This window comes from Amblyomma maculatum, chromosome 2 (genome assembly GCF_055883805.1).
Source record: "Amblyomma maculatum isolate TAMU_Amacu chromosome 2, ASM5588380v1, whole genome shotgun sequence".
NCBI classification, from domain to species: Eukaryota; Metazoa; Arthropoda; class Arachnida; order Ixodida; family Ixodidae; genus Amblyomma; species Amblyomma maculatum.
In genome coordinates, this window is record NC_139345.1 from 138,720,120 (window position 1) to 138,792,208 (window position 72,089).

The following is a 72,089-nucleotide window of genomic DNA, read 5'->3' on the forward strand; positions in this document are numbered from 1 at the left end:
CATTTCTCGCTGGAGCTTCACAGCGGCACACTCGATCCGCCATTCTGCCTGAGGTAACAAGCCACACCACTACTCAATGCTCGACTGCTCCCACCGCTCCGCTTACCATTATGTGCTTCGCCAGCGTAACCTCAGCTTCTTCAGGCGCAGATGACCAGGATGTGGATAATTCACTAACCTCATACGAACGCGTAAGCGCCTCAGCAAGTGCGATGATAGCACCAAGTTAGCCAACGTCCTCTTTTACCTGACAGATCTAGCCAATCTATGGTTTCACAACCACAAACCCGACCTGCCCACCTGTCCGGCCTTCACAACGAGCTTTTCAGAGGTGTTCGGGCGCCCGCCGAGCGTAAACTGAGCGCCGAACAACGCCTCGAAGCCCGCGCTTGGCATCCTGAGGAAACATTCGCCAGCTACATAAAGGACATTTTGGACCTTTGTAAACGTGTTAATCCTTCTATGTCCGAAGCTGACAAGATCACCAAGATCCTATAGAGAATCGTCGACGATGCCTTTCAAATGTTGACGGCCAGAAACCCGCAAACAGTCGTCGAACTGGTTAAACTTGTGGTTTCTACGTGGTCATAGGCCACCAACCACCGCGGGTTCGAGCGTCGCGCGAGCCGAAGCCCCGATCAGCCGTCACCACGCGCACACTGAAACACTGCAGCGCGCACTCAACCTCCACAGGGAGGAGAGCACTTCGCTGCAAGGACACAAACCTCCAAGTTCACAAAGGAGACGTTTATTGAAACGCCATCCTCCAGCGGCACACACATACACACACGCACACACATACACATATGTACAAAACGCACACACACACATACTAAGTCACCGTGTCAAGGGAGTGCGCGAGGAGCAAGGCTCCCCTGCGTGCACAAAGTGACATGGAGTGCGCGCCGCAAGCACGCAAGGGCGTGCTGTGATCTCTCTCTCGCAGTGACCAGAGGGTTCCTTAGAGAGAGAGTGGGCAACCACCGCAAGGTACGCCTGTCGCGGATCGATCACGATCGACAGGCTCGAGCTTCGCTCTCAGGTACGACCCGGAGCAGACGAACTCGAGTACACATTGGTCTGCGCGGACAAAGGCCCGCAGACAAGAATAGTAGCGTACGCACCTTGCGATGTCTCGGAGGGGTCTCTCCCTGAGCTCCGCTCGGACAGTCGCGCGAGCGCGGCTGTCGAAGCGGTGCCGTGTTCCCGCCAAAAGGGGCCAATGAGAATAGCCACTGGGGCGCCAGGGCGGAGCTGGGGCCCGAAGGACAGTGACAAGTAGTCCGAGCCCCTCTCCGCCGCCTCAGGCGGGAGAAAGGGAACGAGGAGAACAACTGGGAAGCGGGCGGCGGCCGCGCAAAGGGCAGCCGCAGCAAGCCCGAATCCCACATCCTCCTCTCCTTAATTGCCCCCCTACCCATCAGTGAAAGCAAGCGGCAGGTCCCCAGCATGAAGAAAAGAATGCTATCCTCACGCAACAAGTCAACTACGCTTCTGCTCCAGCCAAAAAGACCTCGAAAAGACAGACACTCAAGAAAGACAAACATTGAAGTTTGAAGTTTATTTTCATTTCAAAAAGAAATGAGGGACCCGAGACAAAAAGTGAACGTTAATTCACTTGACGGCGCTCGGGCCCCAATACATGGCAACAGCGAGGGGTTAGTAATTACAATATCGGTGCATCCAAAATTCAGATTGTAGTTTTAAACAAGAGTTACAAACATCTTCCTTTTCCACATAATTCAGTCTGCGGAAAAGCTTAATATAACTGCACAACATGAAATATCAACAGGGCCAATGAATACCATCAAAATGAATGCAGCATGAAATCCAGAAAAAACAAAAGAATGAAAGAAAACAGCAAATCATATTTACATCTGTGACATAAAAAATAAATGTATTGTTCTCTTATTAACCTTTTCAATATCAACTTTACTTTGGAGAAGATCATTTAAGAGAGAGGGCAAAAGATATGCGAGCATTTGCTGGCCAAATGTTGTTCTCGCAAAAGGCACAATCCAAGTATCTGTAGAACGTGAAGGGTATGTTCGTGCAAGTGCTCTTAAATTGGCGATGGAAAGTAGTGCAGATTCAGAGGTAGCAATGTGCTGTTTGTAGCGAACGGCTAAGTTGTATGAATAGAGATGGGTCACTGGCATTATTCTAAAGTTCTTGAAAAGCGGTATGGTATGAGTATAGTAGTCTGCTCCAGCTATATGGCGGACCGCCTTTTTCTGAAGTACATATAATCGATTTAAATTTGTTTGTGTAGTTTTACCCCATACAAGGAAACAGTAGTTTAGTTGAGACAAGAACAATGAATTGTTAGCAAGGCGCACAAAAAAAAATGAACAAGATGACATGAAGAATAATGTACAAAGTTCCGGAGGCTAAGTAACAACGACTATGTACAGAACACAATCATGTACAGAACACAACTATGTACAGAACAACTATGTACAAACACAACTATGTACAGAAGTTCCAAAGTTAGTCGGTGCAGCTCAGGGAGCCTGCGGTGACTCACAGCTCGTTGACTTCTGGGTGGCCAACGTTCATCTTTGGCTGCAAACGATCTCGGTCGGTGGTGGTACAGGTTAGGTGCAGGGACAGCGAACACGCCGAAGGGGCCCCGAGTGTGGAAAGTCCGTGACTCCGTGGCGATCCAAGGCGCTCATGGGAAGACCGGGCGGGGCTTCCTTTCCACCGCGCTCCGCACACGCCGGTAAGCACACATGGCGCGACGTCGTCGCCTCCACGCCCAGGCACGCACACGCACAGCCACTCACACACCAAACAAGGGTGATGCCGACCTTCAGCGGCGAACCTGTCCCGAGCACCTCCGCAATCGCGGCGGCCTTGGGTGAAAGGGGCATTGTCCATGCTCCCCGTCCCCAAACGGCCCCAACTTCATTTCCACACACACCGAAAAAGCCGCGCGTCGGGGCTGCCTAATGAGCCACCCTCGCAATTTCAAGAAGAAAGAGGAGAGATGATGCTATGTACAAAAGAAGGCACTCACTGTACAATATTTACAAGATAAGAAGCAAGAATGGAAACAGAAGAAAGCGAAAAATGGGAACAGAGGCACACAAAACAAAAAAAGAATAATAAAGGACACAGGCTGGAACTGAGCGAGCCAGAAAAGGGGGAGACCAACCTTGCTTCCGAGTAGGGTTGAACGAGCAAGCTCGCTCGGTGAAGCGGTATGCCTTCGGTTGCGGAAAAGGCCCGCCGTCCGGCATCAATCACACAGGTGAACGTCGCCTCACCTTGTACCGGTGCGGGGCACGGCTGCGTTCCACCGCATCGGGTGTGCCTTGGCGCTTGCCTGTGGTGACAATGGGCCACAGCGCAAGCTTGTCAGACCGTTACGCATAGGCCTTCAGGTCTGCAATCTAGGCACGGCTGGCTTTCCCAATAGGGGGATTCTCCAGCAATGAGCCCCTGCTTGTTACTGGGGAAATGCCCCATGAAATCGCAGGTGGCCATCTGCCACGGACGCACACTGTCAGTTGGCTCCGTCATGCCCGGTGGCTTGCCACCCCTCGAATTCTCCATTTGACAGAAATGGCAGGAACGGCAACAGCGGAAAATGTCGCGCTTCATGCCGGGCTGCAGTCACCGATTGACTCAGTTTCTTGAAACCTTGGAGCCACTCAGATGACCAGCCAATGGTTTGTCGTGAGAGAAACGCAACAGAGCGCCGCTCAGACATTGGGGAATAGCCACTTCAAATGGTTCATGGACTCATCATCCGTGGCTATGTATTTCAGCGCGAGCCCGTCGTGGCCCAGCAAATATGAATCCCCGGGGCACTCCGCGACACACGCTGGCTCGTGCCCCCCTGCGCCCGCTCAATACAAGTAGCGTAACGGCGCTGCGCCCGCTGCAATACAAGCAGCGTAACGGCGCTCTGTCTCCCAGAGACCGTCGCTGACATCGCGACAAAACGGGTGATTTTGCTGGACCGTCGTAGCTCTTCATGGCTGAAAACGATCCCAGTCATCCCAAAGGAGAGCCTGGTTTCGTCCCCCCGCAGGTTCGCAGCAAAACTTCCGCTGTCATCGGCGTCTCAGATGCGCTCACAAAGAGCTTTCACCCTCGCCTGCTTTGCGAAGCGCTGCTTACCCGGATAGCGGAATGGGGAACCCGTCTGCGGGCGTCCCCTCCGTGCCGATCTGCGGCTCGTCCGCTGTTTCGCCCCCTTAGCCCGCCGGCGTAAAGACGCCGCCGCGGGCGAGTGGGGCACGGGATAGTGCGTCAGCTACCACGTTCTTTCTCCTCTGTAGATACTGCACCGGAAAGTCGAAATGCTGTACCAGGAGAGAACGGCGCGCCAGCCGGCTCGCAAGTTCACGGACCCGCATCAGCCAACTGAGCGCCCTGTCGGCGCGGTTTCCAGAGGGAGCCCGGCCGGCGCCTCGCCGTTCCCCGAACAGAAATGACTGCAAGCGGGGTACGGGTGCTGTTGTGCGGAGATGCCAGCAGCAGCGGCGTCTCGCACATTGCTTCCGCAACGGCGTAAAGCTGAAACAGCGGAGGCATATGGTCAACGGTCGCACCGCAGGGTGGTCCGAATAACCATGTAGCGTGTTTCAGTGCCTTCGCCGAGTACCGCGCAGGGGGCGGCAGGCATGGCGCATGAGCTTGATCGTCAAGGCGACCGGCTCGGCTGATGTGCTGTCCAACGACTCATGGAGCCAGGGACAATTCACGTTGGGCGCCAGTTGTGGTTTTGTACGTGGACATAGGCCACCAACCACCGCGGGTTCGAGCGTCGCGCGAGCCGAAGCCCCGATCAGCCGTCACCACGCGCACATTGAAACACCGCAGCGCGCACTCAACCTCCACAGGGAGGGGAGCACTCCGCTGCAAGGACACAAACCTCCAAGTTCACAAAGGAAACGTTTATTGAAACGCCATCCTCCAGCGGCACACACATACACATATATACAAAACGCACACACACACACACATACTAAGTCACTGTGTCAAGGGAGCTCGCGAGGAGCAAGGCTCCCCTGCGTGCACGAAGTGCGCGCCGCAAGCACGCAATGGCGTGCTGTGATCTCTCTCTCGCAGTGACCAGAGGGTTCCTTAGAGAGAGAGTGGGCAACCACCGCAAGGTACGCCTGTCGCGGATCTTTGGATCACGATCGACAGGCTCGAGCTTCGCTTTCAGGTACGACCCGGAGCAGACGAACTCGAGTACACACTGGTCTGCGCGGACAAAGGCCGGCAGACAAGAACAGTAGCGTACGCACCTTGCGATGTCTCGGAGGGGTCTCTCGCTGAGCTCCGCTCGGACAGTCGCGCGAGCGCGGCTGTCGAAGCGGTGCCGTGTTCCCGCCAAAAGGCGCCAATGAGAACAGCCACTGGGACGCCAGGGCGGAGCTGTGGCCCGAACGACAGTGACAAGTCGTCCGAGCCCCTCTCCGCCGCCTCAGGCGGGAGAAAGGGAACGAGGAGAACAACCGGGAAGCGGGCGGCGGCCGCGCAAAGGGCAGCCGCAGCAAGCCCGAATCCCACAAACTGTGTCAGACTTACGAATTGATCAAGAGGCAACGAGCTTCTATTTGACATTCTGTCTTCAACGATCAGTTATTCCCGCCTCAGACAGCATGCAGGCTCGCTTCTGAACCGCCCTCCTTCCCTCCTTCACGAGGTCAAGGCCTTTTATACGGGCGGAAGTTGCTCGCCAACTGTCGCTCCTTCCTGCTTCTGTAGAAACCACCCCATCGCTATATCCTGCACTTCGACGCATCATCTAGGAGCAAATTGCAGAAGTTTTATCGCCAAGCTCTCAACTTACGCCAGTGACAACCCCTCTAACGTACGCCGCTGTCACCGCCAGACCATAGTGCCCTGCCATATGCTGCGGCGTTACCACCGCCACCACCTCCGCCCCTCCTGTATCTGCCTCCTCAACGTCAGGTCAACAATCTATGGCGGAACTCCGATACCACCCAATCTGTTATTCATGTGGTGTTCCTTGTCACGTCGTCCGGCATAGTCCCGACTATGTACTGTCCCCACCTCCTGTCGAAGTTGGCACCTCTGCGGACTCACTTTCCCCTCACCGCTCCTCCCACTCCTCCCGCCGATCACCGTCGCCCCGCAGTCGTTGCCTCTAGCCGCGGCGCGATCGCCCTCCTGCTGGCCTGGAGGAAAACTAATAGCCGCAATTCCGGAGGCAAGAACTGCGTTTTCTGCATATTGTGCAAGTCCTCCGTCTTCCCCCGCCAACGTTAGAGAAGTTTTTGTTGATGGCGTCGCAGTTTTGGCGCTTGTGGACGGTGGCGTTGCTGTGTATTTTATGTGCCAACCTTTTACGACGCCTGTTGCGAAATTTTTTCTCCCAACTGCCAGCTCACATCGCTTTCAACTGCTCGTAGTGCACAGCTCGAATTGTCATTCAGGGAGTTGTGTACGTCGCCGAATTACTTGTGCTGTTTCACTGCTCTCACGAACTGATTTTGGTCTGCGACTTTCTCACCAATCATCATGCGATTATTGATTGTGCCCGAGACAGCATCGAATTGTCTCCGCTTTCACTTGCCGCCTCGCTCGACACACCGCGCCACGTCGATAAGATAACAGTTGCCGAAGATATTGACATCCCCGCCGGCTCTACCATCCTTGTGCCCGTTTCCTGCGCCTGCTTTTCCGATTTGACTGTTCCTTTCACCCCGACTTATGCCGCTAATCGTCGCCATTGCTTAGTCCTGTCTTTCGCCCTTCTGACCTTCTATGTTGGCTAGAGCTCCATGTACGTCTCTAACCCGTTGCCTTGTCCGTCAATGCTTCTTCGTGGTGAACGTCTTGATCATATCGAGTCTTTTGATGACGCTGTGATATGACGTCTTGGAAGACTCATCCCCACTTAACTCGTTACTATTCACTTGTCTGCTAATGTACACGACGAAAACTCCACTTCAGCCTTTTCTGGCTGTCTTATGCCAGCCTTTCAGCACATCAACGCGACCAGCTCGTCAGCTTGCTTCGGCGCTTCCGTTCCTCATTCGACTTTCCTCAGACACCTCTGGGGCGCACGTCCGTTGTCACTCACTGCATCGACACCGGTACGCACGCCCCGGTACGCCAGCGCCCTTATCGCTTATCGGCTGCAGAACGTCAAGTTATCACCGAGCACGTTATTGGCATGCTTCAGCGTGGCGTCATCCAGCCTTCGCACAATCCTTGGCTTCTCCAGTTGTTCTCGTGAGGAAAAAGGATGGCTCAGTCCGATTCTGGGTTGAGTACTGGCGACTGCACAAGATAACGCGACATGGTGTGTACCCCTTTCCACTTATTGCTGACGCTCTCGATTGCCTTCAAGGTGCCGAATTCTTTTCATCTCTGGACCTGCGCTTTGGCTACTGGCAGGTACCCATGACAGCTGACAATCGCCCAAAAACCGCTAAACCGCTGGCAGGGCATAATGGACACAGTTCCGCGTGGACTCAAACTGCATGACAGTCTTTGTTATCTGGACGATGTATTCGTTATTTGAAGATTTTACGTCACATTTGGACCATCTGGACCATGTGCCGAAATGTTTGACTCACGCCGGCCTGCAACTAAATTTGAAAAAGTGCTGCTTCGGGGCTCGCCACCTTCCTATATTGGGCCACGTTGTTTTGAAAGACGGTGTTCATCCCAATCCTGTGAAACTCCTTGAAGTAGCTGAGTTTCCAAGCCCAACTTCTCTAAATGAACTGCATAATTTTATCGGACTGGGCTCGTATTTTCGTCGCTTCGTCCGCAATTTTGCTTCGATCCTCTCGCCGCTGATTGAGCTCCTTGCAGGTGGCGCAATTCGTTCGTCTTGGACGTCCGACTATGATGAGGCTTTTTCGACGCTTCAGTGCCTTCTAGTGTCGCCTCCAATTCTCCGCCGTTTTGACCCTGCAGCATCTACCGAACTTCACACTGATGCCAGCGGTGTAGGTATGGGCACTTTTCTTGCACAACGAAAGCCTGGGTACCGAAAGTACGTTGTTGATTATGCCACCGCACCTTAACAAGGGCCGAAAAAATTATTCTGTAATTGAAAATGAGTGCTTGGCTGTCATTTATGCCATTGGGAAGTTCAGCCCATATCTTTGTGGTCACTTACCATCATGAACTCTACTGGTTGTCCACCCTTAAAGACCCATGCGGCCATCTTGCTCATTGGGCGCTCTGCTTACAACAGTACGACATTCAGGTCACCTACCGTTCTGGGCGTAAGTATTGTGATTCCGACGCCCTCTCTAGGTCACCTCTTCAATGCGGCTCTGACTCGACAGCTATCAGCACAGATGACTCATGTTCCCTATAAATTGACGACATGCCAAATGAACAAAGGCAAGACCCTTGCAACGCTTATCGGCGTCAAGCTTCTATCTAAACCTTCGCTGCGCCCAGCTTCTCAAACGCTTCGCCGCCAAGCTCGTCATTTTGCCATCCGCGACGGCATTCTCTACCGCCGAAATTACCTTTCCGACGGACGCAAGTGGCTCCTTGTCAATCCTCGGCACCTACGTTCAGAAATATGCGCCGCTTTTCACACCGATCCTCAGTGTGCCCACGCCGGAGAGTTGAAAACTTACACTCGTCTTCACCTCCGATATTAATGGCGGGGTATGTACCGCTTCGTGCATCATTACGTCCACGCAAGCCAGGAATGCCAACGTCACAAAAACCCTCTACGCCACTCCACTGTTCCGATGCCGCCCTTGTCCTGCCCCAGCCGGCCATTCGACTGTATGGGTATTAACTTTTTACGGACCACTGCTAGTCACTCCTGCTGGTAACCGTTGGGTCATCGTTGCTATCGACTACCTTACCCGCTACGCAGAAACATCTTGTTTAGCTTCTGCGTCGGCGCCACACATTGCTTCTTTCGTCCTGCACCATCTCGTTCTGTGCCATGGTTCACCTAACGAATTGCTCAGTGACTGTGGCCGTGTTTTTCTTTCCGAGACCATTGAAGCCCTTCTTAAGCTGTGCCGCATTGTCCACCGTTCTACCTCAGCTTGCCATCCGCAGACAAATGGCATGACGGAACGTTTTAACCACACCTTAATTGACATGCTAGCCATGCATGTCGCCTCCGACCACTGAAGCTGGGACCGGCTTCTCCCGTTCGTCACGTACGCTTAAAATACTGCCATACAAATTACGACCGGCTTCTCCCCCTTTTTCCTTCTCTACGCCCGTGAACCCACCTCAACTATGGACACGGTACTCCCTTATCGCCCTGACACCTCCGAATGGACTACAGTCTCACAAGCGGCAACATATGCAGAAGAATGTCGCCAGTTGGCCCGAGCATTTACACACTCAGAACCAAGGTAACCAGCACTTCCTTCGCGCACCAACTTGTCCAGCTCCTTCATAAACCGCTGACTAACTAGTGTGGCTTTGGGTCCTATCACCCCCTCCGGTCTCTCTACCAAACTTTCTTCCTAATTCCACTGTCCATATCGGGTTATTTTCCAGACCTCTCCGGTGAACTACGTTATAGAACCGCTTGCACCGACACCGGATATGTGCATACGCGGGCGTGAAACTGCGCACGTTGGCCGCCTCCATCCCTGTTATGACACGCCTGTTGTGTCGACACCATGAGTCGGCAGGATGCCTCCTTTTTATCCCGGGGATAATTGTAGTGTCGCGCCAATGCTCGATGACTGTCGTAAAGAAGACGAGCGTATGTCGAAAGGCGCGTGCTAACAGAGAAGACGTCAGAAAAAGAAGACGACGCAAGAGACTGACATGCTAGTTGAACATTCGACCGGAACACCGACGTGAGATTGAACGTACCCTTACACTAGTAATAAATCTAAATTGGGTCATGAGAAGAACAGCCAGTCCTTAAAATCAAGTAATTTTGCGGAACAAATGGGCGAAAAGATAGTTGTTCATAAAAGCAACTTTTTAGCTTAGGTCATTATGGGACATTATTTCATAATTTCGCTATTCCATAACGATAAATTGTACATTTTCTGTTTCATCTGACTGGTTGTAAGTATGACAGTAGCAACAGTTGACTGCACCTAGCTGCCAGTCTCAGATATTCCAGGATAGAAAGTCCTACCGCCAACGACAGTCAACCCCACTCTTCGTACGGACTGGGAACCCGCTGGCTAAGTCATGCAGCCAACGCTGAAATTGATCTCCTAATAGCTAATGCTATGACGCTTCAACGCTGCAGGTTTGTTACCCAACAAACCTTACCCCATAAGGTTCACTAAATGGATCCGAAATGGAAAAGAGATTCTGATAGAATTATAGAATGAATCCAAGTATAGTTGTGCAAACTGCAGGCAGCAGAGGCTGCAGCAGTAAACAGAGTTTATTTGGGTTACTTTGGTGTTATCTGGTTTAACGTCTCAAAGCTGTCTCATAGCAAGTCTGGCTATGAGAGACGCCGTAGGGGAGGACTCGGGATGTTTGACCGCCCGGGGTTCTTTTACATACTATGACATCGGATAGCACAGGGAGGCTTCACCGTTTCCTCTCTATATATTCATGACTGCTGGGCCAAACAAAAGTAGGGCGATTAACATTCCTCCGAAAAATGCCATGAAATTACTATATTTGCTTGCTTTCAGAGTCTGAATAGTTACGGTAGCCAGTTTCTAGAAATCAGCCTAGGATAAAAAGCAGAGGCAGACCTTCCCTGCATAGTTTGCTTCAACGTCATCGTGGCTAGGCGTACACCACCGCACCTATCAAATTACTGTTAAAAACTAGTTGTAATCAGGCTTGTAGTCCCCAGCCGACACAACCAGGTGCATATAGGTATGTTCCGCTCCTTTCTGACCAAATTACTTGACTACTGCTGAAAAGTTTTTTTCTCCAGTCAGATGCATTCAATGAGCAGAAAATTTCAATGCGTCATCTACGAAATGTCAATGAGCACAACACTTGGATTCCTTGGATGTGTTGCACATAACAACACGGCGGTTTTTCGCAACTTAAACCCGCAAGATGACGCCGCCAAGACAAAATTGCTGTGAGCTGTTTTGCTGTCCTAAACTAGCCATATGATAAAGAAATCATATTTATAGCAGCCTCCACTGCGTCATAGTTCCGAGCGCTACCGTTGTCAGATGGGCCACAGATGCCGAAGATGAAGTCCGTTTTAGTTTGTTGGCAAAACAGGAAAGGATGGCCTCTTATGCCCCCAGAATCATAAAGCTCTGTGTTGGTGATGATTCGCGCTGTCGCCTTACTCGCCGTGATATAATGCACCCCAGACTTGTCAACGGTGTTGAAATTCCTGAACAGTATGGAATTGAAAACCCCATTCTGGAGAAATCCATAATAACTGGCTATTCAGCGCAGCACATGCACACACTAGAAAGGGGACACTACAGGCGCTTTCTAAAGAAAAATCCGGTGTTTATCATCGTCGGCGTTGCTGGCATTATGAGCGCAAATTCATGAGCATGGCTCTAAAACGCGGTAGGTGCAAGTGGTACGTGGGAAAACGTATTCACTTTAACGTGTTGGGCGACGTCAAGGGACGTGTCAGGTGGCTTGTGCGTAGGCTTGTGCGTTTAGATAGGTGACTGAGATGGTGATCTAACCTTCCCGTACATTGTTGAAATGAGAAAGTAAGCTTTCTTGAAGCATTTAAGCACGTCCGCAGGGCTTTGTTAATGCTGAGCTCTATATGTAGGTTGGGTGGTACTTCATATTTGCGCTTTGTGTGAGTGTATTCGTGCCTTCTTGTCCCGTCTCCTTCGCGCAGTTCTGTTTTGTTATAACCATGAACCGAGTAGCCTAACATCATGTCTTACTTCATATTTAGTTTGAGACTCTGTGCTGATAAATAATGGAGCAATTATTTGAAATTTTTTCCTTGTTGCTTCCGACAGCCGGAGGCACGCGGCCTTATCCCTATGATTGTGACGTAGGTATTCACTGCGCACTCTTCGTTGTTTATGGTTGTCGTGAGACGCGGCTTTAGCTTATATTGGTCGGGGGAGACGCGCGCCAGATGGATGCCGAAGGATTCCAGCCACATGAGTGTGTTTGTACGAAGTAACAGGTTATGTTAATCCTCGGTCGCGTATTTAGCTGGATGTTTTTATTCCGCTTTTATATTGAGCGTTAACGGTATATTTAATTGGTGAGCCGGCCTTAGTACTTCGACGATTGACGAGCACGCTCTTGCTGTTATCGAGTCAGCCGATTCGTATAGTTTTTGGAACAACTCTATACATTTGCAGACTACGTTTTCGATACCACTACGTGGCAATCTGCCGGAGGTAATAATTTAAAAATTATGGAAATAGATGATAAGAGCATATAAACATAAATATATGCGAACTATAACCACAAGAGCTGCCTCAGTCGCAAGCGATTGACGATACGGTGTCATACCCTCAAATTCAGAGCTAATGTGTCCGGCCATATTTGTTTATTTTATGGAGCGGAGAACGATGCGCAACCGGGATAATAACCGCAATGCGGTTGCATGCGAGGCGGATGCTCTACTTCTCCATCGTGGCCGAATGGTTAGAGATATGTAACATATGCTTCCCGTCCTACTGAGCAACCAGTACTTTCTAACTGCCAATTAGGAGTTCCAAGATCAGCCTAATCTTTGGGAGCAGTCGTGAGATTGAGGTTGGCGAGAAAGTTATTTGCTGACGGGCTGAATAGGTAGGAAGGTACTTAACGTTCTGCATATCATTAATACAAATAGTAAAGCGTCTTTTGGTTGGAAAATAAAAGTTGTAAATGATTAGGGTAGATTGACATCCGTGGTAGCAGAAGGAAGATGAGCTTTTTTCGTCGACCGTTAGTAGTAGACAAGAGTTGATGTCTGCAGCGCTATCAAGTGGCCATTAATTCGTGCCGCTCGGCGAATTGTAGGGCTATTCTCTGAACTTGTATCTCAGTGCCCCGGGTCCGAGCTGAGCAGTATTACAACACGGCTAAAATGAGGCTAGCTATGGTTAGCGAGCAATGAATAAAGTGTGATGGGTGTTGATTGGAACAGAATGCGAGAAATATTACAAACCAATGGTAAATAATTGATCTTGAACTAATGTTTAGTTTATTTGGATAGGGCGCGAATCGAAGCAAAGCTTCCGAATTCGAGACCACCACGACCCCCGCAGGATGCGAAGATCCGCCGGCCCAAGCTTAACAATGCGGCTCTGGTGAACGTGCGAGCTACTTCGTATTTTTTTCTGGTATTAGCGGAAAAAGTTATAATTGAACAATAAATAAACATAAAAATAAGACCAAAAATATGAATAACACGCTCTTTCTTAGAATTAGCACTTGGTAAGAATTCCTAAATGTTCTCCACACATTTTTCATTTAAAGCTGTAATTAATCTTTCTAGTCATTGCCGATGGCATTCATATATAAAGAAGTACCAGGGAGCTGCTCGTTTTATTAATATTTTATAAATATAGGGTATATATAAAAGGTATAGGTTATAAATATACATTTTTTTATTGCATTTAGGATTCCATTGCCAGCTACTCCTTTTGATCGTTTAATGATGAAGAGCTCTCAAGAAAAGAATTGAAATGAAAAAAAAAGCAAATAAATACTCTCACTTCTAAAATTCTGTCATTTTTTGTGCCTAAATTCCTTCTGCGCGGGCTAGTCGAGTTGCGGCGCGTTTTATTAACTTAAAAGGACCCCGCATGCTTATGAAGTATAAAGACATGAGGAGGTAGCGGAACAGCTTATTCAGAGTAAAGCTACTTACAAGATCGCAAACAAATAATTAATGTTAATAGAACTACCTCTCTAGATAAAACTATTAACCAAGGTGTTCCTCAGGGATCTATTTTAGGACCTTTACTGTTTATATTATATATCAACGACCTTCCGACTTCTATTTGTACAACTCACTGTGTTTTATACGCGGACGATACTACCATGTCATTATCTAACAGGTTCATTGATGATCTTACTGTTGATTTGAATACCGTTTTGAGTAACATAACAAAATGTTGTCTTAATAACCACCTGGTTATTAACCCCACTAAAACAAAGTTTTTAGTCTTCAAAAGTAGCCAGAAAATCCTTCCTTGCACTCCTACGTTAACCCTCCGTTCTTGCACTATTCCAGCTTCTGATAACACTAGCTTTCTGGGCATTATTCTTGATTCTGCACTTAAATTCTCAGCCCACATCACTCATCTGAAAAAAATAAATCTATGTTTGGTATCCGAGCTCTCATTAAAGCGCGCCCATATTTTCCTTGTTACATTCTCTTAGCTCTGTATTATGCTTTTATTCACAGTCGCCTCACTTACGGGATTGTCGTTTGGGGAAATACAACTGCCATTTATCGTCTGCACAGCATATACAAAATCAGGCCATCCGCATTATCACCTGCAGCACTTTTTCCACTAGCGCTCGTCCCTTATTATATGAACATCATATCTTATCAGTCCAGCAGCTCTTTCAGTATCACCTTGTAATCGCGTTCTTTAAAGTTATTGAATGGTAGCTTGCATTTCCAGCTTGTTAATCCGTTACTACTTTAGAATTATAACTCTACAAGATTTGCAGCGAAAAACAATTTCCTACCCCCGAAAGTTCATACTAATTATGGAAAAATGACATCTTTTGCAGCCATTTCATTTTGAAACTCATTGTCTTTAACACTGAAAACTTATATGGCCTTGCCCACATTTAAGAATAACTTGATGGAATATTTGTTGATTTGCTGATGTTTTATATTTTTATGTCTGATACCTGTGTTAGTGCCTTTGTTTTTGTGTAAAACTACTGATTCGCCTAATTCCTGTGTTAGTGCCTTTGTTTTTGTGTAAAAATACTGATTTGCCATGTTTTGTATATCAGAACATTTTGCTAACTTTGCTGTTATTATTTATTTTGTTGTAGTGATCTATCGAGGGTCCCGCTGCAGTCTTATGACTATGAGACCCTCGTCTGTATTTTTGTGCATTTTTTAAATATGTTCAATCTAATAAACTTTCACTTTCACTTAATAAAAAAAACCACTAAGGACCAGTGGAAAAGAGCGCTTGCTTTGTGAACAGCCCTTGGATCGATGTCTGCTGCTCCTCTATTTACCAAGAGCGACCAACTATGCTCGTCCACACATAGAGAAGCATTAGACCAAAGGTTTCGGGAAAAACCCTCGGGTGTTCATTCCGGTCGCCGCTGACCGCTGGCAGTCGTTACTGCGCGATAAAGCAAAAATGCCTCGGTGATGAACAGCTGACGTATGAGAAGAATTAACATGAGTGAGACACCCTTCACTGCGTACTAAAGCTGCGCGAAGTGGAAAAACAGGAGTCAATATCATATGCTTAATTCATTCCCTATCGTTTCTTTTGTTGATTCAGCGGCAGCCGCCTGCGGCATCCTAGAAGATAGGCGATACGTAATATCTCCCGCGCATCCGGTATCAAGGACCGCGTATTATTGTTATGCAGACAAAATAAAAAAAATGTGTAGGCCTATAATAGTGTGAAGCTTACTTATATGTTCATGCCTGTAGATAATATCAGTGTGGGCCAGAGAAGGCATTAGTTGATGAAATTGCCGTAGTGGGCAATTCCACTCGCTAACTGAACCTAGAAACAAATGAAGTATTGGCAACGTAAACAGGAATTCCAAGCATTGACATGCTGTGTTGGTGCCGTGTAGAAATATGTTATTTAGTTTATTTATTTATTTATTTATTTGTACCCTCAGGGCTTACAAGAAGCGTTATAGAGGGGAGAAGCTTTTGCACATCATTATACAAATGAAAAACAAGATGAAGAACATAATTGCATCGGCAAAATAGAGACAAATGAGTAATATGGCAACTGAACAAAACAGATAAACAAAAACAGATAGCTTACAGTATGCGAAAGAAAAGGAAGTAAGGAACAAAACCTAACACAAAAAAAAGTTTTCATATAGGAATAAGCTCACTTTCTGAAATATTTGTTAGTGCTTTGCGAAAATGATCGGTGTCGGTGATAGCAACTAAAGACGCAGGCAGGTGGTTGCAGTCGTGACAGGTCCTTGGCAGGAATGAATATGAGTAGGTGACTGTGCGCTGCGAAGGTACATGAACTTTGAAACGACGATCCACACGTGGGGAGATATAGGACGCTGGTGTAATGAAACGTGACTTAAGTACCTGGTTATGATAGTAGATTTTGGGAAAAAGGGAAAGACGTGATAGTTTTCTACGGGAAGAAAGGAGGGGAAGGTTAAGCGCCATCTTCATATCAGTAACGCTAGCAGTACGATTATAATTGTTAAGTATAAAACGGACAGAACGATTTGGTACGCTTTCAAGGATTTTTATTAGAGTGGCATATCCTGGGTCCCATATTGAACATGCATATTCGAGGATAGGCCTGACATTTGTGATGTAGAGTTGTTTTTTTAGAGGTGCTGGGGCTAGAGAAAAGTTACGTTTGAGGTAGCCAAGAACGCGGTTAGCTTTCGATGTAATGTATTCAATGTGTTGATTCCATGTGAGATTTTTAGTAATATTCACGCCAAGATATTTGTATGAATTAACCTGGTCAAGTGGAGTATTATTAAGTACGTAAGTGGAGCAAGTTGACTGATTTCGAGAGATTCTCATTGTTTTACATTTTGAAGTGTTTAGTTCCATTAGCCAGATCGCGCACCAGTTTTCAATGTTATTCAGATCATGCTGGAGTGTTATTGCATCGTTACTGCTTTCGATCTTGTGGTATATGACACAATCGTCAGCAAATAAACAGATGGAACTTGAGATTTGATTAGGAAGGTCATTGATATAAATTAAGAAAAGCAACGGTGCAAAAACGGATCCTTGAGGTACCCCTGAACCGACTGGTACCTCAGAAGAGTCACTGTCATTAGTGGTAACATACTGCGTGCGGTTAGAAAGAAACTCTCGAATCCAGTTTAAAACCAAAGGATCAATGTTTAGTCTGCCGAGTTTAATTAAGAGTAGGTGGTGGTTAATTCTTTCAAATGCTTTCGAAAAATCCAGAAATACACAGTCGGTAATAAAGCCAGCGTCCAGAAATGTATTAAGATCATTGCGGAATGTTAATAATTGAGTTTCGCTAGAAAAGGACTTTTGGAACCCATGCTGACTGCTATGAAAAAAATTATTTGATTCCAAGAAGTTAGCGAGATGTGAGAAAATGACGTGTTCAAAGATTTTACATGGAACTGATGTCAATGAAATAGGTCTACAGTTGGAGGGGTTATATTTGTCACCGGACTTGTGAAGAGGAACCACCTTGCCTGTTTTCCAGTCCTTCGGTAAAGAGCTATTGTTAAGGGAGTTCGTGAAAATTATGCTTAGGATAGTGGAACTATATTCTGCAGTGCCCTGCAAGAATTTGGACGTAATGCCATCGATGCCGCACGAAGAAGATCTTTTTAGATTGTTAATAATCGAGTGTATACCAGATGAATCAAATATGAACGGGTCCATTGGAAATAAATTAGGGGAATTGAATGGGGGAAAGCTGCTAGAGGATGTGGAGCTAAATGAATGGGTGAAAGCAAGGTTTAGTACAGAAGCACAATGACTGCTTGGTATTACATCACCTGATTCGTTAGTGAGGGTTCTAGTTTGATTATCGTGGCTTTTCACGACATTCCAAAAGCGCTTTGGGTTTGTTTTAAGTAACGATGGGAGGGTGGTGTTAAAGAAATTAAATTTTGCTTCCTTCAAAGCTCTGGTGTATTCTTTTGCTGCAATGGCGTAAGCTTTACGGTTTAAGTTTACGGTTAGGCCGTAAAGGGGAAGCTGCATAAGAGCGATGTAGACTGCTAGGCTTCACCTGACGATTTTATTCGCCTCTTCAAACATTCCTTGTAGCTCGCGATTATTTTGCTGGCGGATTACGCGCAGTCACTTTAGTCACGTTACGGATGGAACAAAACAGCAGGATGTAGGCCAATGCCCGTTATGAAGTGACAGTAAAGGAAATTTGCATTGGAGCAAGATATACCTGCAGGACAAAAAGGCGATGAATCGCGGTTGATGCAGGCTAAATTACTGTTGTGGAAGGCTTTTACAGCTTTTTCTATCGAAGACAAAATAGAAGTGACTGATTCAATGCATTTGGTTGCTGGATCAGTTTAAACTAAATGATCGCAGTAAGCAGCCGTTGATTATTAATCAGGACTTAGGCATAGTTGTGAGTCAGCGCGTGTACTGTGGCTTTCTTTTATCTTGTCCTTTGTCTTCGTGTTCGCGCTGTTTATATTGTTAATGAATAAGTACCAACTCGCCCAACAAAGTATCTTGGTAGGCAGCCATTGAGTTGCAGGATACTGTCCTTTTATGATAAAAATAAGCTGCAGAGACTTGATATTTTGTGAAGAAAGACTAACCATGTAAGAAGACGCACACAGAAAAAAACAGACGCAGAAAGAAAGAGAAACCAGCCTCTTTCTTTCTGCGTCTGTTTTTTCCTGTGTGCGTCTTCTTGGCTGGTTAGTCTTTCTTCATGCAATGAACCAACTAGTCCAACAACCTGTTTTGCTATTTCAGTAAAGGCTTGCATTGTAATTACTAACGTTTTAGTTGTGTAGTTCCTGCCATCTATGAAGCAAATATGGCCGTGTAAAAGTGTGGTCTACATAATGAGCCTTTCGGTACAATGTGCGTTTCCTGTATTCATTAATTAGGCTTTGAGCAGATTCCGCGTTTCGAGACAGGAGTTCTTTTCGAAACAACTTTACATCCCTGCCTTGTAATAATAGTAAAGGGCGCAGTTGAAATAGTTCAATCGCAGTAAAACTTAAAAAAAAATCACTAAGAACTGCTGATTTTATTCGGGCCTGGATTGTAACTTGCCTTAAATATATCTCTGAGTTCACAGTTCTTTCTATTTTATAATGTTCTCCGCAGAAACCGGTTGTGATATAAGGAGAAGACTAGGGTGCATAGGGTAAGCTTAGTGGTGTGTTTTGGGCAGCGATGGCGTAGTGGTAGAACATGCGATTCGAGTGCAAGATGTTGCTGGTAGAAATCACGGTGAAGCGCAGTTCTCCACTTGGTTAAGACGTTATACTTGTCGATCGAATTGCAATAACAGGTTTGGGGTGAGACTTTATCCCGGTTAACACATCCATAGGGAAGACTCCCCAGATCCAAACATATTTTTTCAGGAGTCACCCAAGCTCATGTCGCCTACCAAGCACGCGCATATACCAGCCTCTGATTCCTAGAGTGCAAAAGAAAATCAGCAACTTCTAAATGCACTGGACACATCCGTACCAACATTAAACACAGTAATAAGGCGGCCACTGTTTTGAAATGATCCATCTTATGCCTCTCATGTAGGATGTTTTTGTTTTGGCAGAAACTCTCCCTAGAAAGTGCAAATGAATTCTGCATGAGAGATCGACTTCAAAACCACCCACCCGTAAATCCGGAAAAAATGACGGATGCCCTCCCTAATGTGGATGACGAATGTTAACTTTGAGCGCAGAGCCATGTTGTGATCATATTTTATTTACCGTACTATACTATACTACTATACGTAAAAACTATACAAAAAGTATAGCTTTTACGAACTTCCTTCTCTCTGATTATTAGAGTATTAGATATCTGCAATCGTTACGAGGAAAGGGGGACGTAATGATCGGCGACAGGAATGTAAACCTACTGCTTTGTCTAGCTTTTGAACGCCTTTGCCCGACGAAACAAACCGCACCACCCTCTGGCTGAAAACTATTTCCGATGAATGTTCGTAATGCGCTGCTAATGCGGATGATTACGAATGAAGTGAATATAAGAAATATGATCATTGCCTAATATATTTTTAGACATAAACTACTGCTTTTTATCAACCAGATGGCTTTGCAGGTAAGGTTGTCCCCAAATATGTGGCAGTAGTTTCTTAGTATGTATTGTTCCTAATATGGACTGCGATACCACACTGTAATTGTAAACCCTTCTGGTAGCAGACGTCTCACTGAGCGAACAGAACAAAAAACAAAGGTACACATTGTTTGGGTACCTGAACACGCCTGTGGCTTCGACATCTAAGTAATTGAAACAACAACTCAGGATCAGACGTCTTTCCGCCACGTAGATTACACAAATGTATTGTGAAGAAAGAACTACAATCTCTTGAGCAGACGCGACCTTTTCAAACTATATGTTCCATTTGCCGTCTGCGTTCACACAGCTCATATCTGAACTATTATATCCTTAACGATAGCTGATACGTATTTCTATTGTTCTTGCCACTAAGCAAGATAGGAAAACCCCACTCGAATCTCTGCTGGCAGTTTGTAAAGATGGCGTCAGGCCTTGTCGTATAAGAGGGAATTCAGGTTGTCCAAACGCATTCACTGCTCGTGGACGGGAAAAAGCCAATCAAGTGTAAGCACCCTCCCATTTTTTTTTGTTTCCTCCATTTGTCTATTACACTCCTGTAATTAAAAGGGAACAAGATGAATCAATCAGATCGTTTTGACTATTGAGCAAATTGTCATACCAGGCACTGCAAAGCCTTTATACGTCATTTCAAGTTTCTTTGTAGGAATGTAAGTAAATTTCTGCATTAATTTCATGAGCTAAAATTGGCAGAAGCACTTGGCTGGTTTTGTTCGGGCATATTAACACTGAGCAATCACAATCACGAAGATTGTCGTTTCTCTTCTAAAATTTGCTGACGGTATGCCAGCTTTGAAGGCAGCCTGTCGTACTTTCTGAATTTGCGGTTGTTTCCTTGATAGGTTGCACAAAATATTCGAAAGGTGGCATCAGCGATTAGCTGCACAAACTTTGTATGTTGTTTCATGGCGCGCACAACCTCATGTTAATCACTAAACTGCCCCCATCTTTATGTGATGTGCATTCACTTTCTTAAACATTTGCTTTATGTTATTGCTTCAAATCGCACCCTATTTTTTTCAGAGTGGAGAAAGGCATTAGGCTATCAAAGCTTCCCTTCGTTTGCGAAACCCAACGATACACCATGAAGACAAGCCTTTGGCTCACCCTTCTTTCCCTCATTGCCGTTGCCTGTAAGTTTATTCGATGAGAGCTTACGGTATTTCATGTATTGTGTCGAGACATGCTTCTATAATAATAAATCGTGAAAATCCCAATTCATACGCTTCTACGAAAGCACAAATGGTAGTTGCGAAAACGTAATTAATACATAACTATTTTAGACGTAAATATTGCTGTTTTACTAAAATACTATTTCTTACTTTAAATCACACTTTTTTGCGCATACTTTGTGTTGAGACTCACTTGATTGTGAAATGATGGCACTCATGATTGACATATTCGTTTTCATATTTTATGCGCATGGAAGATGGAGCCGCAGTGTAAGTAGGCTCTTTCTTTACTATTCGAACGTACATATACAAGGAAAACACATGCATGACTCTACCTTTTCTATTTTCTTGCACAGAGCACCTGCGCCGGTGGAACAATATCCCGTCATCTCGAAAGGTGCGTACAGATAGATCTTCCAGGCGCACATCTTTTTGCGCGCAGGGACTTAACATAGCTAGAAATCATGCTCACAGCGATTGAGCTATTATTAAGCCATCTATTCATTATAATTGTGCAGCATATGTAAAGATGTAACAAACGAACACATACCTACCTAAATAATAGCAACAGCTTCATATTTCAGATCTGTCCCTAGATTTAAACATCCTGTAGCAGCGCTGAGTTGGCTGCCTGCAGCCTAGCGAGTTCTTAATATGAATACTTGTAGCAGTTAGTTGAACATAGTAAGCTAACGACAATGCATATTCAAAACATCCATACAATTCAAAGCGTTAGGGTGGCTTTTTAAGAGCTTTGAAATGTTGGGAGAATACCAGTGAAGACGTCGCGCCAATCCAGCATAGTGTCGGCACCAAAGGAGGATGCAGCGGACGACAGCTGAACTTCCTACGTAATCAACTGTAACTTTTGGCTATTTGCGTAATGGGGAGATTGTGATTTCACGCCTATTTTATCGTATAGGCGTCTCTAGCCGACAACGTAGGTATTTATAATATTGTACAACGCATCAGCGATATCACACCTTAGTGGCGAAATGCCAAATCGATATTAAATACCTATAGTGGTGAAATTATAGAATTGTTTTGCCAAAACTAAGCACTGAGGATAGTGGGTGAGGCACGGATGGAAAATTAAAAAATGATAGTTTAGAAACATTTATTTTAAGCTAATCTGTTGTGCTTCACCTTCTTAGGCATTGTGAATTGGGCTTAAAAGATGGGAAGCTAGCATTTTATTACGTGACTTTATGGCATGCGTGAGCTTCATGTAAGAAAGTGGCAAGATGACATCGGTGCAATAATCATCACGTGCTAATTACTTCACTCCACAGATATAGTTTGGAAGAGGCAGGCATACTCTTCTGTTAACTTTCCGCTAACGAGAAAATGGCCAGAGCATAATGGCCGCCATAAGGTTTGCGCATGAATAATACACCTGTATTTAAAATGTGTTGCTTCTTCCTAGAGAACACATATCTATATAGCTTGACCCAAATGTTAAACATTGCATTGTATATGTGAGCTAATTTACAGCTAAGTAACTTTTTGTAATCAGTACTTAACACTGCTGTTTTCGTTCATCTAAGCCACTAAGCATGAGGTTGTGGATAATACACTATTTTCTTTTTTTATAGCTGCTGATGCTGCCGTTCTAGATAAAGCTGGGAAGACGCTAGAGGCAGTTGACCGAATTCTCCAAGGCCAGAATTTGGAGTCGACCCAAGAAGAGCAGCAAGATGTTCTTGAAGTGCTACAAGCCCTTACTTCGGGAGAAGCGCCCGAGGGTGCCGAGGCCGACGAGTACATATGGCCAATCATTGTCCGTGGTGCAGTCGCTTATGGAGTGAAGAAATACCTGGACAAACGGCGAGGATAGACAAAATCTAGGTTCTTCTCAAAAGAAACATAGCCCAAACATAATACCCCTAAGAACGGCTGAAACACATCATTGCGACTTTTGGGAGAATAAATAAAATATTTCTTCAAACTTATCCTTTCCTCTCCAATCGTCACTAGTATGTTCACATCACAAATATTGTAAGATTCTTACCCTGCCTAAAGATTTTCTTTCGTCTAACAGACAAGCTTATTTCCTATGGATTGCTGGTTTTTAAAGAAGGTCAAAAAAATAAACGACGTACACTTTTAAGCACTACTGTATGCACCCGAGTGCTTTGAGCACGCATACAGGAGCCTGGATTCTACACTACAGACTACAGAATAATTGACACTCTCCTCAGACATAGCTGAATATTCAGCTTACCAGAACTGATGCATAGGCGAGTTTGTAAGCCAGACTGAAGAGTAGCACGACATTGACAACGACGGAAGGTACGCACAGACAGGTGTGTACTTGCAAGTAATGTTTATTGATTGGAACGTGAAATTATATAGATAAAGCTTCACACAAACAAAAAAAAAACATGGAGACGATACAAAGTTATTCATGCTCGTGAAAAGCCACACAAGTTATGGAGTATCATCATTTCTCTGGAGTTATGAATTCTAAATATTTTGCTGACAACGCGACATAAGGGCTGATGAGACTGGCGACTTTTGACCAGGTGATTTGCGCGGGTTAAGTAATTTATCGATTTAGGTTATCTCGATGCCTACTTAACACTTTTGTTTCACAGAAATATGGCTGCCAATTTTAACTTTCTGCCCCTTCGCAGGGGATGTCGACATGTCCTTTAAATGTATTGGAAATATTGTTCTTATGTTCTTTTAAGCGCTCATTAAGGCATCACTTCTCCGGTGAATATAACGGTTGCTGCATAATATTGATATCATCATCATCATCATCATCATCATTAGCCTGATTATACCCACTGCAGGGCGAAGGCCTCTCCCATATTTCTCCCTTAACCCGGTTCTGTGCTAGCTGCATCCACTTGACCCCTGCGAACTTCTTAACCTCATCCGCCCACCTAACGTTCTGCCGCCCCCTGCTATGCTTTCCTTCCCTTGGAATCCAGTTTGTTACCCTCAGCGACCATCGGTTATCCTCTCTTCGCAACACATGTCCTGCCCATGTCCATTTCTTCTTCTTAATTTCCACTAGAATGTCGGTAACTTGAGTTATTTCTCTGACCCACTCTGCACGCTTTCTATCTCTTAATGTTACCCCTACCATTTTTCGTTCCATAGCCCTCTGGGTTGTCCTCAACTTAAGTAGAACTCTCTTGGTTAGCCTCCACGTTTCAGCCCCATAGGTGAGTACAGGCAAGATGCAACTGTTGTATACTTTCCTCTTGAGCGATACCGGTAAGCTGCTAGTCATAATCTGCGAGTGCTTGCCAAATGCGCTCCATCCCAATATTATATTATAGTGATATGGACTAGATGAAACATTGTAAATTCGCAACAAAAGGCTTCTCATGCTGTATGGTCCACTTGGGTAGTATAAATTCGGTGTTTCAATGTTTGCTCAAATTTCTAAATTTTTTAAACAGCCGAAAAGAAGAATCTGACTTTAGCTAATTTGCCTATCTTCTTTAGCAGACTTTATGCCAAATTGCACTTCTTGCTGGTCTTATGAATCGACAATCAGCCAAGAATTGCTTCCGTTGGCGTTAACGCGTTCTAAGCTGCAGCCGTGTTCTCGACAGTTCGCCATTTTGCTCTAATTGAGATGTATGCTAGGCGTGGACAGTAGCAAGGATAGGTCTGAGGTATGGGGATAGGTCACGTAAGTAACGAATCAGGTTCAGCAGTTCGAAGAAAATAGAGAAAGAAAACGGGATAGAAAAAGGCATTGTATTCCCCTGCTATATATTGGCTCCAAGTATGAAAAACGACGAGGCTCCATCCAGGAGCCAAGCGCTGCGGTGCATTCCGCGATGGGACGCCTCGGGTAGCATTGGAAGTTGCGGTCTCAGTGTATAACATATTTGCGGTAGGATATTCGGCAGCAGCTAAGCACCGATAGGCTCACCGTGCTTAAGAGACACGAGGAACGTCATATCTGAAGAGCAAGAACGGCAACAGAATATTCGCTGTGGCTTGGCGTAGAAAGGGCGCGACAATAGACATTGCGCTTCATAAGCGTCAATGACCTCTCACGTTCACTTATTAGCGGCCTAAAAACAGGAAATTAGCTTTTAGAGACCTCGTCGTAAACACAAGGAATCGACAAATTTGCGAAATAGCTGGCATGGCCCATGCACGGGGACAAAGCTCAAGGCCTAAAAGTTCAAATTGTTGTTAGCTACTGGCTGAGCTGCCCACCTTTCTGGAATATCGGCGTTATGAACTGCTACCGTCATACCAGCAACTCTGAGAAGTTTCTAACTTATTGTATCGGATTGAGTTGAGCAGGTCGCGGAAAGCAGCACAGAGGGAGGGAAAGAGAGGTAGACTGATAGAGAGAGAGAGGGAGGAAAAGGGAAAGAGAGGGGAAAAGTGTGTGCGTTCTCTACACACACACACCCAACTTCAACCAATCAGATTTCAGGAAGTACCCCTTGACGACAAGAAATATATTTCACCCTCTTTAAAATACAATAACAAGTGCTTTCCTCTCTATCAGTTATGCCTTTTTTGTCCACAATTACTTTTATTTCCCATCCAGACACCATAAATAGTTGTGCTAATAATTCTTTTGCAAAGTCACGTCATCTTGGCGTAACATGAAAGAGCCTATTCGACAGGTCCACTTTTCGAGGCACAAATTTTAAATACGGGAATATTCCGAGCACCATTCAGAAAAACAATACGGCGCAGAAAAGCGCCCAGCTGGTCGAGAACAGGGACCCTGGTTAAGTTATACTATAACAACTCTCTAAAAAAGCGCGCGTTAATTCCACAGGGATAGTTTCAATCCCCAAACCAATCGCCTTGTGACGGCAGGATCTTACAAGCAACTGCTTCTGTCTGTATCAAAATCGATGCTCGCAAGCATAAGCAAATACAAAAGGAGGGAAGTGACAGAACTCACCGAGTTGAAATGACGACAGTTGTCCCCTATTCCACAAATTTTCTAGCATACTGAAGCAATAGGCAACCAAGCCTACGTCAGTTTTCTTTTTTGCTTCCCGAAAATCTTAAAAAAACTGCATATTTGTTAATGCCAAAGTTGTACCACAGAAGTTCGCGACAAAACATGAGTGATAATTTGATGCATGAAAAAAAGGTGTCATCTACTGCATACGCTAAATGGTATGAGGGCTGGACGGTGTGCTTTAAAAAGCGCTAAAGAGAACACAGTCTTCTCAATACAGTTCAAAAGCATTTAGGAATCCAGAGCAGAGTCTGTGAAAGTAAAGTATTGTCAGCCATACTTCCTTCGAACAAAAGTGTTGGTTAAAGATGACTTTGTTTTTAATGACAAAATAAGCAGTGCGGAATTTTAAATTTTATGTGCAGCCTAGAAAAGCCTTAAAACATTTACAGTGGCTTAGTTGTAGTTAAGCCTAGCAGATTGCGAAAGCAATCTGCTTCGGTGGCTTGAGAAGAAGTATGCATTCGCTAAGCCGCATCTTGAGCACAACGTCTGGCTCGACGCTCTTCACATTGTTCCTCTGTCTCCCTAGCTTGCTATCACTTCCTGGCTTCGCACTGGATAGCCGCCTTCTCCCTCGGCTTCTCAGACAGCATGACGAACTGTCTTACAAGCGCTGAAATGGCATGCTTTATACCACTCAGCCCCCGCCAAACTTCCTCCCGTGGTCAAGAAAATAAGCAACTTATAGAAGAGCTAGAAACTCTGGGCAAGCAAATTTAGCAACAGAATGATCAAATAAAAAACTCAGTGACCATATTGAATAGCTTACTCTGCAAATGGAAACGCTAATTCACAGGCTCCCCTCCGCAGAGGGAATGGAAAGTTCTTCCACTCCGCTCCCATGTCATCCAACCCCACTTCCGCCTCCTCCTCCCACATGCAACAACACAGCATCTGCCGCTAAAACTAATACACTCACCAAATGACAGGAACCGCACCAAGACATTCCTACAGTGGTCGTCTCCCGAAACCCTGATCTGGTCGCTTCTATAGCTTTACTCGAAGAGCAGCTTGAGGAAAAAGTTAAATCTATGACCGCCAGCACGAACGCATGGGCAGCTGGAATAAAGGCGCGGATGGAGGTGTTCGAGCAGCAGATGCAGCAGTAGCTGATCCAGATCCAAACTGCTCTAGAAAAGCTACTCTACCACAGTATCTCAAAAGGTCCCACCCGCTTCTCAGCTCCAAGATGGCAGGACGTCGACCGGACATTAAGGTGTGGCAGTGGAACTGCAGAGGCTCTCGTTCCAAGCGTAGTAATCTGCAGCTTTACATAACTATCCCTTCCGGCCGATGAAACACCAACGGTAATCGCATTGCAGGAAGCAAACCCGCCAGTAAAACTACTGAGTTACACTCCTCATACACCAAGAAGCTGTCCTCAGTACAGAGTGGTGACACTGGTTCACCGCAACTAAACAGAAACTGATCACAACACGGACGTTGTAGATATCGACTTCCATTTTATACAGCTGCTTCCCAAAGAGCGTAAAAAAACGAGCCTATAATTTCTGAATATATACAGCCCCCTGAAAGGAAAAACTGCTCTTCTAATGACGGCCATGAAAACACCCCTTCAAATAAGCGCTAACCAACCGTTGATAGTTGCAGGAGACTTTTTTGCCCGCCATATCACATGGGAATACACAACGATCTGCACTAAAGGCGCACGACTCTGGACACTTCTCCAAAATGAGGGCATAACTCTTATCAATAATACACAACAGTACACGCGCATCTAAAACAGTGTACAGAGCAACATCACCCCTGATCTCACACTCACAAAAAAAATCACACAATGCTATTGAACAAACACGCAAACCTCTTTTGGTAGCGATCACTATACAATTGAGACCCCTTTCTCACTAGCCTCCATAATCACGCGTGTAAAGTGGAAACTCAAAATCAACAACTGGGATCGCGTTCGCTGTCTTTATACCGCGGCTCCAAAGCAAGTAGACCACCTTACAAATTGGCTGGCTAACTTCAACAAGTACTTGAGCATGCCCACATTAGAAATGCCGTGCACACAAAACTCGGCGGCGATTAACAACCGATTACTCCACATGTGGGAAGCGCGCTCGAGCTTACGGAAGCGATGGCTCAAAAACAAACAGAATCGCACCCTGAAGCTACGCATCTCCGCTCTCATACGAGAAATGGAGACGAACGCGGCACTGCTCAGTCACCAGCAATGAAGTCAAGAATGCGACCGCCTTGCTGGAAACCTAGGACGTAAAGACACGTGGTGGTTGCTACGATGCCTTCATGAACCCGATCACGCCAAGAATGTACAGCAAAAAAATGTGACTCGTCTTATCCACGGCATAGACATGGACAACGTGGACAAAAGTATTCAATTCTTAAAAGATACATACCTCACAACCACACCAAAGACACCCTTACCACAGTACCTTGGAGCCCAAAACCATGAGCTAGACGAAGACATCCCAAAGTATGAAATCAGAGCAGCCATTCTCCAACTGCGCACTACGTCTGCTCCAGAAGCCGATCAGGTCACAAACAAAACACTTAGAAACCTTGATGAAAACTCAATCCAGGCAATAACGGAGCTCTTTAACAAACACTGGCAAGAGGGAACGCTTCCGTCAGAGTGGATACACGCTAAGGTTACCTTTATTCCCAAACTCGGCAAACCGCTCACTCGGTCAAACCTTAGGCCCATTTCGCTAACTTCATGTCTTGGTAAACTTTTTGAACACGTTGTCTTGAATTGGCTACATACACACATGCAACCACGACCTTTTTCCTCACACAATGTTGGATTTCTGCAGCCACCTATGCACACAAGATGTCATGCTACAGATATCCGAAAAAAATGTTCCATCCCGGACACTGCAAACGAAAAGAGCATTGCTGGCTCTAGACTTGCAAAAGGCACTTGACGATGTCTATCACTTTTCTATATTGAACGCATTATTGATTCTAAATGTGGGAAACCAAAAACATGTTTACATTTCAGCATTTCGTCGGGATCGCACAGCAGAAGTTCGGTTCGGTCCCGGAAATCCCCCGCTTTTGCCCTCAGTAATGAAGGCATCCCCCAGAGAACAGTTTTTTCCCCTTTTTTATTCACCATCCCACTCATCCCCATGGCTAAAAAGCTGTCACAGATTCCAAACCCCTCCCATTCTCTATATTCAGATGATATCGCCCTGTGGACCACCACTGGCAATGCAGCTGGTAGCATAGAAGAAACTCTTCAAGAGGGGGCGGACATGGTGTCAAGATGCGTAGCTTCAATAGGCCTTGTATGCTCCTCCACCTAATGCGAGCTCTTAATACTCCACCCAAGCCCTCTGAAAGGCCACCCCTCTGCCTATGCTCATTACCATAGATGATCAGCCAGTACCACAAGTTTACAGACTTCGAATTCTAGGTATGCTTGTATAAGACAATGGCCTTAACGCGGATACACTCTCCAGACTCACGAACACATCAGATCACACGCTAATCAAACGTATAGCCAACAAGCACAGTGGAATTCGCGAGCATGACCTCAGACGCTTAGTACAGGCATTTAATATAAGCCGCATTCTTTAATCGTTTCCATATTTATATCTAACAAAACCAGAGACAGACAAGGTGGATGCTTTCATCAGACAGACTTATAAGGCAGCCCTCGGCTTACCTAAACGCACCCAACCTATCGACTCTTAGGCATGGGAGCTCACAACACCCTCAGCGAACAAGTGGAAGCCCACCGCATCGACAAACTAGGACGGCTCTCCACTACCCAAACTGGTCGCTATATTCTTTCCTATCTCCAACTGTGGCTATAAGGTGCCCCTCCTGTAGAAACTTATGCAGTTTCAAATACAGTCTGCGATCACCTCACTGACAGCCCAATTCCTAAAAACATGCATCCCTTTCATAACCAGGCTAGACGGAAAGCGAGAGCACGCGCCCTACACAGAGCACATGCGAACGAACCCGAGACGGTTTACGTGGACGTCGCCGAATATCCACACCGCTCAGCTTATGCGATATGCGCGGTATCCAGCCGCTTCGAACACATCGCATTAGCCTCTATCATTGCCCGAACGTCTGTAGAAGCGGAAGAATGTGCTATAACCATTGCGATAGTATCTTTCTCTGCCAACATTATCCTCAGCGATTCTAAAACTGCCGTACAAAATTTCGCCCGAGGCCAGCTACCATGCTGCCTCTCACAAAAGCATGACTACCAACGTTCAAACACCCTGACCCCCCCGGGGTACCAGCCCCTTCAGTCAACCCGGTAATGAAGCGGCCCATTCTTCTGTTCGAGCATACGTCGACCGAGCGACAGATACCCAGGACCTATGCAGCGCCAGAGATCATCTGCTTCCTAAAGCGACTTTACACTACACTACCGGTCTGAAAGACTTCACTACCCTCATCCACACCCCTCATTAACCAAACCACAACAAATAAATGAAGACATCTTCAAGCGCGCACTTTTTCCTTCCCAGCATTGCTGGCACTGTTCTCCCCCTCTACTCATCAATCCGAATGTTCCCTCTGGGAGGCCCCGAGGGCTACATTCGAACATATTATGTTCAGATGCCCGGAGTTTTAACCACTGGCAGAATGGGGCCTTACGGGCAACGAGGCTTGGGGGATCGCGTTCTCCATCTCAGAACCGGCTTCATAAAGTAGATTGGTCGACTGGGCTGGAACGGTCGCAGTCAGGCACGGCCTGCCGGCCACCACCCGTAATCAGGAGCAGGCCCAGCTCTTGTAACAAGTACTTCGCGGCTCCACCAAATTAAGATTTTCGCCACCACCACCTCCCCTCCTCTACTTACTGAAGAGAGAAGAGAGGTGAAGTGTCTCCAATTGAAGACGGCACCACCTGTTAGACTACAACGCACCTAGTGGGAGAAGCGCGAAACGCCTGGCGTGGCTACGAACCACGCTACGCGGAAGAGCCTACTTGGTAGCCCATCTTCGCCTCGCTTATGACGTCACGCCACCTGTTAGACTACAGGGCACCTAGTGGGAGAAGCGCAAAACGCTCGTCGTGGCTAGCAGCCCCACCAGGCTGAAGAAGCGATTTGGTAGCTCAGCTCTCGCGCTGGTATGACGTCAGTAGTCACGTGGTCTAAGCGTAATTACCAGACCACGCTACGCTGAAGGCTCGAAACCTGGCGTAGTGTTGCTTTCACAATAAAACTATGGTTGAGCTTTATTTACTTCCCGGGATATGAACATAGCAATAAAATTAACCAATGTGGCCGCCCAAAGTTCCAAGGCACAAATATTTTGCATGTTGATATTGACTACCGGATAATGATGAAATTAAATATTAAACTGTGGTATGAAGAGGGCGCCAAACAAGCACATTATTTCATCTAGTTTGTTAAAGCAACACCTTCATCGCTACCAATTCATTCGCGACAAGCTCATGGTCTGTGGATGCGCAAACAGAATCTCCTCACAGAGTAGGTATATTTCATTTCTTGACCACATCAACGCAGAGAATTCTTCGTAATTCGGTACTCAGTGCTATACTTCCTTGTCATGAACTACTGAAGACTACAACAGTTGTACTCATGAGTATTTGATACTGAAGAGTACAACTGTTGTACCTCGCTGTGGCCACTCGATAAAAGATTTAGACGCATCTGGCACTACAAGTAAAGGGATAAAGCCACGTCTCGCAACAATGAGTATAAACAAACACGGAATACAGCATTGATCCGGGCTCTACAATCACAGTTATAAGACCGCATGCTGGCGGCTGTTGAAATGGAACAAATAAATTGTTTTAGAATTCGTGTCAATATGCTCCTGCTAACGACACCGAAACTTTTCGGACTAGCTGAGGAAATGAGCTCAGGAAAATAGCAATCGCGAGTAAAATGTATTCGCACAAATAAGCTCACAGAGCTTTTATATCTCTCCATGCGGCAATGCAGTTCGCAGGCATGTTCACTAGGCGGTTTTCATTGCTGCAGCAGAGAGGGGGGGACAGAAAAAAATTTTGTCAAGCTAGCCACCACCCAATCACCGACGTGGCACCCTTAGGTGAGTATGCAAGTAGCATTTCTTTTTATGTCAATGTCACCAACGATGGCTTATATTTTTTCTTTTATAACAGCAGATATAAATTCTACTGAACCCCTCCCCCCTCATACAGTTTGCTGAGCCCCCCCATTTCTGAAGAATCGGAGCTTCTTCGTCACCCGCATATCCACGCGTTGTCATTCCGGTGATCCAGTGATCCATTGATCCATGGCATGTAGTAATATTTTTACTCCTAACTTTATGTATACCAGGAACATAGCACAATCATCACTTATCAGGTTGGCGGCCTAGACTATTCCACTAATCAACAAGCCTGCGTTATGTTAGGCGTCTTTCAAAATATATTATAGTTGTTCTTTCTTCCATGTAATCACATGCTTTATATTGCAAGCCTAGTTTTATTATCCAAAGATATGAAGGGTGTTTTCAAGTTAAACATTTATTACTTTAAAAGTGGGTAAGTCGTCATGGACGCATTTATCGCGTGAACTGTGTCTCGTTGCTGTGCTTGCTTGGACTAAATTTTTATGCAGTCCAAAGCGGACTACAGAGACACGTCGTGGTTCACCGCTATGGTCAAAGTTGTTCTATTCACGCTCTTTATAGTGTACGTTTTTTGAGGGGGCTGCGTTTGGTCATTCTCATTGACTCACCTTTTCTAGCTGGCAAGCAAGGTGCATTTATTTTTCGGGCACTATATCTTTTCTCCCACCAGAATATTGGGCAGGATTTCTAGAAATGTACTTACATATATCGCTGCAGAACATTAGTAAGTATAAATAAGCTGATAACTGCAAGTTTATGCTACTAGTATGATCACAGAATAATATATCTGAGCTTTTGTTTCCTTCCCCTGCTCCAGGCCCATCAAGTTGTGTCTAGAAATTATTGTGACATAGAACTCGTTTAAAATGGCTCGAATTTCGGCTGTATTTCGAAGAAGGGAAGGTGAAGGTAGAAGTCTTTGCTGGAACTGTCCTTCTAGAACACCTTTATTTATAGACAAACGCGAGCGTACTTTAATTCATCCCAAATATTTTCGAGCAAATAAAGTAGAAGCGCAAGGTCTGCTAATAATATGTTGACTGAAGACCATTTGTCTCTTAGATGTTACCTACAGAATGTTTTTTTTTCCTTTTCTCACTAAAATATAGAAATATCGGGTGCCTTATTAGAAAGTGCACGAAAGAATGGGGTGTTCTAACTAACAGAACCCAGTTGAGGACTGTTTTTAGTGGCGGAGCCAAATGTGCAGACGTTTTCTCACCCTAAAAGGCAATAATTACCAGTAATTATCAGTTAACATTTACAGTTCATTGGGTTAAAAAACAAGTGTCTTGAAAGAATACGCCTGTCTGAAATCATAGCTACGAAGTACTATATAGGCAGCTTTAGGTCCTTCAAGAACAAGCTACCATGTAACTAGCCGGTAGAGCCCTGTAAACACAGAAATATCCATTTGCACGAGGGCTGCAGGCATCTTGCAGAGCCTAAGCAGCACTTCTGAGGCATTGTAGAATTTTGTAGGCCAAAGAGAGAATAATATGAAGGAGCTGCGTGCGCTGCCGTTGTCAAGGTTATCTGGACAAGGACATTTCGATATTTTATTGTATTTGTTACCCATAATTCTTGTACCAGGGTACTATTGAAGTGGCAACAAAAAATTGTTAGGCTCACATGATGGACTTTACAAGTTGTAACAGTGAAATGGAGGCAGCAGAAGCATAACATAATTCAATAATGTTGTTCCTTTTCTTGAAGACCTAATAACGATTAGGTTATTTGTATAAAGAGTTTGCTAGTCAAGTCAATTAGAGCGAGAAGAGCAGAGGCCACTAAATATTTTCGTAGTGGCTTGTCTGCTCAGAAATGCAAATAAAGTTAAAACCGCTTTGTGGCTACTTCGGTTCACGAAATGAACTGTTCAGTATGATTTGCGCGAGCAAACTGAGCAAAGAAACATAGAACACGGCCAGATTCAAGTGGCGGAAGTGGCACGGTGTTAACAGTGCTAACAGCCTGTGCACAGGAAGTGTTTCCTGTCTGCCGCCACTGCAAAACACCCTATTTTTTTACCCTTAACGTCCTCAACCAGCGGATCAGACGCTCGCGTCCAATTCGAGTTGCTGCTTTTGCTGGGAGGGCTTTTTTATTGCGCTACAAACAAAACACAACGCATGTGCTGGCTCAACCAGCATGTGCTAAGTAGTTGCAATATTCGCGTCTTTCATTCTAACTAACGAGACGTCGTAAACTTGAACTCTATGAGCGCCCCAAGGTCATTTTCATATTAGTATTGGGGTGCAAAGGAGATTATGGGTGCGTCGGCCGTGAGTCATTCTTACAACCTGTGGCATGAAAATGTGTATGAAAATCTTGTTGATTAGCCAGAACGAGTTAGATCTCTCACGTAGTTGAACTGTTTCGTTATCTGATTGAAAATATGACAAGCTCTTACACAATTCGGAACAAACTTTTACCAAAATGATGGCTCGGATAACCATAATGACTGTTGTGAAAGAAGCGTAACGTAGGGGAAATGACATTGAATAATCAATTGTTCAGGGCTAGTCGGTTACTTATTGCAAGACGTGGCAGCTCAAAAGAAACGGAGGTGCCCCGTTTTAATTTTTTTTTCTGATAGCAACGTAGGTGGCGGGTAAAGACATGTCGCAGGGCTTTTCGGCACCCCATGTATAAAAATGACAAGAAACGTCATCTATGACCCGAAGCGACGCACAAGCATGAGAACCGGAAGACCGGTTACGGTTAATGCGTCATTGGAAGTGGACAGAAGGTACGATAGGAATATATTTTTATTTTCCGCTAACAGAACATGCAACTAGTTAACGCCATGCCTAACGTATCTGGAAGTACGTACAGTCGATGGGAATTGAAGCACGCTTGCGGAAGCGGACAGAAACGTGTCCAAAGCGAAAAAAAGGCCGTCGTGTGGCATCCTTTGACTCAGCATATGCAGATGAAGCAAGTATTCATTCTCGCTTGACCACTCATTTTAAAAGGCTGGCAGAATTCGTTGCCTCGCTGGGAACAATGAATGTGATTGATATAGCATACAACGCGCTTGCTTTGTTACCGACAGAAAGCAGACCCGAGAGACCAAAAGTGCTTATCTGATACGCTCCTGATACGCTCCTGCATCATTGTCAATAAATTTTAATTAACGCCCTTTCCTTTAATATAATGCAGCAAACAAGGCTGCCGCAGGAAGAAAAAATATGCTTGCGCAAAACATAACAGGGTTCCCCTACATTTACTCTACTTTTGGCTATGTTTGCAGCACACAATAAATAAAACAGAGAATTGTGTTTTGAGATGACGCTTCCTACATGTCGTGAAGACGTCAACTACAGTATGCAAACGACAGAAGTTTCATTCAATAAAATTGGTGATAAGAAAATGCTATCTGGGAATTTCCTAGTAATGGTCTTCAAAGGCCTTAAAATGCAGCGCAGCCCCAAACCCAAGTCGCAATATATGTTTCGATTCATGGTCGTGAATTATTAGAACTTATCCTGCAAAATGTGAGGACGCATGAACAAAGGAGCGAGGGCACTTCGGAGTTGTGTTGCGGGCATGTCACCCACTTACCTCTTAGATGCAGTAGGCTTTCTTTGCAAACCATCAGAAATCAATTGCACATTAATAACGATCACAGCGGACACAATAATCGGGGAATTCTTAATCGCTGACGGGGAGATACTGCCAATTTGCGTTGTCTACTCCACTACAAATGTAACATGAATATTTTATAGAGCGTCCCTAATTTCTAACATTCCAAAAACAATTCACCTCCCCCATTCTTATCAAAATCAAGGAACGTTCACGAATTGCAGTGCAGATGTGCAAAGGAAGGTTTCTGTACGTTATCGCGTTTTCAAAAAAAAAATTACCGTGTTCATGTGGAAATCAATCTGGGTGTCGGCTGCGTACAATAAAGCAGGAACTTGCTTTCTTTTAGAATCCAAGCGTCACTGAGGTGTATTGCCCTGAGAGCGATCTCCACTGCATTGGGTATTGGTCTATAAGGCCATCGAAGGTATCAATTTCCTCTTTAACAAGAAGAATAATCGCCTCGTTTCCACACGTTTAGTACCCGTGTTACACTGTCTAAAGGATCCTTGCTAAAGAAAACAGCAGTTGCAGGAGACGAAAGCGTCAGTCAATGTATGTTCATTCCCGGAAAATCATCTCAGCAAACAAAAGTGGCGATAAAGTCCCCAACACTTGACTCTACCGCAGTGATTACCCGCGGTCATAGTGTCTGGAGGAGTATACACCTTTCAAGCACGTGGCACGAAGTGCTTGCGCACCTCTCGGAAACAACAAAGGCGACAGATAAAAGCGCTGCTGCTATCTCACTCAGATAGGAAAATCCCAACCGGCATTGTGTTGCGTGTGAATCTCCCTTTGCTCAGGGTATAAGAGGAATCGAAATATGACCGCAGATATTAGCTTGTCTTGGTCAGACGAATCTACCTCTGGTGAGTAGCATCTTTAGCTCTCATTTTCGCAGGGGATGCAGACGTGACTCTAATACGGCACACGCCATTTAAACTTCATTTTTCTTCACTCCACATAAATCGTCTTTCTGACCCACATTGGTAGGAATTGGTTCTATTATTAATTTTATATTTTCAAAACAGTCGTCTTATTTTCGAAAAAGCGGAATTGATGCTTCGTTATGCGAATTTTGATGATTCATATTGTAATTGTTCCCCTAATGCTTAAAGCCGTGATGACAACGCATTTAATATTGCAAAGACGTGATATAAGCACGTATTTAAATAGGCACGTAAAAATAATACAATAACCGTTTTAAATAGGAATTTTGCTATCCTGATAATGATTTTCAAAAGAAGGTACCTAGTACGGCGTTGGTAGAGATGCTCTAAGAGGTTTGTGTCGCTATACTCTTTTAAAGGAGTGTAATGAGCTCTGCTACTAAATATGCTTACCATTTTAATACAGCTGAACGTAGAAACAAAAGAAATAGCTTGGATTGGGAACCAGAATGTGGTTTAGCTCATGTCGTTTAATTGATGATAAATTGACGTATTCGTCAGTAGAGTATTTTTGTGAGAATTTATAATATCACCCAACGTTTCTTTGAAAAGAAAATTTTGAAAGCGTTTCTTATTTTCTTTTCAACAGCCTAATTTGATCATGAAGGCCTCCCTGTGGCTGACCCTCCTTTCTCTTGCTGCGGTGGCCTGTGAGTATAAAGAGAGCTATCCCACACCCCTTCAAATTTTCATATTTACGATTGCGGTTCGAATATATATCTAGCTATGGTCAAAGCGGATGTTGCTTAATGTGGCTTTAAAGGCCAGCACTGCAGTGAACATTATCGCCGGGTATACATATCGTCTAGTGTATATAGCCAGAGATACTAGCACACATCTCCCCGAACGCCCTCAATTTTTCCCATTCAGTAGCAGGTCTAATTTTGTTTTGTTTGGAGGCTTCGTAACTCAGTAAAACTATGTTCATGTTCTAAACAAGAAAATGCCTTAAGTTGAAGGGATTTACAACAGAATGTTAACGTTACAAAATGGGATATGCTTACAACTGAACTGCCTGATAACAAAAGGAGCAAGTTTTGCAGAGCAAGCCTGAGCGCAAACAAACGTGAAGAGGAGGATGTCATATCTGTACCATTTTTAAGATCTTGCGGCGTAAATATCTTTTAGCCTAAGGGCCACAAGTACTATCACCTGTAATAGTTACTCATTTCAACCATGTAAGACTTTTTACATCGTGCTTCTTTCAAGAGACAGAATAAGTGATTTCGAACATGCTTTCTTTTCTTTTTCATTTTCTTCACTTCGAATGAAGATGGAGCCTCTGTGTGAGTGGCGATTATAATATTGCGTCTTAGAGTAACCTATTTTGTCAACGTTACATCGCGCTAATATGTGAAATTCATTATTTATACTTCAGAGTCCCAGAACCCACGGTGCAGAGGCCAGCTCTTTCAAAAGGTTTGAACTCTTTTCTGTTCGGTTTGTCTCATTCAGCTGCTTTCCCCACATTTACTGCCGACTTTATTTATGTTGCATGAACATTACTTGAAACAACAGTACTAACAAAAACTAATAAGGTGCCCGAAGGTAGGTCAGCAGGTTCTGCATGTCCTGTACAAGCATGACACTAAATTTTAATCTGGAAAAGAAAGTACCTTTTTGTTATATTTCACGTAAAAATGAAGCCTTATTGCATTCCATTTTATTTGCACAAAAACTATATATATATATATATATATATATATATATATATATATATATATATATATATATATATATATATATATATATATATATTTCATTTACAGAAGTTGAAGCTGAAGTTCGGGAAAAGGCCGGAAAGAGCCTTGAAACACTTGGAAGGCTTCTCCAAGGAAAGGAAATCTCCTCAGATAAGGAATCACAGGAAGAGCTACTCGAAGTGCTGAAAGCTTTAACTACGGAAGAAGGTCTGAGTGACGAAGCTTCAGAATACATCTGGCCTATCATCGCTCGTGGAGTGGTTCAAGGTGCTGTTGCCCACGGAGTTCACAAGTGGCTCAACAGGAAAGGATAGTGAATGAAATATGCTGATAAAAGACAAGGTCCTCAACGAAGGGAGCAACACACAATCTCAGTAAATCATTGACACTGCGGGTTGTCGCTACAAAAAAAAAAGGTGCAATAAACGACGTTTTTATAATATATCTACAAGCTTCCTCCAATATTTCTCAGGTTCTAAACCCGCACTTAACAGCTGGTTGTTTAGAGAGAGTGAAAATTCGAAATCAATTCTATCTCAACCGCTGGCATCTTTATCGAAGGGAAATTGCAATTGTTTTGGCAAATAATGTATTCTGCTCTTCCGCCTGTAATAGAAAAAATCAGTGCTGTAGCGCTCTTTATAGATATTGCCATTAGTAGATGTAAGAAGTTTTAGGTCGGAAATGAGAAGGATAGAGTCTATTTTTGTCTTAGGTTGTTGGCATTCTTTGTCAGGAAGGCCATGATCTTTCGCTGATATGGAATTACAGCGCTATTTCTGCATGCCAGTCTCTACGACAAACATTTAGAGACCTTGAAAATAGCGGAGTTATTATGTTGCAACAAAATAGGGTTAAAAAAGAAGGCTACCACGTTTCTCATTCATTTAAACACATAACATTTATGGAAAAATCATGGGATGACGCAGAGTCAAATTAAGCTCAGCTTTTGAATCGGTTTCAAATTCATCATTGATGTGCTTGCGCATGGCTGATACTTGGACTTCAGCTTATTGCACTTTCAGAATCAAGTGTATTACTTTATCTGATATGCCACAATGAACACGCGAAATGTTTTTGAGGTTGTTTTTTTAAAGCTTTCACTTCTTTTACTACTTCCACTTTTGTCGAAAGTTTCTAGTAGCGGCATCGAAATGAAGGCAGAGTAGCAGAACCAGATCTAATATCTCTCACAAGCTGCGCTGTTCTTGCCTAAGTCAAATCAATGTCTGGTAATGTCTCTGCAACTAATTGCAATTATTAGGTTTTGAACACATTTAGCTATTCATATCAAGTACAGTATTAATTAAAAACACTCAAACATTATTTCGTTGCGGTTAGAAACGTAAGAAGCAAAGAGGGCATTATGTGTTGTGACATCTATGGTACGGATATTTATAACTTTCCTTGAAAGGCTTATGACAATGAAACTAATTTGCTGCCTGCGGATCTTTATGGTATAGTGACTGAATTCTACCTTAGTTTACATATGGAAGGTTTTCAAGGACCGAGTCATTAACTTAAAAAGAAGTTGATTATACTTGAACACAGCAACTGAGGCGGATGATCATCATTGTCAGCAGAAATCGGGAAAGACGTTAATATTATAGACCAGTAATCTGGCTATGCAGATTTCGATAATCAACTCATTAAACTTTATTGTTAGATGTCTTTGTGCATATGGAGATTTCTGCCTTCCATTAGTAGCAAGGATTTTGGTTCTTGAAATATCCAGAACGCCATTGTCCTCGGCACCTATGTAAAGCAACCTCTGGCCCTCACGCGCGAAGAGTCAGGCGCTTACAAAATGTAACGCCGTAAGCAACCATTTCAGCGTCGTCACTACATCGCACAAGCGTCGCATGACTTTCTCGCCTCCAGCTTGGCCGGAGCAGTGGCCAGGACCGCAATGCAAGGGGAACAGAGAGTAAGGCTGTAGCAGATTTACGTTTTCGATCCATTGGTCGTCCTGAAATATATATAGTAGCCTTCAAAACCTCCTAGCAACTTTTTAAATTGATCTGCAATGATTTTTACATGTGTCAATATTAAATTTGTACTCGCCACCTACACTGTAATAACAACAATGCACCTTTTGTAACGGTATATTTCAATGAGTGTGCACATTTTATGTTAAAATGGTCAGCGAATAGCTTTTTCGAAGCAGCAATGCTAACACCTGTCTTATGTATAGGGTTCAAGGGAAACGAGTTGGCGTAACTGGAAAAGCCTTAAAGAAACTTAAGGAAAAATTTGATTTCAAGGGCGTGACTCTCCTAACAAACAGAAGAATATGTAAAAGCTGGAACGTGCCTGTTTGTCACGAGATCAGAGCGACAATGGTTCCTGGCATCAACTTTCCTTTTTTTAACGGCAAGAAATGTAAAAAAGCTTTAGGGTCAATTTTTTATTCCTCGCTATAAAATTGGACGCGCCGTTTTGTAGTTTATGCGCAATGAGTGCAAAATGTTTAGGTCTAATATAAAACAAAGATCATAGGTTACGCTAAGCAAACAATGTTTCCTTATTCTATATGAAACTCTGTAGAAGATACGCGCTGGAGCATGCTTCCGCGTTCTCATTATGTAGAACCCCAGTAGTTCCATAAAGGCAAGTGGCGCAGGGGCCACCATAATAATACCTGCGTCAGTCCCCGATGGGGCAAAAGTGATGAAGCTGTATTTAGTCTTGCTTGTGTTTTCGCTACTTAGGTTAGATATCGGCATTGCTAGGACTAACTCAGACCCTATTTCTACATCCTGACCTCTGGGGTAACATTTGAAGCCAGATTCTGCCTGAATGTGGGTTTCATGCAAGAAATCTCTCGTAGATCAGAAATAAGGCAGCCCGCTTCAATGCAATATTTTTAACAGTTTTTAGGGAAAATAATTTTAGGTATCAATGTTCAACGGCATTCTATAATTGGTTTAGGGGAAAAGGAAGGCGCAATATCTGTCACTCGCGGAATCTCGCTGACACATCTCGCATTAAAACTTCGCCGACCCGAGATGTTCACTATGTGCATTGAAAGGCTTTCGCTTAATAAGTTGTACTCAGAAAGGGAAAGCCGCCTTATATGTAACACTTGTTTCTTTGTACACCTGACATCTTTTTGGCTATCATCGAGTCCACACGCCGACGACCAGATTGTCGCGTAATGGGGCTATAAAGCTTGCGCTTTAATATTGCTTATTAAATAACTGTGTGCCATACATCGGCCATAGAGGAGCGGGAGAAATTGAATGTGTCCTTATGCTGCCTAGCTCGGTCCGTTGTGGCCACCTGAAATAACTGCAATAAGCCACACATCGGCAATATTGGGGGTAGTAGGCGGGTGTTCAATGGAGGCGAAACGAAGAAGCGTCCGTGTGCTGTGCGATGTCAGTTCATCTCAAAGGTCCCCAGGCGGTCGAATTACGTCGGAGACCTCCACTATGGCACCCCCTTCTCTCTTTCAACTTTCACTCCCACTTTCCTCCCTTCCCTTAGTGCTCGGTACAGGTGTCCACAGAGCAAGTGTGACAATGCAGCGCCTTTGCTTTTCCATCAACCAAAGGTAAAAATGTTGCACTGCAACACAGTTGTCCAAAGCATTCGACAATGTAAACTAAAAGGTAATCCTACAAGAATTAGCAAATAGATATCCCTACCAAAAAGCATAGAATTGGATATGTGGCTTCCTTCAAAGCAGACCTATTAGGCTTCATGGCAAAGCTTAGATATGGAGCCCCAGAACCTATTACTTGGATAGGGGCGTGCCCCAGTGCTCTATCCTGTGCACCTTGCGATTTAACCTGGCCGTGCCTCACGTTGCAAGAGCGCTCGAGAAAGATGCTTCGGCCCGCTTCACCATTTACGCAGGTGATGTCACCATATGGACACAAACAGCGGACTATCCAAATGAAACGATCGTGCAGACCGAGGGGCAAGCAGCAATCTTCAGCCTTACTCACAGCTTAGAAGCATTGGGACTACAGCTGTCGTCCGAAAAGACAAAACGCATAAGCATAGATGGCAAGAATTCCACAAGCGCCAAAAAGAAGATTACACTGCATCTTGGACAACATAACATCACGTCTGCAAACGGGCAGACAAAAATCTTGGGGGAACAAATTTATAGTTGCAACAGTCCTCATAAATGGATTCATACCTGGACTCCGATGTTGCGTATGATTCGCTGGATTTCAAACAAGTACCAGTGGAGCCCGGCAAAAATCGTGCCAAACACTGTCTGGAGCGGTTGCTGTCGATAGGATTCTGTACGGGGCCCCTGTGTATGAGTTTTCTGATCGCGACCTAAAAGACATCGAAAAGCTACACAGAGCCACTCTTCGCACCATTACTCGGCTTCCTAAGTACACGAGGAATGAAGAGCTGCTTAAGCTGGTTAGCATACCATCCATACAAGACATTACAAGAGAAGCAAAAATAAGAATGCGATCCCGACTCGAAAACATGCCGCAAGGGAAGCAGATCATGGCATGGGACAACCCAGTCAACACTGCCCCGAGGCCTCTGGGAACAGACACTTCACCCCCGTGAGAGGCGCCCGTAGCCGCACTAAAGCGACAACGACCTATTACTAGGCGGACGAGGGTGGCTAGGCACCTTTTAGAACAGAGAATAGAAAGGGTGGGTGTGGCATGGATGTGTGTGCCAGTGCCCCAACACAACGGACAGCATACTGCCACCTACCTAGGGGAACATTTCTTCCCGCCGAGTTGCTTGCCACATGGGGAGTCATAAATATCATTACAATAGCTAGTGCCAAAAGAGATAATTTCAATGAATATCGAATTTTAACCAACTCATATGCACCGACTGCCGAGTTGACGGCTCCGACTACAGACGACACAGTGGCCAAGGACATCAGAAAGAGACTGCAACGAATGCGGGAAGTTGGAAAATAAATTCATATTATATGGACACCGGGAAATACTGGCACGGACAGGGGAAACGCAGCCGCGCAAGCGGGTGGGCTTGCAGTTAGCAAGGCAGAACTGGGAACAGTTTAGCAACTCGCTCAATGGGACGCTAGGTACGACCAAGACGTGGTGTATACTGAGGGCACTGATAGATCCCCAAAAACCAAAGAACGAAACCAGTAAAGCCATTGCCAAATTGGTGCACAACTTTTAAAGCACAGATGAAGAGCTAATTGAGAAGATCAAGCTTAATTACTATGGAGACAATGTACACCCGGGAGATGAGAACAGGCCCTACAGAGGAAATGACAACGAGCACCTGGATAGATGCATCACCAAAGCGGAGGTCTATGCAGCGGTGAGAAAGGCTCTAAAGAACACGGCTGCGGGGGCGGATAAGATTAACAACGCACCGAGGCGATACAGGAGCTCACACATCTGATGAGCAAGAACTGGCGGATGACACAGTGCCGGAGGAATGGAGGCACGCGGACGGGGTCATGATGCTCAAGCCAGGAAAGAAACTGGCAATAAAAAGTATGAGACGGATCTCGCTAACGTCCTTATTCGGCAAACTCTATGAGCGGGTGGTCACCGAGAGGCTGCAGAATTACATGGAGGACAAGCATCTATTTCCTACAATTATGTTCGGCTTCCGAGTGAAACTTTCAGCACAAGACGTCCTGCTACAGCTAAAGGAGAAAGTCACCCCGAACGCAACGAAGGCAAACGAGGGCGTCGTCATGGCTCTAGACGTCAAAGGTGCTTTGACAACGTGAGCCATGGTGCAGTCCTCGCAGGGCTTGTGAAGCTCGGCTGTGAGAAGGAGATCCACGACTATGTCAGAGCGTTCCTGTCGGACCGGACGGCGGCGCTGCGACTGGGCGAAATCCAATTGAAAATGTTCCGCGTGCCCAACAAGGGCACGCCGCAGGGGTCAGCCATTTCACCGCTGCTATTTGATAGGGCTGGCCAGAAAATTAAAGAACGTAGAAGGAATTGGTCATGCGATGTATGCGGACGATAAACAATTTGCACTGATACGGGATCCCTCGGAGAGAAAGAGGACAGGCTGCAAGCGGCGGCGACCTGCGTAGAAGAGTACGTCCTGGCGCGGGGGCTGCTGTGCTCGACAGAAACGTAGGAGCTGATAAGAATTTGGAGAGGCAGCAAAACAATAGATCAGATCGCAGCAGAACCTGGTCTCAATATACTGCTGCACGGGGCAGAAATGCCAGAAAAGACATGGTGCGGATATTGGGGATGTGGATACAGTCGACCAAGCGCAGTACCTACATCCTAGCACTGCTAAACGCGGCGACGTCACAGGTAGCAAAAATGATAAGGAGAGTAATCGATAAAAGCCATGGGCTAAGGAAGGAAGACACTCTATGGCTAGTGAGGAGTCTGCTGGTAAGCAGAGTGACCTACAGCCTGCCTAACCAGGCTCTCAACCAGTCTGAAACTATCCAAGCGGAGGCCATGATAAAATCGGCGCATAAGACGGCACTAGGCCTCCCGGAAATGACATCAACGGAGAAGCTCTTAGCTCTGGGGCTCCATAACGCTTACGAAGAAAATAAGGAAGCCCGGCTACACAAGCAGAAAATACGGCTCACCCTAGACAATGACTGGAAGGGTCCTCCTAAAAAGTTTAGGATACCAGGGGCAGCTGCGGGATGTTGAAGGAATGTGCAACATTCCAGATGACACACGCAGGATGATAAGGATAGCCCCGACTCAAGAAACATGGACCCTCGGCTCCACGCTGACCGACGCAAGGCAAGGGTGAAAGCTTTGAAAAAAAGTCTCGAGAAGAAGAAAGGAGTGAAGAACGTGGGACGCAGCCAAGTACGAGAAGACCAGAAAAAATGCAGTTGCGACGGTGGTTAACTCCAGACACAAGGAGGTTGCAATGGCATCGATCAGACACTGCTCTGCAATGGAAGCGGAAGAAGTCGCCGTGGCTCTAGCGGTGGCGGAAGGCTTTCGTAAAATACGATCGCTAGCACTTCTGTATGTGGGACGCAACCAAGTACGAGAACACCAGAAAGAATGCAGTTGCAACGGTGGTCAACTCCAGACAGAAGGAGGCTGCAAGGGCATCGATCAGACACTGCTCTGCAATGGAAGCGGAAGAAGTCGCCGTGGCTCTAGCGGTGGCGGAAGGCTTTCGTAAAAGACGATCGCTAACAATTCTGTATGTGGGACGCAGTCAAGTACGAGAAGACCAGAAAGAATTCAGTTGCAACGGTGGTCAAATCCAGACACAAGGAGGCTGCAAGGGCATCGATCAGACACTGCTCTGCAATGGAAGCGGAAGAAGTCGCCGTGGCTCTAGCGGTGGCGGAAGGCTTTCGTAAAAGACGATCGCTAACAATTCTGTATGTGGGACGCAGTCCAGTACGAGAAGACCAGAAAGAATTCAGTTGCAACGATGGTCAACTCCAGACACAAGAAGGTTGTAAGGGCATCGATCAGACACTGCTCTGCAATGGAAGCGGAAGAAGTCGCTGTGGCTCTAGCGGTGGCGGAAGGCTTTCGTAAAAGACGATCGCTAACAATTCTGTATGTGGGACGGAGTCAAGTACGAGAAGACCAGATAGAATGCAGTTACAACGGTGGTCAAATCCAGACACAAGGAGGCTGCAAGGGCATCGATCAGACACTGCTCTGCAATGGCAGCGGAAGAAGTCGCCGTGGCTCTAGCCGTGGCGGAAGGCTTTCGTAAAAGACGATCGCTAACACTTCTGTATGTGGGACGCAACCAAGTACGAGAACACCAGAAAGAATGCAGTTGCAACGGTGGTCAACTCCAGACAGAAGGAGGCTACAAGGGCATCGATCAGACACTGCTCTGCAATGGAAGCGGAAGAAGTCGCCGTGGCTCTAGCGGTGGCGGAAGGCTTTCGTAAAAGACGATCGCTAACAATTCTGTATGTGGGACGCAGTCAAGTACGAGAAGACCAGAAATAATGCAGTTGCGACGGTGGTTAACTCCAGACACAAGGAGGTTGCAATGGCATCGATCAGACACTGTTCTGCAATGGAAGCGGAAGAAGTCGCCGTGGCTCTAGCGGTGGCGGAAGGCTTTCGTAAAATACGATCGCTAACACTTCTGTATGTGGGACGCAACCAAGTACGAGAACACCAGAAAGAATGCAGTTGCAACGGTGGTCAACTCCAGACAGAAGGAGGCTGCAAGGGCATCGATCAGACACTGCTCTGCAATGGAAGCGGAAGAAGTCGCCGTGGCTCTAGCCGTGGCGGAAGGCTTTCGTAAAATACGATCGCTAACAATTCTGTATGTGGGACGCAGTCAAGTACAAGAAGACCAGAAAGAATGCATTCGCAACGGTGGTCAACTCCAGACACAAGGAGGCTGCTAGGGCATCGATCAGACACTGCTCTGCAATGGAAGCGGAAGAAGTCGCCGTGGCTCTAGCGGTGGCGGAAGGCTTTCGTAAAAGACGATCGCTAACAATTCTGTATGTGGGACGCAGTCAAGTACGAGAAGACCAGAAATAATGCAGTTGCGACGGTGGTTAACTCCAGACACAAGGAGGTTGCAATGGCATCGATCAGACACTGCTCTGCAATGGAAGCGGAAGAAGTCGCCGTGGCTCTAGCGGTGGCGGAAGGCTTTCGTAAAATACGATCGCTAACACTTCTGTATGTGGGACGCAACCAAGTACGAGAACACCAGAAAGAATGCAGTTGCAACGGTGGTCAACTCCAGACAGAAGGAGGCTGCAAGGGCATCGATCAGACACTGCTCTGCAATGGAAGCGGAAGAAGTCGCCGTGGCTCTAGCGGTGGCGGAAGGCTTTCGTAAAAGACGATCGCTAACAATTCTGTTGGTTTGGTTGGTTGGTTTGTGGGGTTTAACGTCCCAAAGCAACTCAGGCTATGAGAGACGCCTTAGTGCAGGACTCCGGAAATTTCGACCACCTGGGGTTCTTTAACGTGCACTGACATCGCACAGCACACGGGCGCTTTGCTTTTCGCCTCCATCGAAAAGTGGCCGCCGAGGCCAGGATTCGATCCCGCATCCTTGGGAACAGTAGTCGAGCGCCGTAACCACTGCGCCACCCCGGCGGGTGCTAACAATTCTGTATGTGGGACGCAGTCAAGTACGAGAAGACCAGAAAGAATTCAGTTGCAACGGTGGTCAAATCCAGACACAAGGAGGCTGCAAGGGCATCGATCAGACACTGCTCTGCAATGGAAGCGGAAGAAGTCGCCGTGGCTCTAGCGGTGGCGGAAGGCTTTCGTAAAAGACGATCGCTAACAATTCTGTATGTGGGACGCAGTCAAGTACGAGAAGACCAGAAAGAATTCAGTTGCAACGATGGTCAACTCCAGACACAAGAAGGTTGTAAGGGCATCGATCAGACACTGCTCTGCAATGGAAGCGGAAGAAGTCGCTGTGGCTCTAGCGGTGGCGAAAGGCTTTCGTAAAAGACGATCGCTAACAATTCTGTATGTGGGACGGAGTCAAGTACGAGAAGACCAGATAGAATGCAGTTACAACGGTGGTCAAATCCAGACACAAGGAGGCTGCAAGGGCATCGATCAGACACTGCTCTGCAATGGCAGCGGAAGAAGTCGCCGTGGCTCTAGCCGTGGCGGAAGGCTTTCGTAAAAGACGATCGCTAACAATTCTGTATGTGGGACGCAGTCAAGTACAAGAAGACCAGAAAGAATGCATTCGCAACGGTGGTCAACTCCAGACACAAGGAGGCTGCTAGGGCATCGATCAGACACTGCTCTACAATGGAAGCGGAAGAAGTCGCCGTGGCTCTAGCCGTGGCGGAAGGCTTTCGTAAAAGACGATCGCTAAGAATTCTGTATGTGGGACGCAGTCAAGTACGAGAAGACCAGAAAGAATTCAGTTGCAACGGTGGTCAAATCCAGACACAAGGAGGCTGCAAGGGGATCGATCAGACACTGCTCTGCAATGGAAGCGGAAGACGTCGCCGTGGCTCTAGTGGTGGCGGAAGACTTTCGTAAAAGATGATCGCTAACAATTCTGTATGTGGGACGCAGTCAAGTACGAGAAGGCCAGAAAGAATTCAGTTGCAACGGTGGTCAAATCCAGACACAAGGAGGCTGCAAGGGGATCTATCAGACACTGCTCTGCAATGGAAGCGGAAGAAGTCGCCGTGGCTCTAGCCGTGGCGGAAGGCTTTCGTAAAATACGATCGCTAACAATTCTGTATGTGGGACGCAGTCAAGTACAAGAAGACCAGAAAGAATGCATTCGCAACGGTGGTCAACTCCAGACACAAGGAGGCTGCTAGGGCATCGATCAGACACTGCTCTGCAATGGAAGCGGAAGAAGTCGCCGTGGCTCTAGCCGTGGCGGAAGGCTTTCGTAAAAGACGATCGCTAACAATTCTGTATGTGGGACGCAGTCAAGTACGAGAAGACCAGAAAGAATTCAGTTGCAACGGTGGTCAAATCCAGACACAAGGAGGCTGCAAGGGGATCGATCAGACACTGCTCTGCAATGGAAGCGGAAGACGTCGCCGTGGCTCTAGTGGTGGCGGAAGACTTTCGTAAAAGACGATCGCTAAGAATTCTGTATGTGGGACGCTGTCAAGTACGAGAAGACCAGAAAGAATGCAGTTGCAACGGTGGTCAAATCCAGACACAAGGAGGCTGCAAGGGCATCGATCAGACACTGCTCTGCAATGGAAACAGAAGAAGTCGCCGTGGCTCTAGCGGTGGCGGAAGGCTTTCGTAAAAGACGATCGCTAACAATTCTGTATGTGGGACGCAGCCAAGTACGAGAAGACCAGAAAGAATGCAGTTGCAACGGTGGTCAACTCCATACACAAGGAGGCTGCAAGGGCATCGATCAGACACTGCTCTGCAATGGCAACGGAAGAAGTCGCCGTGGCTCTAGCCGTGGCGGAAGGCTTTCGTAAAAGACGATCGCTAACAATTCTGTATGTGGGACGCAGTCAAGTACAAGAAGACCAGAAAGAATGCATTCGCAACGGTGGTCAACTCCAGACACAAGGAGGCTGCTAGGGCATCGATCAGACACTGCTCTACAATGGAAGCGGAAGAAGTCGCCGTGGCTCTAGCCGTGGCGGAAGGCTTTCGTAAAAGACGATCGCTAAGAATTCTGTATGTGGGACGCAGTCAAGTACGAGAAGACCAGAAAGAATTCAGTTGCAACGGTGGTCAAATCCAGACACAAGGAGGCTGCAAGGGGATCGATCAGACACTGCTCTGCAATGGAAGCGGAAGACGTCGCCGTGGCTCTAGTGGTGGCGGAAGACTTTCGTAAAAGATGATCGCTAACAATTCTGTATGTGGGACGCAGTCAAGTACGAGAAGGCCAGAAAGAATTCAGTTGCAACGGTGGTCAAATCCAGACACAAGGAGGCTGCAAGGGGATCTATCAGACACTGCTCTGCAATGGAAGCGGAAGAAGTCGCCGTGGCTCTAGCCGTGGCGGAAGGCTTTCGTAAAATACGATCGCTAACAATTCTGTATGTGGGACGCAGTCAAGTACAAGAAGACCAGAAAGAATGCATTCGCAACGGTGGTCAACTCCAGACACAAGGAGGCTGCTAGGGCATCGATCAGACACTGCTCTGCAATGGAAGCGGAAGAAGTCGCCGTGGCTCTAGCCGTGGCGGAAGGCTTTCGTAAAAGACGATCGCTAACAATTCTGTATGTGGGACGCAGTCAAGTACGAGAAGACCAGAAAGAATTCAGTTGCAACGGTGGTCAAATCCAGACACAAGGAGGCTGCAAGGGGATCGATCAGACACTGCTCTGCAATGGAAGCGGAAGACGTCGCCGTGGCTCTAGTGGTGGCGGAAGACTTTCGTAAAAGACGATCGCTAAGAATTCTGTATGTGGGACGCAGTCAAGTACGAGAAGACCAGAAAGAATGCAGTTGCAACGGTGGTCAAATCCAGACACAAGGAGGCTGCAAGGGCATCGATCAGACACTGCTCTGCAATGGAAACAGAAGAAGTCGCCGTGGCTCTAGCGGTGGCGGAAGGCTTTCGTAAAAGACGATCGCTAACAATTCTGTATGTGGGACGCAGCCAAGTACGAGAAGACCAGAAAGAATGCAGTTGCAACGGTGGTCAACTCCATACACAAGGAGGCTGCAAGGGCATCGATCAGACACTGCTCTGCAATGGCAACGGAAGAAGTCGCCGTGGCTCTAGCCGTGGCGAAAGGCTTTCGTAAAAGACGATCGCTAACAATTCTGTATGTGGGACGCAGTCAAGTAGAAGAAGACCAGAATGAAAGCATTCGCAACGGTGGTCAACTCCAGACACAAGGAGGCTGCTAGGGCATCGATCAGACACTGCTCTGCAATGGAAGCAGAAGAAGTCGCCGTGGCTCTAGCGGTGGCGGAAGGCTCTCGTAAAAGACGATCGCTAACAATTCTGTATGTGGGACGGAGTCAAGAACGAGAAGACCAGATAGAATGCAGTTGCAACGGTGGTCAAATCCAGACACAAGGAGGCTGCAAGGGCATCGATCAGACACTGCTCTGCAATGGCAGCGGAAGAAGTCGCCGTGGCTCTAGCGGTGGCGGAAGGCTTTCGTTAAAGACGATCGCTAACAATTCTGTATGTGGGACGCAGTCAAGTACGAGAAGACCAGATAGAATGCAGTTGCAACGGTGGTCAACTCCAAACACAAGAAGGCTGCTAGGGCATCGATCAGACACTGCTCTGCAATGGAAGCGGAAGAAGTCGCCGTGGCTCTAGCGGTGGCGGAAGGCTTTCGTAAAAGACGATCGCTAACAATTCTGTATGTGGGACGCAGCCAAGTACGAGAAGACCAGAAAGAATGCAGTTGCAACGGTGGTCAAATCCATACACAAGGAGGCTGCAAGGGCATCGATCAGACACTGCTCTGCAATGGAAACAGAAGAAGTCGCCCTGGCTCTAGCGGTGGTGGAAGGCTTTCGTAAAAGACGATCGCTAACAATTCTGTATGTGGGACACAACCAAGTACGAGAAGACAAGAAAGAATGCAGTTGCAACGGTGGTCAACTCCAAACACAAGAAGGCTGCTAGGGCATCGATCAGACACTGCTCTGCAATGGAAGCGGAAGAAGTCGCCGTGGCTCTAGCGGTGGCGGAAGGCTCTCGTAAAAGACGATCGCTAACAATTCTGTATGTGGGACGGAGTCAAGTACGAGAAGACCAGATAGAATGCAGTTGCAACGGTGGTCAAATCCAGACACAAGGAGGCTGCAAGGGCATCGATCAGACACTGCTCTGCAATGGCAGCGGAAGAAGTCGCCGTGGCTCTAGCGGTGGCGGAAGGCTTTCGTAAAAGACGATCGCTAACAATTCTGTATGTGGGACGCAGCCAAGTACGAGAAGACCAGAAAGAATGCAGTTGCAACGGTGGTCAAATCCATACACAAGGAGGCTGCAAGGGCATCGATCAGACACTGCTCTGCAATGGCAGCGGAAGAAGTCGCCGTGGCTCTAGCCGTGGCGGAAGGCTTTCGTAAAAGACGATCGCTAACAATTCTGTATGTGGGACGCAGTCAAGTACGAGAAGACCAGATAGAATGCAGTTGCAACGGTGGTCAAATCCAGACACAAGGAGGCTGCAAGGGCATCGATCAGACACTGCTCTGCAATGGAAACAGAAGAAGTCGCCCTGGCTCTAGCGGTGGTGGAAGGCTTTCGTAAAAGACGATCGCTAACAATTCTGTATGTGGGACGCAGCCAAGTACGAGAAGACAAGAACGAATGCAGTTGCAACGGTGGTCAAATCCATACACAAGGAGGCTGCAAGGGCATCGATCAGACACTGCTCTGCAATGGAAGCGGAAGAAGTCGCCGTGGCTCTAGCGGTGGCGGAAGGCTCTCGTAAAAGACGATCGCTAACAATTCTGTATGTGGGACGGAGTCAAGTACGAGAAGACCAGATAGAATGCAGTTGCAACGGTGGTCAAATCCAGACACAAGGAGGCTGCAAGGGCATCGATCAGACACTGCTCTGCAATGGCAGCGGAAGAAGTCGCCGTGGCTCTAGCGGTGGCGGAAGGCTTTCGTAAAAGACGATCGCTAACAATTCTGTATGTGGGACGCAGCCAAGTACGAGAAGACCAGAAAGAATGCAGTTGCAACGGTGGTCAAATCCATACACAAGGAGGCTGCAAGGGCATCGATCAGACACTGCTCTGCAATGGCAGCGGAAGAAGTCGCCGTGGCTCTAGCCGTGGCGGAAGGCTTTCGTAAAAGACGATCGCTAACAATTCTGTATGTGGGACGCAGTCAAGTACGAGAAGACCAGATAGAATGCAGTTGCAACGGTGGTCAAATCCAGACACAAGGAGGCTGCAAGGGCATCGATCAGACACTGCTCTGCAATGGAAGCGGAAGAAGTCGCCGTGGCTCTAGCGGTGGCGGAAGGCTCTCGTAAAAGACGATCGCTAACACTTCTGTATGTGGGACGGAGTCAAGTACGAGAAGACCAGATAGAATGCAGTTGCAACGGTGGTCAAATCCAGACACAAGGAGGCTGCAAGGGCATCGATCAGACACTGCTCTGCAATGGCAGCGGAAGAAGTCGCCGTGGCTCTAGCGGTGGCGGAAGGCTTTCGTTAAAAACGATCGCTAACAATTCTGTATGTGGGACGCAGCCAAGTACGAAAAGACCAGAAAGAATGCAGTTGCAACGGCGGTCAAATCCATACACAAGGAGGCTGCAAGGGCATCGATCAGACACTGCTCTGCAATGGCAGCGGAAGAAGTCGCCGTGGCTCTAGCCGTGGCGGAAGGCTTTCGTAAAAGACGATCGCTAACAATTCTGTATGTGGGACGCAGTCAAGTACATGAAGACCAGAAAGAATGCATTCGCAACGGTGGTCAACTCCAGACACAAGGAGGCTGCTAGGGCATCGATCAGACACTGCTCTGCAATGGAAGCGGAAGAAGTCGCCGTGGCTCTAGTGGTGGCGGAAGGCTCTCGTAAAAGACGATCGCTAACAATTCTGTATGTGTGACAGAGCCAAGTACGAGAAGACCAGAAAGAATGCAGTTGCAACGGTGGTCAACTCCAGACACAAGGAGGCTGCAAGGGCATCGATCAGACACTGCTCTGCAATGGAAGCGGAAGAAGTCGCCGTGGCTCTAGCGGTGGCGGAAGGCTCTCGTAAAAGACGATCGCTAACAATTCTGTATGTGTGACAGAGCCAAGTACGAGAAGACCAGAAAGAATGCATTCGCAACGGTGGTCAACTCCAGACACAAGGAGGCTGCTAGGGCATCGATCAGACACTGCTCTGCAATGGAAGCGGAAGAAGTCACCGTGGCTCTAGCGGTGGCGGAAGGCTCTCGTAAAAGACGATCGCTAACAATTCTGTATGTGGGACGCAGTCAAGTACAAGAAGACCAGAAAGAATGCATTCGCAACGGTGGTCAACTCCAGACACAAGGAGGCTGCTAGGGCATCGATCAGACACTGCTCTGCAATGGAAGCGGAAGAAGTCGCCGTGGCTCTAGCGGTGGCGGAAGGCTCTCGTAAAAGACGATCGCTAACAATTCTGTATGTGTGACAGAGCCAAGTACGAGAAGACCAGAAAGAATGCAGTTGCAACGGTGGTCAACTCCAGACACAAGGAGGCTGCAAGGGCATCGATCAGACCCTGCTCTGCAATGGAAGAGGAAGAAGTCGCCGTGGCTCTAGCGGTGGCGGAAGGCTTTCGTAAAAGACGATCGCTAACAATTCTAACCGACCCTCAAATGGCGTGCCGGAATTCTAGAGACGGCAGGGTGCACAAGGCTGCCATGCGCATACTCCTTCAGGCGGCTTCAGAAGAAATAAAAACGTTGAAGGTGCGATCAGGCCTATATAGCACAGTATAATATGGATGCCGGGACACGCAGGAATGGCGAGGAATCAAGAGACGGATCGGGTAGCGCGAGGATATGTACGATGCCGAGTTCCCGCACCATCCGTTCTCGAGGAACCTACTCCGGCGCCCTGCGAGCATTCGCCGAGAGTTGCATAAATAATGGAGGGGGGGGGGGGGCGAGACGTAGATACGAGCCACCGCATAAAGATCTCAACAAAGAAGAGGCGGATATGTGGCGAAAACTACAGACAGGGACGTTCCCAAATCTGTACGTACGAAGCGTTATTAACCCCACGGCATATCCACACTTATGCCCGTGGTGTGGTGAAAAATCCACAATGTACCATATGACATGCGCGTGCCTAAGTAATAACGTGGTAAAAGTCATACAAGACCCTAGTGCGGAGCAATGGGATGCAATGCTAGCCACCGACTGCTGTGAAGACCAAAGAGGTCTGATAGAACGTGCTCTAAGGGCGGCGGAAGCAAGTGGAGCCCTGAAATAAGGACACCAACCAGTGGTGAAGGCTCCACAAAAGTACAAACCGCGAAGAATACCCTGAATTTATAAAGTTATTCAACCAATCAAAACGCTGAAAGGTACAACGCCCTACACCCCAACTCCATGCCTAACCCCATATACTTAAATCCTTGTAAATCAAAGCTCAATAAAGCCTCCCCTGGCAGATCGATAATGCAGTATGTACGAACCAAAATAAATTATGACAGCAAGCTTAGGTCATATGAAGCAACAGCGACACCGGTGTTTGACAACACGAAATAGCTCACTTGACCACAGCAGCTGTTTCTCAACAATGTAATAACAAACATAGCTCACACACCACATATACTTGAAAAATGGTTTCTCGGAAGACAAGAAATACTAAAACATAACATATGCACCGACTGTCAGGAAAAGTGTTCAGCAGACCTAAAACACCTTATATGGCAATGTCCATCGCTTTAACGAAGAAAAAACAAAATACGCGTATTCCACACGACGACATTCCCACCCTAACAGATCATATTCTATCAAGGATTTTTCTATTCTCTACCTGCAAGTGCGTTTCTAATGCTTCGCAAATGATCAAGGTTGCCAAGAACCTTAGTGCTTTGCATCCGGCGCTGTTTTATAGAAGCATAAGCCAGGCACCTGCAGTTTGGTTTCAAAAGATTTAACGCCGAAGGTTATGACGTTTAACTCGGTAGAGTAGTCGCGAAAACGGAACGAAGAGTGATTGTGTCGTAACTATAGCATCGTGAATGATTTTCACGGAGGGTATCCAATAATACGCTAAATCTAGTATATTTTTCAGGTGCATTCGTTATTATTCGTGGCAATGCTCTCAAATTCATTCCTTTGATGAGTCCTTGGGGTGTGCTGTATTGCTTATGAAAATAATGAGGGTGTACAGCACATGTTCACCTGTGGCCAGCACTTCTTTGATACGCATCTTCATGTTTATGCGCCTCTATGAAAAACGTTCTGGGTTATCGAAGCTTTTATTAGAAAATAGATCTCTTCTCTCTCTTTCAACTACTTTGTCGCTCCTTTTGCATTTGCATTTCACATCAAGAAACGTTGCTACTGCTCTTATTTATGCGATTTTGCGCTTATGTGGCGGTGCATGCTAAATTAAAGGGGAATAACGGAAAAAAAATAACGATGTGTGGAAAAGTGACAACATTCACGCCGGCTAGTTTAGAGTTGAGAGAGTGGCACTACGCGTATTTTGTGCACACGACGCGTACCCTTTTGACCTATTGCCCAGTAGATAAATTAGAGAACAACTGTTGAAGTTAGTCTTGCATTGTTCAAGCAACTTGATGTGGTGGTCAATTGCTTCACACATATTTTGCGTTTTGAAGTTGAAGGTAGAGCTTGACGGTGTGGATTGAAAACGTTGTACTGTGGAGTCTAGTCCAGCCTTCTTTAAAAACTGTGACGTTGCTATCAGCCGTATCTTGCTTCTCAGACACCGGATGTCCTAGAAGCGATGGGAACCAGCGCCGCATTTTTCTATTTTGTCTTTGGTAAATTAGGCATGCCATTTACAAAGGCATCCTTTGCAAAGGCATCAAAGGTTTGGTATTTGCTGAAACCAATGTCGTGGAGCACTATTTTTTTACCTAGAACAAAAACAAAGATACCATATGTTGGTTGTTCAAAAGTTGTAATCATGTTAAAACCCAACTCCATTCCAAAGCTTGCGACGTTTTGCACAACTGTAAATTCTGGTTTATATATTAGACATCAATATATTTGATAACGTATTCGTCTTACTGTTGCAGACATTAGAGAAATTGAGCTTTAGTATGTCATCTCAGAGAATATCTTCACTTGAGAGATCATTCAGTACAATCTACAGCTAACTAATTGAAGTAGTCTTTGTAAAAAATGCAAGAACATGAGTAAAATAACTATTTGAATCCAGATTAGGTACAATGCATGAAGAAATATATCCCACCATTTAAAAATCAAAACAAATTCATTGCAACAAAATCGAGTTTTTCAGCTTTTGTATAAATAGAAGGGATATTATATCTGAACACTAAATAGAAGCAAGAAGTGATACATGCCGAGAGTGCTTCTAAAGTTCGATTCTCGATCGCTTGCATATGTCTTTAGTACAATACTGGTAGCCGTATTTTCCTACGTGTTTGATGTGTCCTGAAACAGTACATAGGCATTTCTTTCTTTGAGGCTACAGCCCAGCATGCATATTATTTCTGTATCTGGTGGCGTAGGACAATTCGTGATTTCGAAGCATTTTCGCATATAGTACTACTGCAAATTAAAATCTCGGTAGTGAGCTCATACTGCGATATTGGTTCCTTCAGTTTTCATTCGCAACTATAGTGGCTGAATTCTTAGGACATTTGTTTAAATGGATGTAAAGTACTTATGTAAAGGCAGAAAGTGAAGTGGAACTCAAGAGACTTCTGATGTGCGTACAAGAAGAGAGTGAGAAGTTTGGGCTTAAACTGAACATTAAAAAGGCAAAGATCATGGCGTCTTGCCCTATCGAGTCCTGGAGCATCAATGGACAAGAAGTGGAAGCTATGACAGATTTTCTCTTCTTGGGCTCCAAGATTACCTCGGAAGGAGGCTGCAGTCATGAAATTAGGAGACGCCTGCTTCTGGGAAAGAGAGCAATGGTTAGCCTTGACCGCCTAGTAAAGAGCAGAGACATTAGTCTGCCAACCAAGATCCGTATAACTCGTGCTATGGTCTTTCCAGTTGTGATGTATGGATGCGAGAGTTGGACTGTGAAAAAGGCTGACCGCCAAAGAATTGACGCATTTGAATTGTGGTGCTGGCGAATGCTCTTGAGAGTTCCTAGGACTGCCAGAAGATCAAATCAGTCGATATTGTCGACCATAAACCCTGAATGCTCATTAGAGGGTCAAATTCTAAAGTTAAAGCTCAGCTACTTTGGTCATCTGATGAGAAGAGAGGAGTCGCTGGAGAAAGATTTGATGTTAGGAAAGGTTGAGGGTCGCCGGAGAAAGGGTAGGCAGCGAACGCGATGGTTAGATGGCATCCTCGAGGCACTGCAGATGAAGTTATGTGATGTTAGGAAGATGGTGAAAGACCGGAAACCGTGGCGTGACATGGTCCATAGGGTCACGAAGAGTCGGACACGACTGAACGACTGAACTGAACTGAAAGTACTTAATAATGCAAAACTCGCACAGTTTACAAGCTTGTTCAAGCTATGGGTAAGGACGAAATGGAAGCAGCGCATCAATTCTTTTCGTAAATAATTTATTTACTTAGAACCGATTTTTGAACTTCATATAATTTCGGAAATGTATGTAAGACAAAGTGTAGCCTCTTTCGAAACGTAGGTTATGATATTTATTCTTTTGATTACTAGCTTTTTTTCCAGTACGCAAAACCTAGATAAAATCTAAGATGGGATGAAATCACGTCTGGTCGGGTAATATTTTCGTTCGAACAGGAAAAAGTACACCGACCGAAGGTTTGGGTCAAGAAAACATACGTTTCAGCTTACATACGGAAGCCCTGTTCACTATCAACTAAACTTGGAAAGCGGCAATTAAATTCGTATTATGTTGGTTTGAGGCATACGTAGACAGGATTTTGTCATTCTTGCGATTAAATGTTTAACAAACCGACGATTGCATTTCTTAGCCTCAAAACCATGTCTCGGACATTGTGCAGGCACGCCGTGAAATGGCTAATTCAGCCTACCCCAAAACGTTTTAGGATTCCGTGGGTGATACTCTCTTCAACAAGAAAACATCGTCCGGAACCACTGTCATCACGTGCCACTATTCCTTATGTACCTGGCATTAGTGAAGCGCATGAATTTTGCCCACGTTCCTACCCACAAGCTCTGGCCCGGACTGGTTAATTAGAAAGGAAAACCGAGAAAAGAAATATCTCCGGGCGTTGTATACAAGATTGCCTACAGAGATTGCGATCATGTCTACACAGGCGAAAGCAGGAATTTCGACAGAAGTTTTAAGGATCATATGAATGATATTAACAACAAAAGTCTCCATCGCACTTGCCGAGCACGCCGTAACAGTAGCGCGCAATATCTTCAGGGAAGGAGCCTCGGTTATCGCCAAAGAAAGGAACTGGTTTTCACGTAAATATCTCAAATAATTCTCGATAAAAAAAAACAGAAAAAAAGGACATATAAACGCAAGGATAGCAATTCCGGCTAAGTGCGCAAGATGCCTGAGACAATTATTGAAATGAAATGAAACGCCGCTTTCCAAGTGTAGTTGTTAGAGAACAAGGCTTCCGTATGGATGCCGAAATGTCTGTTTTTTTTTACCCAAATCATTGGCAGGTGTTTTTTTTTGTTGTTGTTGTTGAAATGTAAAAGCTACAGGGACTTCGCTGGTTGATGTTAAGATCAAAACATATTTCAAGAAAGCGGGAAATAAGATGCACCTTTAATGCTTACAGGAATTAGCTTCTTAACTATGCTAAACAAGAGGTCACTCACTGTTTTGTTAACTATAAGAAAAAGTGTGTACCATATGACCAATTCAGTTAATAAAGTTTGGCTTTCTCAGACAGCGCTTTTAATTTTGAAGGAACAAAGAAATATTGTACACTATTATTGTCAAGATATTGATATGAATGGCCTTCGCTTGTCTAGCCTTACAAATAAATGTAGTCTTTTCTCCGTACAAATAATTGCAAGTCATTTCAGGCAATGCCTTCATTACTGCAGTGATCTTAATGTTGTGATGGTTTAAATTCTAGATGTGCAGCAAAGCCGTGGGTACTTTTAACTTTGATCTACATTGTGAATCAGTAGTTAACATTGCCTCATTGCGTGAGTTTTATTGTACAGTGTAGTAAACTACTATTGTATGCGTTTATATTTTGTCGATCTTATGTTTTCTACACTAAAAAATACGCTTCGGGTAATTCTGGTTTGGTTTGGTTTGGTTTGTGGGGTTTAACGTCCCGAAGCAACTCAGGCTATGAGAGACGCCGTAGTGGAGGACTCCGGAAATTTCGACCACCTGGGGTTCTTTAACGTGCACTGACATCGCACAGCACACGGGCGCCTTGCTTTTCGCCTCCATCGAAAAGCGGCCGCCGAGGCCGGAATTCGATCCCGCGTCCTTGGGAACAGTAGTCGAGCGCCGTAACCACTGCGCCACCCCGGCGGGGTTCTTCGGGTAATTCTGTCAGAAATGTTCTGCCGAGATTTTCTGAACAGGTTGAGCTCTGGGATGGCTTTTTATCGGAGCCGCTGCCCACAGTGTATGAAATATAATGCTGTGTATAAAATAATAAATGACAAATATAAAATATTTACCAGGTCACACATACCACCCTTTTGATCATGGTCGTTGCGGTCTATTAAGATTTTGATGCCGATTATGACGATGAGATCAAACGAGATGTTTATAAATATATGATCCTTGGAATAATTATTCTCAAAACGTACGCTGCAGCCTGCTTGCAGCAAAAAAGGGTTTGTTGTCAAGACTGTCGAGAAATTGTGCTCTCCTGTATTGGAGATACACCTCACTGAAAATGGGAACCACTGCCGCTGCAGAGAGTACATCAATACCTCGAAAGATACTCGCATCTTTTCTCCTCAAGGAAAGCGTTGAAGCGGCGGCTAGAGAAAATACTAATTCTCACTTTCCGAAGCACACAAGAGCATCATCCTAGCAGGGCCTGAAGCCCGTACGGGTACTCACAGTTCTCCGCTAATGGTAACTCCTGATAACAGTTTATTAAAATTAAATTGCTTTCTCGAAATCGCCCGTGAATTTCATGTTTGTAGCATATTTCACGCGAGATCGAAAATATCGTTTGACTGAAAACTGCTCATGAACTGTAGGCGGATTATGGTGTCCGCTCATAGCACGTGATAGTAACTGTTCCTTATCTCGGGAAAGGACAAACTTCTTCCGTGGAGCACAAGTTGCTCTTCAGTTAGAACGGCTTGGCCGATAAACAGTTCTTACTGAAATATTCGCAGCACAGCACGCTCGTTTTTTTATCGGGGATTCTCGTGATACCACAAGAAAATCAACCGTCGTTGGCCATCAAATCTAATCCGTGTTAAAATAACCAAGCCTGTCTTATTTACTGAACATTGGCGGAGACCGACGTTTTAGAGAAAGATGGTAAAACTCTGCAGACCATTCGCTCCCTCAGGGCATAGATGTAGACGTCACTAAAGAAGAGGAAAGAAGTTATTAAAAGCTATAGCTGGTGGTGAAGAAAGCAGGTAGTGACGAGGTCTCAGAGTACATCTCGCCGATAATCGCTCGGGATGTGGGGCAATGTGGTGTTGGGCATGGCTTGCACAGCTGGCCGGACCGAAGAGGTTAAACTGAGGCCCCGATGAAACAAAGCCAAATTATGGGGGCCGCATACTAGGTTAAGAGGTCCAGGGAATGTGTGCACTGTTTCGAACGAAACACAGCGGCAGTTCACTTGAGGTTTATGTTTTATTCAATATTACTTTCTCAGTCATTTAGATGTCGATTGTGTGTTGTTATTTATTTAGTTTTGGTTCAATTGAAGCACGAACTCTTCATAGTATGTATTCATACAATAGTTGATTCAGGAATTCCGCTCGAAATTGTACTAAGTCAATATTTCAAGCAAAATATACTTATATATCAGGCTGTAGGCACTCTGCAAATGATGTGCTCGCAAGCATAAACGTTCTTTAGCGCAGATCTGTAATCTTTGCCTGGTGATAACATTAGGCACATACCGTTGGTGTGATATGTCCTAAAGCAACTAAGGCTACTCTGACTCATGTCACACTTAGCTAGGGCCATGCAATTAGGAAGGCTTGTACAATGATGAAGGCATTCAGGTGTGCATGCTCAAACTTCACTATCAGCAATCAACTAATGATATAAATTCTAAAGCCTGCAGATGGAGTAGCAACAGGATCTCTGTAATCATTTCAATCAAAGTAACCGTTTAAAACCAATCTGGATGATGTAAATGAAGCAAGCGTCTTTCTGCTCCCCTTAATTACAGGCTTATATGACCCAAGGGCCCAATCGATTCTTCCGAACAGAATTTTGAAACGAACTTTAAGCGCAGGCGTCTTCACCTATGATGTACTACTAAAGGGGAATTTTCAGTAACCTGTCATATTCAACAAAATTCTGTTATTGTGAAAATTTTACACCCTTATGCTAATGCTGTACACTTTTTTGTAACCGTCACTGGGAATAGTCGATTTTGACAAGCCCTGTTAATGATCCTTGTATTTTATTGTTTTGTTTTATTTTATCATCACTGGTCCTCTGCAAGCACCCACTCCAAAAAGGGCGGTGCCTACAAAGCCTAACACACCGATAAATATGCACGCCATTGGCTATGAAAAAACGTGTTGCAGTGCTGCTGGTGGCAGATCACTTCAATTGAAAGCAACGAAAATACACACGAACATATAGAAAGGCAACGGTACGGAGCTCTTTAGTGCAGTTGTTTTGTTTTTTTGTTCATGTGGTTTTCAAGAACTTTATCTACTACGAGGATAGACTATAGAAGGAACAACTCTACAAACAGCTTTTGTGATCACATATACCCAAGCTGATATCAAAGAATGCGACCGATATTCCAAGAAAAATGGGCATTTTGTCATATCTTTTGGATAACGAAAACCCATTTTAATTATTGGGGGACATTAAGGTGGTAGAAAATATTGGAGGGACGGTTAAACCTCGTCTTTAAGGGCTTGATGTGACAGTGTAATTGTGTTTTGTCTCGGGCAGATCTTGAAGATTCTTTTCGGAGTATTTTGTTTCGTTACTCGCCAAATAAATGCCTTAGTTTTCACCTCTGTGGTTTTATGCAAAGTTTAAGGGCAATATTCAGGTAAGACCCATATAGCTTCAAAGTTTATCTGACTTTTTCGTTAACCTTGAAATTCTACTCATAAACACAGACGCTTAAAATTGTTCGCTACAAATGTTTTTTTCAAGCAGTATGGTAGGTACGCCGGTGAGATAACATCCGGCGCATTGTGCGGTAAGAGGCACATAACGTACCTAATCGAGCCTGATAGTCACAGGAACTGAAATAAAATCTAATATTTTAAATTTGCATTGCGAAGCAGTGTTCTATTTCGAAAAAGAAAAGCGTTAACAATAACGATGACTCGTTTCTGATTTTCTAATCGGTAGTATGGTGAGAAATATTGACCTCCAAAAATACGCATCAGAAAGGCCTTGAATTGCCATTCGCAGATTGGGAAATTGTAAAATGGTGCATTGCCGCGAGTGCATTTTCGCACAAAAAATCTTACATTCTTCCAGGTAATGAATACACAATTTTCTTTTATATATCATGAACAAAATTCAAAACACTTCGTTGCAAAATATATATTAAATAAAACAATCGAACGATTTTCCTGATGCGTGATTTGACATCTCATATTTTCTGCCGTAATGCCTATTTATAAAATTTCAAAACGTTACTCAGCTGTGATGTACACGGCCTTTATTTTGCAGCATAATATTTCCCTTTTTATTAAAATTAACAAGTTGCTTCGATAATTGTATTTATTTGCCTCGTTATTAAGTTATATAGCTTGAAGTGTAATGTCAAATTTTCCGTACAATCCACCTAAGCGACCACACCGTCGTTCATATCAAAGATTTTGAAAAAGAAAAAAATGGATCTCATAAGTTCAAACGTCATATATATTGCAGATTTGTTTATTCCTCGTTACTCACCTGTCGTGCTTTGCAGCGGACAGAAATGCTCTCCGTAATGAGCAGAGCAGCAACGAAAACACGAGTTTGTTTTTAACAGGTGGGTGTCCATCTGATGGCTGAGCTGCTGAGCACAAATGTAAGGAATCCCGTCGGCTCATCGCAAATGACAGCGATAGATCTACGCATTCTAGCAGGAAGCAGGCCGCTTCACTCTTTACATGAAGCGTATACAGCTGTTTTCGTCAAAACTGCTTGTTGTCGGTGGCCGTTCACGTTGTCTTAGCCCAGTTTCGAAAAGGAAACGGCTGGAAAAAAATCGGACCTTAAATTTGCAACAAAACACTGATGCAGCCTTTCGTTTTGCAGTATGCACGTTGGCTTCATAACATTGTGCTGTAGCTCCAGTTGTATGCCTTTCGTTGCAAGTTTAGTTATCCACTGAGAAGTGATACATATACTTAGTCTTTGTTTTCCCCGAACTGAAACGACCTAAAGACGTTTGACATTTTCAAACTGTGTCTTAAACTGCCTGATGTTTGCGGAATTAAGAAGTTGTCTTTTAAAGCGATGGCCTGCCTACTTACTCTTTGGGCGAAGCTTCTGCTCCCTCGTAAATTTTGCTTCAACTTTGGCGTGATTTTGACCTGCCTAAATGCGATTTAAACATATACTTACACATAACGGCCAATGACCGCGAGTGGAGCTGAGCTAAAAGGCGTTATTTAGCGACGAGTTGAGCCCTGAAACTTGCACAACTGTTTAATGGGACAAAGTGGCACCTTTAAAGGTGCAACACTGCTACTATTATCAAGGCACACCTACCCACCGCACCTTTGACTGCCACATTTCGCTCTCTGCTCTCACGGACGGTAATTGGTAGTCTTAAACCGGTAGTCATTTCCTCGCCTGTCAAGAAAACCTCGCTGGTTTGGTTGAAACGGATGACAGTTGCTTTCAAGGTACTGTTTTTAATTTGGTAACATATTGTCAAAGCCCTACGGTTCAAATTATTGGGAATAAATACTATCCTATTTGAGTTTGAAAAGCAAGCTACTTCTTTTTGAAGAACTACGTTTGGCGCAGTTATGCAATGAATGTTACAATGAGAAGCACATGCTTCAGTGAACGAAAGCTCACTAAAGTCAAACTTTCTTATAACGAATACCGGGCTCGCTCGCTTTGCTGAAACACGCTAGACAAAAGACTTGAACGTTAGAAAACTGACATTTATAAGCGTTGCCTATGGTGGGAATGATCACTGCTCCCTCGGATACGTTCTAGCCTCCCCCCCTCCCCCCGTTATTCGCCATATCAGGAAAGAAGAGTGCGTTTCATCCCTGATTACAGAGAAAGAAGATTAGTAAGAGGAGCTATCTTCGGTAGCGAGGCGTGAATGAATTGCGCGTGCAATTTTGAATTCCTCACCGAGACCTCGAGTTAACGGAACTTCTGGTCTCAGAGCAAAATATTGCTACGCTTTCCATGAGAAGAGTGCCGTAGCCATGCACCCGGGCACACGCTGTAGGCTCTTTTACCTTAGGGCACTTCTGAAAAAAAAATCTCACTTTGGACGGCGCTACAGAGCCTTGTCTAACGGCACCCTTCCAGGAGCAATATTGCTAACAATCGCCACTGAGTCGCAGTTGTTACAACTGCATTTTTCACATGATTGGCAGTTGTTGAAGATTGAGGGCAGATTTTCATTTCAGTACCCATACAGGAGGTTATGGTCATTTACTACAACAGGGTGCTAATGTCCTGTTCCAGTGAAAGAATGCGCTTTGGGTCATGATCACTGACATCAGGAAGCATCTCTGACCTCGCTAAGCATTTCAAACTTGAAAACGAAAGAAACAAATGCCCTATTTCGAAGAAAGTTCCACGTCTGACAGTGTCGGCGTGGTTGGCATTCTGAGCGCAAAATGGTGGGTACGGCTGTCGCACGTAGTAGCAGCCTGGTGACCCGTTCGCATTACCAGCGCGTAACTACTCTTAAATGCACTCCATAACGTTTCTGGATAATGCTGCGATTGCTGAATCAAATTATTTGCCAGTAGCCCCCAGCTTAAGAAAAGAAACGGGAGCTAGTGTTTTTAACACTTTCTTAATTACACTTCGTTTTGCATGGGTGCCATATTTGCTTTTCATTGTTTCTTATAAACATTGTGGACTAAATCTAGAACAAAAATATTTACTCACGTGATGCAATACGCGACTGCAAGCCTACTTAAAAAATAACTTGTTGAAATCTAGCATTTAGTTATGTTGTAAATTTGCACCTCTCATTTTAATTTCTCATTGCAAGCTGCTCATTCCCGTTGGTTTAGTTATAAATAGCGGTCAATAAAACCTTATAACAAACAATAAATAAAAGCAAATGAGCCCTATAAGGCTGAAAATACGATCACCTGCTCCACCGAAGTTTCCACATTCGGGTGCCGATTGAAGTGCATTTCGACCAACTGGGAAGGACATCGTATTTCAATGAAGCATACAATTTAGGAGGAGTTGAAGACACAGTTTATTTGAGGCCTGCACCAAATTATACTGAAAAACGTGCTTGCTGCCCAAGCAGCATCAAGATTCACGTCTGTTGTGTCTCTTTTTCGCAAGAGTGACCATTTACGTTCGGACAGAATAACAAGAGCCTTAGAACGAGGGTTTCAAGGGAAAGCCCTCGGCGCGTCATTATAGTTGGCATCGAATGCTGAAATATGCCTGTGATAAACAGCTGTCGCATGCACACAAATTCTGCTCATTTGGAAAAAAGGGCTGCGTCGAAACACTAAATCGCACACTAAATCTCCGCTCGTTGAAAAAACAAGTTGCCATCATTCATATCCTCTATTGTTTTCCTGTGCGTTCTTTTGCGGCTTCAGGATTAGCGGGCGCCGCCTCTGACGCCACAGCAGGTAGGCGATAAGAAGTATCGCCCACCACACAAATAAAAGGCAGATACGTATAATATATGATTGTAGCTTTCAGCTGCGCGATGAAAATATTACTGCGCCTATATGAGATCTGTGTGAGCCAGGCACTGTATTAGTTGAAGTGATTCGCCGTAATTGTCAATTATCTAAATGTTTACACTTAACTGCATTTGCTGTTTTTAATTCCAAGAAGACACTGGTGAGTTATTGGCAACGTAAACAAAGAATTCTAAGATTCAACAAGCAACGATCTGGCCACGAGGAAAGACAATACGCCGTGTACTATAATACTTCCAAGAGCATAGTCTATTCGGAGGAGATGGACTCTCACTGCTTCTCTTTACAATTTCGGGCATGGCTCCAAACATTTCTTGATGCTTCCGACTGGTCTGCGGGCAATTGGCGAGCACCCCATTAGATACTGCACAGATGTACCAAAACACCGGGATGTGGGCTAATGTCCATGAAGACGTAAAACAAAAGCCTTTCCTTTCGCAAAACGGCACAACTGCGGGGCAGAAAGGCGACAAGGCGTGCTCTAACAAGCGCGGCGCTATGAGCTGTGGCAGGCCGTGGTACAGAGTTTCGCATGGAACGCCTAGTAAAACTCATTGATTTCATATATCGGTTGCTGGACCGCTCTGAACTACGTAGTCGCCGTGACCATGAACTTATTGGTTGCAACAGCGAACGCTGTTCTGTCGTAAAAAATTAAAGACATTATTACTAAATTCATAATAAATTCATATTAGTATTATATTTATATTCATAATAAATTAAGACTTTAAAAAGTGAAGGGAGCTGCCTCTAGAATTGACTTTTCATTCCCACCATGCAGTCATAGTAAAAGGCGCTCTATAAAAGAGTTTTACTGTGATAAAGGCGAGAGATGAGGTGCCTACGGCTCTTGTCAAAATGTATATAACAATTTTAAGACAGACTATGTAAATATTAGCCCCTGATTTCCTTAGCATGAAATAAATGAACAACTAATGTCACTAGATACCTCCGTAAAGAAATACTCTAACTGTTCACAAATACCCTAACTATTGACAGATAACCTAACTGTTGACAAACAGAGAACCTTCATACTGTTTTCGTCATAATGCACGATATCATTGCACTGGCTGAAATTCACACCAGAACGAAGACCTGCGGACACGAAAAACATCTGTCCCTAAATGAAGGAAAGCAATGATGGCAATTACAGTCTGGTTGATACGTGTAACCATTGCTTGCAGTGAATGCACAGTAACGCTTTATTTGCATGTATATTTGTGTATTCCGAAATTCGGGCTGTGCGGCACTTCCTGTAAGTTTTGTGTACTCAGAGCATCCGAATTATACAATGAACAAGTTAAAAAAGAGCGCAGGGAAATCATAAAAGCGCAAAGCTACCGTTTTGAGCATATTTGGAACGGCTTCTCCACGTGGAAACTACCGCACCAGCCTCGTGCTGACGATAGTGGCTGATGATTACATCTATTGCGATGCTAATACGGATGATAACGTATGAGGTCCTTATAAAATATATTTGTAACCCTTGTACTTGTAACCCGTTAATAATCAGGGGGTATTATTACCGATGCGCCCTTAACGGTGCGCACACTCCCAGACACCCTTAGAGTGAGTGGGGGTAGCTGTTCCAGTCGCAAAGGAGATGCCCTCGTCCTGCGTGGCAAGTTCAGCCGGAATTCAACTACATAGTAGTGACAGAAGGGGGTGGTCATTTGGTGCCCAGCTGTCGCCGGTTCAAACCAGAGTAAGAATCGGAGTCAGAAGTAACAAACAAAACGCAATTTATGCACAGCAAGAGACGATACAAAGGAATACACAAGATCACTTGAAATGCACAGACGAGAGATTCACAGAATACAAACGCTAAGCATGCAACCACACAATGATTCAACACCACAGAGGCTTTACAACAGATGAAACACGAGAGAGTTACATAAACAAACACCAAATTGTTCACCGGGCACTGTTGCAGTCCGACGCCTCAAGAGTCACGATGTGGCCGCCATACGAGACGAGCGCCGCTCCCTTGCAGGTCCGTGGGCTTGCCTGCAGCGGGCGGGTGATGCCCGGGAGTCCAGCCGAAGCACAGGCCAACACGTCGCAAACACTGACTGACTGACTGTCTGACTCAACAAGCGGCGCGGTCGCTTTAAATAGGGCGCGCCGCGTCTGTTTGTTAGCACGCGTCAAAGCTAGCGCGCACACACATTTAGCTTCGCTGGTTATAGCTCTCTTCTCCTCCCGTCGAGCCGCGCGTCGTCATTGGCTAGGTCTCATAGAAGATTCTGGAACTTTCTGGCGTATTCCAGTCCGATGAACCACCGTCCTCCCTTGGCAATGGGAAAGAGGGTGACGGCAACGCGTACAAAGCTACGCGCTCTCCCGCGCGGGGAAGGAGGCTTTTCTCTCCATGCTTTAGCACGCGACGCCGCGCGGGCCTCGCGCCGTACCGGGTTGATGAAACTGTGCGCCGATTTCGTGACAACCATATCACGTCACGCTTTCCGGTCTCCCACTATCTTCCTAACATCACCTAACTTCATCTGCAGCGCCTAGAGGATGCCATCCAACCGTCGCGTTCGCTGCCTACCCCTACTCCAGTGACCTTAAACCTTTACCAACATCAAATCTTTCTCCCGCGACTCCTCTCTTCTCACCAGATGACCAAAGTAGCTGAGCTTTAACTTTAGAATTTGACCCTACAATGAGCACTCAGGGTTTATGGCCGAGAATATCGACTGATTTGATCTTCTGGCCATCCAAGGAACTCTCAAGAGTCTCTGCCATCACCACAATTCAAACGCGTCAATTGTTCGGCGATCAGCCTTCTTCAGAGTCTAACTCTCGCATCCATATATCACAACTGGAAAGAACATAGGACGAGTTATACGGATCTTGGTCGGCAGTGTAATGTATCTGCTCTTTACTAGGCGGTCAAGGCTAGCTATGGCTCTCTTTCCCAGAAGCAGGCGTCTCCTAATTTCATGGCTGCAGTCTGTTTCCGGGGTAATCTTGGAGCCCAAGAAGAAAAAATCTGTCACAGCTTCCACTTATTGTCCCTTGATGCTGCACGACTGGATAGGGCAAGACGCCATGATCTTTGTCTTTTTAATGTTCAGTTTAAGCCCAAACTTATCGCTCTCTTCTTGTACGCGCATCAGTGGTCTCTTGAGTTCCACATCACTTTCTGCCATTAAAGTGGTATCATCCGCATATATAAGGTTGTTGATACGTTTCCCCAGCAATCTTCACTCCAGCTGAAGACTCGTCCACACCGGCCTTCCTCATGATGCACTCAGCATATAGGTAAATAGGCAGGGCGACAGTATGCAGCCTTGTCTCACTCCTTTCTCAATCTGAAACCAATCAGCAAGACCATGCCCAGTTCTGACTGTGGCCTCCTGCCCTTCATACAGGTTCCTGAGGAGACAGATGAGGGGAATTGGACCTCCCACCTCTTGGAGAGCTTGCCACAATCTGCTGTAATCTGCGGAGCCCAACGCTTTCGCATAATCAATAAAGCAGAAGTAGATGGGTTTCTGGAACTCTTGCTTTTTCCATGATCCAGCGAAGGTTGGCAATCTGGTCTCTAGTTCCTCTGTCCTTGCAAAACCCAGCTTGCACGTCCGGAAGCTCCCGATCCACATACTGCTGCAGCCTACCTTGGAGGATTTTCAACATCACCTTGCTAGAATGTGAAATAAGCGCGATCGTGCGTTAGTTGGTAGAATCTTTGGCACTGCCTTTTTTTGGGATGGGGATGTAAACTGACCTCGTCCACTCCTGTGGCCACTGCAGGGTTGTCCAAATTTGCTTAAATAATGTATACAGAACGTTAACAGCGTCACCATGGTTGAGGTTTTGAAGCAACTCAGCTGGAATGCAATCAATCCCGCTAGCTTTGATCTTAACAAGGCTGGCTAAGGCCCATTCAACTTCACTCCTCAGGATTTCCGGCTCGAGATCAGTAATCACAACCGTATTATTTTGGGTTTGCACATCCGGGTCCTTCTTGTACAGTTCTGTGTATTCCTGGCACCTCTCCTTTATCTCTGAGGCTTCAGTGAGGTCCCTGCCTCGTTTGTTTTTTTATCACACCCAGCTTAGCACAGAAGCTTCCTTTGATATCATTGATACTATTCTAAATGTCGCAAAATGATTTCATTCGCAATATGAAACGGACATTCTGTAAACATGTTGCCGCTCTCGTTTTAAGACTTAAGCAATGAATGGAAATGTGATAGTTCCAAAGCGACCAAAATTTATTTAGGTTTGAGCTGGTTGGTTGGCTGGTGGGGTTTAACGTCCCAAAACAATTCAGGCTATGGGAGATGCCGTAGTGGATGACTCCGGAAATTTGACTACCTGGAGTTTTTAACGTGCACTGACATCGCACAGCACACGGGCGTCTTGCTTCCCCCCTACACCGAAAAGCGGCCGCCGAGGCCAGGATTCGGGTTGTGGAGTTTGAGTTGCGTATATTAGAGTTGGGTATAATATCACATAAGTACTAAGGCCATCATACGCCAAACCAAAGGTAAAGTGTCTCATATGAGTGAACGTCTAACCGGTTGTTATATGTTCAGTTTCTGTTAGGAATTGAACGACGCATGAAGTATTTACGAGTGCCTCTTGTCTCAGAGTATAATGAAATAAGAAGGGCTGTTTCTATGAAAGAATTGCGGGAAGTGCTTTAGCTCAGTTTTACTCATGCGCATAAACTGTGGCTTATTATCATCTCTACGCCACAAAACACGCATGCGGGTCTCTCCTGTTTCTCCAGAAAAACCTATATGTAAGGCCTGTGTCCGATTCATAGGTGGCATAAAATGACTTCAGTGACATGCTCTTGAGAAGAGCACGACTTCCATTCTACTGTGACTGGTTTTAAGTGCGGCTTATATTGTACCTCTTTATTCCATTCTACATGCCGTGTTTTTCGCAGCTAAGAGTGTACTAAATTCAAGTTATCCTTGACGGGAATGCATACTTTCTTAATTTCTTGGTGTTGTGGTTACGTAAGACACATGTCTGTTTGTCATTTTTATTGAATCCGATGTGGCTCGGAACACCGCATAACACTCCGCAATAAAATTAGTACCTACATCAAATGGTGTTTTTGAACCATTCGTATAGAATGTTCTATAATTTCTATATTTCTCGTTGAGGGTCAAGAGCTCATGTAGTAATTGTTTATGCAGTGTGCGCGTTTTGTGAAATTTTGTAAGTATGAAGTCAAAGACATTGAAAAATTATAAACCAAGGCGGCAGTGGGTGGGACAATCCGCAATATCAGATAGTGTAACGAGTAGGCTTAAGTCTTGCTAAATATCTTCAAAACGAAGGTTAAAAAGCCTGATTTCTTGGGGCCTAATAATGAACAATGCTAGGATAGGTATTTTGTAACTATTCGGTAGCAAAGGTGTTTCCTTAGTTAACGAATGTTTGTGGATGTAAGTGTAAGCATGGTTGTTCTAGTTTTCAAGCTACGACCAATTTGTTTCCACGTAAAGATTCTTTACGGGTGATATCCTGTAGGCACCAGTTGACAGACGCAAGCCTAAGTTGTGGACTAAAAGTATTGTATAAAGGTATTGTATGGTGGGAACCTCGTGCACGCCTCGTCCAAATGAGAACAACACTCTTTTGACATCTGTGGGTGGACCATCAAACCATTTGTACGGCCACGTTTGTAGTTAATTTATTAAATGGATTTGTCACTCGCAAGTTGACACATTTGAAGCTTTACATGCTATCTGCAGGTCATTGATGTAAACTGAATTCATGATGGACTTTGTAACAATTTTTGTTTTGGAGGTATTTTTTG

General features: G+C 45.3%; 2 long non-coding RNA genes across 4 annotated transcripts; both read left to right on the forward strand.

The window, feature by feature from the left end:
• Positions 1–7,188: 7,188 nt before the first annotated feature.
• Positions 7,189–22,988, forward strand: LOC146200048 (uncharacterized). 2 transcript variants are annotated; one of them, XR_014704787.1, is made up of 4 exons: positions 7,189–7,294; positions 20,888–20,997; positions 21,393–21,433; positions 22,632–22,988. It is a non-coding gene; the product is annotated as an uncharacterized LOC146200048 (long non-coding RNA). The 2 variants fall into 2 exon arrangements; XR_014704788.1 differs by lacking the exon at positions 7,189–7,294 and adding an exon at positions 20,261–20,350.
• A 13,438-nt stretch (positions 22,989–36,426) lies between these two features.
• Positions 36,427–38,489, forward strand: LOC146200049 (uncharacterized). Of its 2 annotated transcripts, none has more exons than XR_014704790.1 (4): positions 36,427–36,540; positions 37,211–37,907; positions 38,000–38,040; positions 38,391–38,489. It is a non-coding gene; the product is annotated as an uncharacterized LOC146200049 (long non-coding RNA). The 2 variants fall into 2 exon arrangements; XR_014704789.1 differs by having other exon boundaries at positions 36,525–36,660.
• The last annotated feature ends 33,600 nt before the right edge of the window (positions 38,490–72,089 follow it).